A 69,331-nucleotide genomic window follows, 5' to 3' on the forward strand; every position below is an offset into this window, starting at 1 on the left:
TGTCTTTTCCAAACAAAAAGAAAGCTCAATTAACAAACCAAATGGGCATGTAAAATCAGATTAGCCCTAATTAAACCCCCCACTTCTGGCTGTTTGCCATTTGTACAGACTGGCAGAGTGACAGGGAGTTCAAGCAGCCGTGTAGATGAAGGGGAAGTGGGAAGGACAGCTCCATATGCGTTACGTCAGGCCGGGGGGACAGCTGGGTCCGACTGTCTTTTCCTGCCACACTCATTTGGCCCCAGCAATCATCCTGTCTTGTGCTAAAGGTCTCTCGTCGCTACAAGGCTCCTTGGCACTATCTGGGAGCTACAGACGAAGACTATGCTGATTAAACTGCCTTCATTAAAGCGATTACACGCACAAGGCGGTTCAATTTCCCACGGGCAGCCAGATAACGATGAGGGGGAAGAAGTATTAAAAGGCTTTTGGTGCAGGGATGGGATTTGGGTTCATGGGGGAGAGGAGGGGCGAGAGAGGGATTGACGACGGCTGCTTGTTAGCGTTAATCTAAGTGACCCACGCACTCGTTGAGGACGAACAGTCTTCAGACTTAATATGCTGCTGTGTGTCCTCTGTTGGCGGGGACAGCCAGCTCTTTTTACCTGACTCACCACACCTACAGGCCGCTTCCAGGTCACCGGGCTTCCAGAGTGGAAGACCTTGCCAAAGACGCAGCAGCGACGTTACTGCTGGTTCATTAAATAAAGCCGGCCAGCGCTTTAGTGCCCGAACAAGCTGCGGAGGTTGATGTGGGAGGCGGGAAGGAGGGAATTAAAGTCGTGATGAAGGCCAAACGAGCATCAGCAGCTTTCAGGCGTTCCTCAGTTGTGTCCTTTTCTGACTAAAGTTTTCTTTATGAAGTGAGTGAAGGACAAACAAGTTGTTTTTGATGAATGAGTATTCATGAAAGCCAAATCAATGATTTGAGCAAGACAACCCTCATGTTATGTGTCCAAATCACTCTTTTGATTGAACTGAATGGTTTTGCTGTTCACCTCACTCTGTGGTTGAACCAGCTCGGTCAGCAGTCCTGGCTGGTTCCACATCATTGAATTCTCAGTCGAAAAATACATTTGGGAAGCATGATTCATAACTGAAAGAGAGATGTGTTGTTGACATTTAGACTTTCTGATAAATGACACACTTGTAAAGTACAATGTGACATATGCAATTATTTCCTATCATGTATGCTAATGTGGACTTCTACCTACACGGCCAGCAGTCATCACGTGATGTGCTAACAGCCAATGAGAACAGAAAGGTGTCTTTATGTGGCTCCGCCACAGGCGCCGTCTGTCCCACCGGAGGTATTTGCACCTCTACGCTTCTCTGTCGCGTTCATGTTTCTCGTATTTCTGCTGCTACGTTTGTTCTTTAGTGCCCTGCTGTCGACCTGAATCACACCGGCGCTCAAAGGAAGTGACAGAATTGCATGTATGAGGTGTTTGAACTGTACGCCTGTCAACGCTGAGCCGCATGAAATGATGTGCATGCCAGCAAGAAATTGTTCAAGAGCCTCAGAGCCAATTATGGGTCGCAAGTAGGAAAGTCCCACGTAAATAACAATATATATATATATATATATATATATACGTATATATATATATATATATATATATATATATATATATATATATATATATATATATATATATATATATATATATATATATATATATATATATATGTACATATATACATATATATATGTATATACATATATATATGTATATATATATATATGTATATATACATATAAATATATGTATATATATGTATATGTGTGTATATATACACAGTAGAGTTTATTTTCTGCACATTTAGCAACGATAAGGAAAAATGTACTTGTCTATCTTCCTCACTCAATCTGATTTAAGGTTCAAAATTTGACAAAAATAGAAGAGCTGGCTGACGATATATTTAATGTCATGAAATATTTCTAAGAATCTTCCTCTTATTTATGATCTAATCTCACAAACCACATGCGATAAGCGGTCTTTGTGATTACAGCCTTTAGTGAAGTGGATGAGGTCACTCTGAAACTGGAACTGACCACAGGGTGATACTTTACTGTTTCCCTGAAACTACTTCTGTTTCTCTGTTTCCCCTGATGTTTCTCCTCACGCACACCGCTGATTCAGTGGGAGGAGCTCGGCTCCAACTGACCGCCGTGTAACAGCTGGACAAACTGCAACGCCCGATTCCAACAGACGGAGGGAGTGCACAGGATGCGGTTGATGTTGCCTCAGATATTCTCATGAATTGTCCTGATCCCGTCGACGTCACAGATAAACGCAGCAGGTCTGGTGAGGGCTGACTCCTACACCTGATTTCTCACTTCAGGTGAGGTGAGGATTGGTGCAAGATGTGATAGAAAAGGTTCAAAGGTCAACCTGGTCTTATTACATTAAGGAAACCCAATTAAAAAAGAAGAGTTGAACCTGTTTAACCTTATATTCAATATGGAAAAAGACTGTTGCAGGCCAGGTCTCCATCACATACACATTAAAGTATATACTGCTCAGCCTGTGAACACTTGTGTCATCTCTGAATCAGAGCAGATGGCAGAATAACCCAGGTGATGTCATCAGGGTTGTTTTTCATCATCTACGTACACTTTGAGTTTGTTAGAAGTTCATTTGGAAGGCACGGGGGTCTAAAGAGATGCTGTTGTATTAAATATGGGGAAAGTAGGATCCTGTGTGTCTTGAACTTGACTACTAAAAGTCTGAATATCTCTGAATCCACCGTTTGTGCGTCCCCTAAACTTATACTGCAACATCAACATGCTGAGGTTCCCCTTCACAGCCCAGACTACAGACAACAACTCAAAAAAACAACGTCAAATGTTCGTTAAATTCCACCACAACAATCACACCGTGAGTCCAAAAATCAAGTGATCACCTCATTTCCCCCACATGTCCTCGCTGCATCTCTGGTGTCGAGTGTGCACTTTACAGCAGACTGTGAAAATAAAATAGAAAATATAGATGTGACTGTTTTACCCGCAGTGCAATTCTGTGATTCTCCAAACTGTTCAATGTTACATGTGAAGTGAGAAAATAATGACTTTGCTATTCCATTCATTTAATTTAGAAACAACTAAGAATTGCCTCATCTTGTCTGAAGTTAATATGTTCGAAAAAATAAGCTTGAAAAGGTGCTCGATAAGAAAGGTAAGGTGCTGCCATGATGACAACACAGAAACACACACACGTGACCTGAGGATAGGTGGCAAGTGGAACTGGACGATAGAACGTGCGTGGGCGCATTGCACTCTGATTCAGAGCACATTACCAAACAGAGAAGACAAAGAACAGGTGCTCAGTCCGGGGGACATGTCTTTCCTCTACACTGACACCTTCAAGTCATTTCTCTACGCTCCCTTGAGTCCTGTTCAGTTCAGTGCACTGCATATAAACAGTGAGGAGGAGAAGAAGAAATGCGCACTGGCTCGAGTCCGATCCACTCACATGCTTCTAAATGTTTAATGACAGAAACAACTGTACTGCTACAATATGAATTGGAAGTACTGTTTAAGGTGAGCAACACTGAACTCGTTGTATTATTAGCCTATGAACTATTTCCATGGCTGAGCAGTACACTAGAAGGCCTTTTTAAACTCTTTAAATATTGTTGTTTTCATGACTTCTGTCTGATAGCCTGAGCATGTGCCTTCATTATCCTTCATGCATTTTTGAAGACAACACGCCCAACAGTTTCCGACACCCAGCCGTCCTCTCCCTGCCTGCGGGGTGGAGGCAGGCAGCACTGCGCCTCCTCCGCCTCCCACATCCCGGAGCGCTGGAGCCGCGCCAACATGGGATTGGCTTCCCGCTCCTGTCACGGAGGAACTGGTGCGCCGGGATACCCAAATATGGACTGTCCGATATCAGCTCGGGCCGCATATGACTCAGCACCGGACTATATATCCGTACCGCTGGGGTCTGTGGTTGAGAGTGAACGGCAAAGCGGTTGTTGGGAGTGCGTTAGGTGCCCCAACAGGTCTCCGGTTGGATAAGGCTCCCTGTGTATTTGGTGGCTTTGAGCTGTGAGACACCTTCAGACCGACGTGTTGATAAACTGTAAGGAGTGTGGATGTGCCCTTGCATCTATTTGATGTGCGTCCACCTGGGTTGAGCCCCCCCACGCCGGACAGCCCTCGTCTGTTTACGGTCCTTGATCCTGGCAACGACGTCAGCAAGTGTGTCTGACTTCCCGGAGGCGGGGACCACAGAGGAAACAACCAATCAGCAGGCTGGTTGGAGCGCACGAGGAGCCGGATGATATAAGAACAGCGGAGCGCGACGGCCGCTTGTCATTACAGAGGAAACAGACGAAAAGCGCAGTTTGAGAGCAGAAAAGACTCCGACACGCGCGTGGAATCAAAACATCTGAATTAGTCACTGGACTCCGCTTTGAATTCAACTAAAGGCACAAAGCGACGACTTGGTACAGTACAGTTCCACTATTTTGGAAGTTTTGCTTTGTTTTTGATAGCTGTGGTCTTCAGTATAATAATACAGCGGGACTTTGTGCTGGAGATTGAATCAGTTGGGACACGACAGCCTCGGTGTCCACGCAGCATCTTTGCAGCGCACTCTTGTATTTGACTTGTATTCTGAAATATGTCCACAATAATGGAACAGCCTTTTTATGACGACTCGTTTCTCTCTGCTTATGGCCATCCAGGCGCAGCCCTGCCAGACTACAAGCTGCTTAAGCAGAATATGAACTTGAACTTCCCTGATTCATATCGGCACTCAAACTTCAAGCCACAGCACCTGCGCGCCGATAGCGATTTCTATTCGGCCGGGCCGGCGGACGTGGGCTCACTGAAGCTCGCCTCTCCGGAACTGGAGCGACTGATCATCCAGAACAGCAACGGGATCATCACTACAACGCCTACGCCTGCCCAGTTCCTCTACAACCGCGGGATCACAGAGGAGCAGGAAGGCTTCGCTGACGGGTTCGTTAAAGCGCTGGACGACCTGCACAAGATGAACCAGATGGCGCCTCCGAACGTGTCCATCGGCGGCATTACCTGTGGCGTCGCCGGAGGGGTCGTCTGCTCGGGTCCAGCCACCGTGTTCGGCTCATCCATGCAGCAAGACGCGCTCGAGTACACCACCCTGAGCAGCTGCAACACGAACCCCGGTCTGTCATCCGCGGCCAGCTATCCCTCCACCACCATCAGCTACCTGCCGCACCACCAGTACCACCAGCATCCCCAGGCCATCGCGCACGGGTCTCACCACTTCCAGCACCCCCTGGCCGGCGCGGGCATCCACTCGCAGCGGTACGGCGGGTTGAAAGAGGAGCCTCAGACGGTTCCAGACATGCTAAGCAGCGACGGGTCTCCGCCGATGTCCCCCATCGATATGGAGAACCAGGACCGCATGAAAACGGAGCGCAAGCGGCTGAGGAACCGGCTCGCAGCCTCAAAGTGTCGGAGGCGCAAACTGGAGCGCATCTCGCGTCTGGAGGACAAGGTGAAAGTGCTGAAAACGGACAACGCCGGACTGTCGGACACGGCGTCCGTGCTGCGGGAGCAGGTGGCCCAACTCAAACAGAAAGTCATGACGCACGTGAGCAGTGGCTGCCAGCTCATGTTGGCGCCCAAAGTGAAGTCTTATTGAGGAAACAATGCACTTTAACAAAAACACTGGACACGATCTGCACTGACAACACGGTGAACGTTGACTTTATACATTGTCTGTACGAGAGAACCGGACCAACGTGGTTCTGCTGAAAGAGGCGCAGCAGGAACCTCACGAGACTAAAACACTGAGGGCATTTTTGAATAAGTTTTTAAAAGTGTCGTCTTGGCTTTGCCTGTTTACATTTTACTTTAATTGCGATCTGTGATGCATTCTGTAAGTTATTCGTGTTCGTGAGGCTGAGCCTGATGAGCCTGTGTTTTTTACTTGTACAGTATATATTTAAGTAAATGAAATTATGAAACTGAGACATACGTGTTGTTTCTTCTTGGTTATCTAAAACCGTCACCTCTTAGGGTGATTACGGTAATTCTCGTTAGCGTGACCACAATGTTGTCAACGATCTCTTGTCAGCAGTTAAGTTTTGCTTGACGTTGGAGACGTCCCAGCGTAGGATGGTTTCACAATTGACGTACATGCGTCAGTCAATATGGTCACTCTTGCTGTCAAACGTCACACAATGAAAAGGTTTCCGGGAACTCCCTCCTACGTTACCCGTCAGAAGCACTGCGCTCTCCCCTTCGCACCACAGTGCGTGCGTGCGTGCGTGCGTAAATGAGGCTTGTCAATGAGTGGTTTATTTGTGTTCAGGGAGTTTCCCCAGTCTGCTTTCAAGTTCCCAAAACAAGTCTGAGAACACCAGCTCAGGAACGAATAGTTGATAAAAAGTTCCAGACAAACTGAAGACTGATTAAGAGTTTGAAATAAGAATCTGCATCAACAAGCAGATAATACATGTTGGGAGAGGTCACCAATTACATGAGCATTCACAGGAATTACCCAGTAAACTAAACTAAAACCCCAACCCAGGTTTATTTCATGTGAAGCAATCTGTTAACACGCGAGGTGGACTGGGTGTCTTCCAATGTTACTTCCTCAGAACGACAGAAAACAAATCATCATTATTCTAACAGTGAGAACTATCTGGAGCTGTGACAGTCACGCAGGTCTGTGTTTACACACAGCAAACAATCCAATCTTTCCCAATGCGCTGCAGCGCCATTTGGCAATGTCAGGTTGTTGAGCAGAGTCAAACTCAGCAACTCCAACATTAACAAACACTTCACCGCCTTGTGACGTACTTTATCTTCAGCCAGGCGCGGGGCGGCACACCAACCTAATCCCACACATGTCTGTCAGCATAATTCTTCCAAGTTGTTAAATCACCGAACGAGTCGAGCAGATCCAGGAAGAACTACGGCGCCATCTAGAGGCCACAGGTGAACCGCCGTGCACATTGACAAAACACTTCAGTCACAATTGATCCACTGTTTTTAATAAAGATGGTAGCAAATCATTCACTTACAGCAAGGAAAAATATCTACTTTTTTCTGAAAATGGAACAAAACAATAGTTTCAGTGCTCGAGACTACGAGGTCACCCCACCAATCGTACAAAGATAAAGATTCTAACAAGTTTAGACATTTTGTCGGGTTTAATACATTAGATTGGACGCCATTAGATACTGCTTCACAGGAACACCTCGTCTGAAGGCAAGCGCTGCGGTCAGGAAATCAGCGAGAACACATTCACTGCTTGGAGAAGAAGGCTTTGCTCTTTTGGACGTCGGGGACGATGGTGTCGCTGCCAGGTTTCCAGCCAGCAGGGCACACTGTGGGGAGGGAGTAGGAACAAAGTTCAGCACAATGTGTAGGGCAGGGATTTTCAACCGGTGTGCCGCGGCACACTAGTGTGCCGCGAGAGATCGTCAGGTGTGCCGTGGGAAATTTTCTAATATCACCTAATTAACCATTGTCGGGTGTCTGTGCTGTAATAAAGTGTCGCAGATAATGTAATACTCTTCTATGGCAGTGGGTGGCAGCAGAGGGATTTAAATACCTGTAAAGACAATAGAGTTAGTGCTGCGCGACACGTGACAGTGACAGTTTGGGATCAAAGCAAGACGAGCAAGTGACAGTGATGAAAAAAACAAAAACAAAGTGGTGACAGTGATGGAGAAGTTTTTGAGAAGGGAAAATGCAAATGCCGAACAGGGCCCTGGACAAACTTCTGACCCAGATGAAGGCCCAAGTATGAGTGGTCGACAAAAGAAAAAAGACAAGACGGTGAGCTCGAGGCAATACAGCGAAAGCTCTTTCATTTGGATTTACGTTCACCGGGGATGCAACGGCACCGAGTCCGCTGTGCGGTGAGAAGCTATCCAATAGCGCCATGGTGCCAAGCAGCTTAAACGCCATCTCCAAACGAAACACCTTCCGTTCAAAACAAGTCGATGGACTATTTTGTACGCTTACGTACAAACAATGAGAAACAGGCAACTGTTTTGCGAAAAACCACAAAGGTAAACGAGAGAGCCCTCAAAGCTAGCTACCTTGTTGCTGAACTCGTAGCTAAAACAAAAGTCCCACACGGTGGCAGAAACATTAATACTGGCAGCTTGTGAAGCCATTGTGAATGAGATGCTCGGCCCTGACGCTAAAGTGCCTCTCTCAGATAACACAACTGCCAGACGTATTGATGACATGTCTGCGGACATAGAAACTGTTGTTTTGGAAAAGATGCGCATCGGTAAGAAATTTGCCTTGCAACTTGATGAGTCGACGGATATTAGTGGACATCGTCAGCTCTTGGCCAACGTGCGTTTTGTGGATGGAGAAGCCATTAGAGAAAACTTCCTATTTTGCAAGGCACTGCCAGAAAAATCAACAGGAGATGAAATATTTCGGGTCACGTCGGAATATCTTGACAAAAGCGGGCTTACGTGGGAAAACTGCACAGGTGTCTGCACTGATGGAGCCGCAGCGATGGTCGGGCGCATCAAAGGCTTCGTAAGTAGAAACCCAGCTGTTACTGTTACGCACTGTTTTTTGCACCGTGAGGCCCTCGTTGCAAAGACCTTACCAGCAGATCTCGGTCCTGTGTTGGATGATGTTGTGCGCTTAGTGAACTTTGTGAAGACGCGACCTTTGAAATCTCGCTTATTTGCGTCTGTGTGAGGAAATGGGAGCGGAACATAAAGTGTTATTGCTCCACGCGGAGGTCCGGTGGCTGTCGCGCGGCAAAGTGCTGGCCCGTGTGTATGAGCTCCGAGAGGAACTTAAAGTGTTTCTGACAGACGAGAGGCCCGATTTCTCAAAGTGGTGGATCAGTGGTGTGCAAAGCTGGCATACCTGGCTGATATATTTCATCATCTGAATGAACTGAACACACGGATGCAAGGCCGAAATGAAAACCTGCTTACAAGCACTGACAAAATGAACGGATTCCGTTTAAAGGTGCAGCTCTGGCAACATGTGCAGCGTGGCAACCTTGAGATGTTCCCACTCACCGAGAAACTGCGGGATGGCAACACTGCTGCAATGTGCGAGGTCATTGGCAAACATTTGAAAACTCTGGAGGAGAAGTTGTCATTTTATTTCTCTTCAGCCTTCACAGAATGCCTTGACTGGGTGAGGGACCCATACAGCTCAGCATCCGTTGCTGGAAAGGACGTGACTTTAAAGGAGCAAGAGGAACTCATTGAACTGAAACAAGATCGTGGTTTAAAGCTAAACTTTGCTGATCTTCCTTTGGACAGTTTTTGGTTAGCTGTTGCCAAGGAGTTCCCCATTCCAACAAAGCTATTTTGACATTGCTCCCGTTTTCAACCACATGTCTGTGTGAGCTGAGCTTCTCAAGCTTGACAGCGATAAAAACTAAAACCAGAGAGAGACTGAGAGCTGTTGAAGAGCATCGTGTGTGTCTTTCTACCATTCCTGCCAGGATATCTATGTTGTGTTCATCGAAACAGGCCCAGGTTTCACACCGAGTACAAATACATTTAGAAACTATATTATTAACTATATGTATTATATGAACTGCGTTAGTGTCTTTTTGTGTCATTTTGGTTGGTGGTGTGCCCCAGGATTTTGTAAATGTAAAAAGTGTGCCGCGGCTCAAAAAAGGTTGAAAATCACTGGTGTAGGGGACGGGGAACTCTACATACCAGAGGACAAAGTACAACCTCATTTAAACATGTTTTTCTAACTATTTTACATGCTAGCTGTGACATGTGCCGTACAAAGCATCTAAAACTACACAAAAAATAATCTACGTGGCCGATTAAAGTGTGAATAACGGAGGGAACGAAACACAGCATTGTGTATTTGCATGTAGTAAGAGGGTTTTATTAACCGAAGCCAAAACAAACTGCCTCCTCGACGGGGATTCCACTCACCCTCTCCATGTTTGTCAGTGTGCTTGAAGGCCTGGACCAGGCGCAGAGTCTCGTCCACAGAGCGACCCACGGGCAAGTCGTTGATCGTGATCTGCCTCAAGACGCCCTTGTCGTCAATCACAAACAGACCCCTGAGAGGCACAAATGAAGGTTTAAGTATTTGCAAAACAGACGGCCCTTTCTTACAGGGAACTGGAGCCATTATATTATCTCTGCGCTCTTCAAAGCCATGTTACATTGCAGAACACAGGGTTTTTATCATTATTGCCCCAGTTCATTAGTAACTGGGGCGTGCCGACCGACATCAAGCTGCCACTGCACCACTACCGGCCTGTTACTTAAAACCAAAGGCAGTTTTTCCTGACCTGTACGCGACGCCGTCGTCCTCCTTCAGCACGCCATAGTCTCTGGAGATGGTCTTGGTGAGGTCTGCCACAAGGGGGATCTTCATGTTACCCAGACCTCCCTGCTTCCTTGGTGTGTTGATCCTGTAGAGAGTAAAAACAGAAATGGCAAAATCAGAAACCCCTTCACAGGCCATCAACCCGACAAGACAGTATTACTCACTTCTGATGTACTGTACTTAAAGCACGTCAAAATCTAACTCATCAACAACCGTTGCAGAGACCGTTACCGCCGGACTTATCAAGGCGGTGCAGAGCAGCACAGCGACAGGAGATAAACTGCTGCGTCAGCGCTGACAGAAACAGTTTCTCTGAGCAGAGTCAGAAGAAATACAATGCTGTCATTTAATAATCTATAAATATTCATGCAGTCTTGATCCCATATTTATATTTCCCTACATAGCTCCTAGTGCACACTAGCCATAAAGTAGGCCACGGTCAGGAACAGTTAACACACCACAGCTTTGCCTCAAAGGAATGCTTGTTTCTTTGTGTTAATGTTTAGTATGATATTTGAGGAAAGAATTAAATACTTTTTCACACTTCACCTGTGAAAATAACTGAAACAAGGCAACGAAATCTTTGGTGAAATCCGCTCTGCTTACTCTACTCGTTGACACATGTGGCTGCATGGATGGCGTCGTTTACACTGCATACAGTGAGGATTACGGTAAAACTCTTTTCTCACCAGGCCAAGTGGCTGAAGTGAGAGTCTACGGAGCAGCCGATCACCTCACAGTCGATACTGCGGAACTCCTCCACCCTGTCGCTGAAAGCCACGATCTCGGTGGGACACACGAACGTGAAGTCCAGCGGGTAGAAGAAGAAGACCACATACTTCCCTGAAGAGCACAGGAGGGGAACAGGAGATACAACCCATATTAGATGTGAAACTAAACGTAACAATGAAAGTGTAAATAACACCACGTTACCTTTGTAGTCCGACAGCTGGACATCCTTAAACTGTCCGTCCACTACAGCTGTGGCTTTGAAGCTCGGGGCAGGATGGCCAATCTTAGCATTTCCAGAGGACATGGTGACAAATGACTGGAGGGAGACACAAGCACACAGTCACCAGACAATTACTACATCTAATAGACATGCTCAGCTGACATCACAAGTTAAGAGAACTCACATGAGAACTCACATGCAAGTCATGTTCCGAGGGGAACAATAGCCGATTAAGAAGCTTACGCAACCTTAAAAAGAAAAATTAAAAAAAAATCAATTGAGGACAAACGTTTATATCTTGTAGACATGATTTATAAAAGAGGTGTAGGTGTGATTGTTGTGGCAAAACCAAGCTTTGATATTTGAAATTATATTAAAGAAATGATGAAATTAGTTTACACACGAAACACAGTATTGATCCAACCAGGCCTTCAACGCAGCCACGAGGTAGTTATTATTTTAAATAGCTACCGTTACAGTTTGACGTTACAATGAACAACGCGTGCATATAAAGACAACCGTCGTTATGAGCCCAAACCTCACAAAAGCCAACAATCCTTTGTCATCTCACAGACACGACAGCAGTGAACGGTGGTGAAAGTGCAGCGCTGCAGGTCACAGCGTTACAATCTAAAGTCGTGTTTTCAACGCAAGAAATACACGTTGAACAAAGCGAGGCGGAGCATCGAGCGGTCCCTCTCCTGCTGCACCGGGACAAAGACAGACAGAGACAAAGACAGAGAGAGACAGAGACAGGCCCACGTACTGAAAGGCGAACGACTGACCCGCACCGCCTGGCTAACGTTAGCTCAACATTAGCTCGATGTAGGGAACCGGGTTTCTTTGTCGCCTCTCTGTTCCGGGCCGAGCAGACGCGACGTGAACACCTGACAGTTCAGAGACGAACAAACTCACCTGTCTTCACGCGACGCCGAGGAGAAGTTAGCAGCGCGGAGGTCTGCTGCTGTCAGGGAGCTCTCAGGGAAGGGACGGTTTAGCGCGAGGACGGGGCGGGGCCACTTTTGAGTTCTCTTCTTCTTCTTCTTCTAGTTTTACGGCGGCTGGCAGCCATCTTATTGGTGCATTACCGCCACCTTCTGCTCCGGAGTGTGGGTCAGACAATGAACTTGCACTCTTTACCCCAAAACAAAACAACAACAGTTTTGAGTTCCCGGAAGTGAATGTATTTTATTTCAAAGTCAAGGTTGAGAGCAGAGCGTGTATTCCGTGTTACTCTGAGGGCAAACGTCCAATGGGGGAAACTGTATTAGTATTAGTAGGCATGCTTCACTTCAATACTTCCATGTTGTTCTACTTACTACTTTAGCTCCTCAACATTTTAACTTGACAGACACATAATGTTTTGTTGCATTAAAAAAATACATGTTGTTTTACTTTGTCTCATCGCCACACATCATGAACACATTTATGAGGTCAGTCAATAGTTTTATTGACAAATGACAATGACAAGTGAAACATACTGCAGTTAATGATAAACGATGACTCATCATGCAGACCAGAATGAACACGAGAAAACTTCTCTGATCCCCTGAAAGAACACGTCGCAACAGCCCACCGTCTCACTGCTGGTCTCCACTACAACCTCAGCATTGCAAAGTTTAACTGTGGACGATGTTCTCCTGTGAGGAAGGCCGCTGAGGGACGTTTGACAGACAGACAGACAGACCTTCAGTCTCCAGGTCTTCTGGTTATCGCTGCTCTGAATGCAAAAGAAGTGAGAGGTTGTTTGTCCACAGTGCATCAGATAATCGGGTGGCTGACCCAACATGTCCACAATGAATTTCATCTGATCATATTCGTGGTCCCCGGGAAAAAGCGGGAAGCCCACAGCAAGTTCTGCAGCCACCAGACTGAGAGACCACATGTCTATTGACTCCGAGAAGAGCTGGCCCAGAATGACCTCCGGAGCCCCGAGCGAAGAGATAACGAAACATTCTAAACTTCACGAATAAGAAGTAAAACCTCACCTCTGTGTTACATATAAACCACAGATTCTCCGGTTGGCCTCTGGACTGGAGTCACAAAGTCACAGCATCTGTGCCATGTGTGTTCTGTACTAACCTGTACCACAGAGTCTGCACACATATCCCTGGAGCAGCATCGGACATGAAGCGAGCCAGGCCAAAGTCAATGAGCTTGACTTGCAGCGGCTGCTGCCTGCGGTCTACGACCATTATGTTGTCAAGACCTACACCTCGTAGCAGGAAGCCAGCAGGTTTCCCTCGTGTATCGGGAAGTAGTCTGTGGAGGAGGAGAGCAAAGATGAGGAGATGAAACAACATTACATGTTGTCTGTTTATACTTCTGCATAAGACCAAGACACACATGGAGGGTTTCCAGGCTGCCACACTGCCAGCGCTGCACTGACTTCTAATGCAAGATAACGTTTTGGATTTGTTTTCATTTTTTTTTTGTTGCCTGAATGCATTCCTGCATATAGTAAGTTAATAAGTTACATCAAACCATTCCAGATACTGACACTGCATACAGTGTGAGTTTGTCTGACACTGTCAGTAGCCAGTAATCAGTTCAGTCTTTATGGTCAGAATAATATCAGAATCGGTTTCTTGCCAAGTACAATTACACATACAAGTAATTTGGCTTGGTCTCACATTGTCTTGAAGCAGCGTGGCAAAAACAGACACATCACACAGACACATCCATTAGTACAACTGAATAAAACATGAATATCACTTGGAAATAGAAACACACAATAGCAGTTAATTAACAAATGCAAAAAGTAACAAGCGATAATAAATAATAAATAAATCAGGTATATGCAATGAATATGTTCACCAGTATTTTCACTTAGTCAGAGGTCAAAACATACTAGTCCTTGCAAAATAAAGTAGTAATATCACATGTTTAGAGTAATAATTGAACCCTTTGGCTTTCTCTGTAGATTGTCACAAAGTGTCACATTTGGTCCGCTCTGTTGGTATAACCTCAGTGCTTTTATTTTGAAAACATCCATCACCGGCAATGTGTGGACGCCTACTTCCGCTAAGCTTGTGGTCAGTGTCTGAAACAGATGTAACGTTACTGAGGCAATGTGTTCCACCTTTTAGGTAAATTAACCTTTATCTACATTTGATAAGTGTCGTTTGATTGCCAGTCCATGGCGTACGTTGCTTAGCTATTCGCTGTTTCGCTTAAATTACGTTTAATTTGAGCTAGCATGCGGCTAACGTTAGCATTATTCCAGATCAAAACAAAGGGTGCGATAACGTTCAGTTAGCGTTCAGTCTAAAGATGCTCAGCCACTTCAACGGGAGCCTAGTGAGCGTTGCTCTACTGTAAGTTGTAATGCGAACGATGCAATTAGAAATAGAGACGATTCTCAATAACATTTCAAGTTGCAATCCACAGCTAACGTAAAATATGTATTTATAGGCAACAAGAAGTTGTCGCGATATTACGATCGTGTAACATTGTAGTGAGCAACAGTTGGATCCCAATCTTAAAAGGGTTATAGGTCCAACACGGTATTCAAATGATAAGTAAGTGTGTCTCCTTCTTACGATTTGTTAGCGACATTTATTTTGACAGGTTACAGAGCTCCATAATCTGAAGTGTATCTCCATCCTGTCGCAGCCTGTGAAGTCCTGACGTTACATTACGTTTCACATAAACTAAAAGTTGAATCACGGCTCAATGGAGAGTAATCAACCCCGAGCTGTGACGCGATGCAGAGGGGGCCACTTCTGCATCGCCCCTGGATGCAGCAATGCGTTTTATAGAACCAAAAACGAAGGGAAGACTGTCCACTTTCACTCTTTGCCTTTTGCGCGGCACGTGGTGCTTCGTCGTTGGCTAGCTGCACTCAAACGAGGGACGACTCCCGTCAGGCAGGGCTCTCGGGTCTGTAGCGAGCACTTTGTGGACGAGGACTATGTCGGGAAGAGGGTGTTGGAGTCAGGGGTCCTGGTGGTTCGCCGTACCAATAAACTGAAGACCGAGGCCGCTCCCTCTGTGTTTGACTTTTCCTCTCAAAAGGTTGGGTTTGCAGGTCAGGACGGAACGTCAGCGGTGCGCCATAAGAAAAGGGCCCGACGACACGCCCACCTGGCCGCGCAGAGGAAGGTACGTCACGGCCAGCAGGCTCAACAAGTCGTCTCTCTCACCGGGGAAGGACTCATAACAACCGACAGCGTCTCCGTGCACTTCAAACTGAGCGTCTTCACCGTCCAACCTTCGGGCAGTTTAATTTGGGCGTCACCTATTTGCGTGAATCGCCTCACCTTCTGTAACAGTCTGTCGGCAGCAACACAAGCTGTCAAATTAAGTTCTGACACGGTGCTGTACATTAATGCTGCATCTTAAAAGTGCAAAAACAAATGATGTGGTATTGTTGTCAAAAAAAACGAAAGCACCAATGTATTGCATTTTTGGATGCCCCATGTTACAAACAGACATTTAGTATTATTAGCATGAACAGCACTTAATATGGGAAAATAAAACAAACACCAGAAATGAATGTTTGTATCTTTTCTGTATGTTTTGACATACAGAAAAGAGAGACAGAGAGAGAGGGAAAAGAGGCGGGACTAGAAGAGGGGACCGGACAGACAAATCCACCACCTGTACATTTTTGTCATGTCATCACAAGTAAAAGTACTTCATTTCTTTTCCCACCAGATTTATTAATTCAAATTCTTAATTGATATTATCCTCCTGCATTTGTGTACACAGGATCTGCAGAGATTCACCTCTCTCATCCTTCAAAAGAAACCCACGGAAACGTCAGCAGCCATGGATTCAGCAGGTAGAGCCGCTGTTATGAACGAGCTGCGAAACAATACAGCATCAGAGCCTGAAGGTGCTTGCTTATAACACCGTGATTAAACCTCGATCGTAGCATTATTTTGATTCTTGAAGTTCTTTGGATTACTTTTAAGAAAATGTTACCCAGGACAAGTTCACATTTACAGTTATATTACATTTCACCATATGCATGTAATTGTGCATATCTCTTTTTAAGACACTGAAAGTTGATCTCGTTGAGTTCCACGCTGTGTGATACAGATGTGCTGCAGATTTACAATTCGGGAAACGGAGAGAATTGGTATCGGATTGGTAACCGAAATTAGGCGTCTGAATTTGTATAGAAAGAGAAAAAGTGATATTGGTGCATCCCTACTGACATGTGTTCATTGCTGCTGTTGTGATAACAAACTCCCATCTGAACTTCCCAGCAGCAACAGCAGCCCCAGTCATCTGTGAGGTCTGTGGAACGATCTTTGAGACGCGCCGAGGGCTCTCCAGCCACGCCCGCCTCCACCTCCGGCAGCTCGGTGTGACGTTGTCGGAGAGCAGCGGAGCTCCCATTGAACTGCTCTACCAGCTCATCCAGGACAGAGGCGACTCCCTCCCCGATTTCAAAGCAGACTCCTCTGTGCCTGGGCCGACCCCTCTCAAAAAAGCATCCCAGCAGGAGTCCGGGACACCGTCAGCACCAGAGGACAGCAGTGACTCCGGCAAAGCAGGGAGTAGAGTCGTGACAGCGCCACAGAAGATGGATCATCAGGGATCTCCAGCCAGACTAAAAGAGACGCCAACCTCTCCCGCCCCCTCGTCCTCCTCTGGTCTGAGGCCGGTTGAGTCTCGAACAAGTGAAGGCAGCAGCTCATCCTCAGACCCCAAAACCAAAACCAAGCCGTTGTGGGCGCCGCTGGAAACTGACGCCCCCGTCACCTTCGGTACGACTGAATTCTAGATGTTTAAAGAAATATCGAAAGTAGTGAGGGGAGTAGCTGTATGTGCAAGACAGAGCTCAATGTCAGTTAAGATGACTGGGCTCCTTTTACTCATCATTGTTCTTCATTCTTGCAGCTTCAGACATAAAAAATAAGGCCCAGGTGTGCCAGCTCTGTGGCTGCTGGTACGGGACACGCAAAGGCCTGTCGGGTCACGCTCGGGCACATCTGCGCCAGATCGGAATCCCCGGCAGCGACATCAAGGGCAGCCCTATTCAGTTGCTTTACCGGATCATGGAGGAGGAGGACCTCAAGCCCATCAGCAGCGAGCAGCAGGAGGGAGCGAGCACCTCCAACAGTCCCTCCAGATCCTCCTCGAAGCGACCCTCCAATCGGTCCTCTCCTCCCGCGTCCCCACCCAGCAAGCGGCCTAAGTCGTCGGAGGACTTCGCCTGTATTCTGTGCAGGGAGAAGTTTGAGAATCGTAAAGGGCTGGCCATCCACGCACGCGCTCACCTGCGTCAGATCGGAGTGGTCGACCTGCTGGGGAAAAGCTCTGCAATTGACGCCGTCCAAGAACTGGTCAGCAATGGCATGCTGGAAGCCGTACACCCTCCCAACATGAACAGTGCAACCAGCTCGTCGGCGGCCCCGTTTCCCTCCACGTCCCTCTCCTCCCCTGCGCAGTACGCCCGGTCTCCTGCTAACAGGGCGCCAAAGGCTAAGAAAGGCTTTCGGCTGGCTGTGGACCCCCTTCATAGGAAGCCGAAGCCTGAACCTATGGAGATCGAGGTGTCCGTTCAACCGAAGGGATCCGGCACTGTCGGCAACTCCCCCACGCAGAAGTCCCCTGCTGCTTCAAAGCCTCTGAATGCAGGTGAAGCAGAGAGCCATTCATCTCAATGAGCAGTTGTCAGTAGTTTGTTAGCTGCCATATCTCAGGAGACAATTAACCTCTTTTTAAAATGTATGACGTTGTTTGTGTGCGTACACCAAAGTGTGGCTTCATCCTCTTTATTTCCCTTCCGCCATTCCACAGATGCACAATCCCCGCCAACAGTCCTTTGCGATTTCTGTGGGCAGCTGTTCGAGACCCGCAAAGCCCTGTCCTGCCACGCCCGCGCCCATCTGCGCCAGCTCGGCCTCACCTGGTCAACCAGGACGTCGCCGATCGATCTCCTCAGAGAGGTGATGATGCGCGGTGAAGAAGGCAAGAAAGTGTCCGTGCTCGCTGGGTCATCGGGCAAAGCCACGTGGGCCCCTCAAGGCTCCAGACGGTCCCACGACAGCCTCCAGCCAGGGGAACCGGCCGCCAGCCCCTCCACAGCACCTCTAGATTACTCCATGAAGGAGAAACCCTCGTCTGGCAGGAGTGGGGCCTCACACACCGGTAATACCGTAACACCGCTGCAAAGCAATAACTGATTGTGTCGTCATTTTACAACCATGTTGTTAAAAGATCGTGAGCCACACTGTTGTACTCTGTGTCGTGTTTTTAAGATGCGCTAGGACGCTAGTGCATCTCCCTGAGCTGGTGATGCACGTCTACTCTGTCACCGGTGACGTAGACACTCACCCTCGTCTTCTTTGTGTCAGACGCGTCCTGTGAGCTTTGTGGCTTTGACTTTGAAAACCGCAAGGCCCTGGCCAGCCACGCGCGGGCTCACCTCCGCCAGCTGGGGATCATCGAGTGGAGGGCGGACGGAGCGAGCTCGCCCATCGAGCTGCTCAGCGAGTTGATCCGCAGGGACCCAGTGAAGGTAGCGGCAATAACCCAACGCTATCGCATGGGAGACCTTTACATCAAGAAGGTGGGCTGTGGTCTAAAGTGTGTGTTTGAATAAGGTATTAAAGCAGCGTTGAGTCTGATCTCGTGTGCTTTCAGTCCCAGAGAGGTGCCGCTTCGCCCCCTCTGTCCACAGACTCTGACTCTGTCGTCGGCAGCAGCCTGAAGTTTTCGGTGAGCAGGGAGAACGTGGGTGTGACTGCCGGCTCATCCAGACACTCAAACAGCCACGGACGGACGTTTGCAGCCCACGGCGACCCCGGCGTGCGCTCCTCGAGGGGTGAGAGATGGAAATAGCCGGATATACTGTAATAGATTTAAAAAAAAAGAAGTTTCTATTACCTTTCTCTGTGGTTTCAGGGGTCCACCCACCAAAACATGTCTCACGAGCAGGGGAAGAAAATCAGGACACCAATTCCCAGCAGCCATCGCGGTCAGGCAGCATCCCCGCGATGCTGCCAAAGCCCCCACTTACACCTCTGGTCAAGCTGGTGGGCAAAGTCTACTCCCTCAAGTGCAGGTTGGTCTCTGAAGTACAAAACAAAGAATCACATTCCCCTCGTGAGTGAGTGAGCGAGACAGACGCGGTTAATCAACGCACACGCGGTTAATAGTTCAACAACACAGATGCATACGCTACACAGTTACATATGATGAGCACTAAATATCTCTGCTGCCCGGCCATGCTCTCGCCGTTTACTTGCATGTTCAAGACATTGCTCCTCGTTGAAGGCAGTTGATGTCGCGCTGCCCTCCCTGTGCTTCTCTTCAGGTTCTGTGAGGAAGTGTTTCACGGACCTCTGTCGGTTCAGGAGCGGTGGATCACACACCTGCAGAAGCACATCCTGTCGCTGGGCTACAAAGGCAAAGCGTCTCCTCCGGCTGCAGCGGTGGCGTCGCCGGCACTCGTCCATCCAGTCGCTGTCTAGTCCACAACGTCTCTGCGGTTCACGTTAAACACGCTCGTCTTCTTCACGCGTCAACACGAAGGCCTTACGTCTAACAAATGGTCAAAGCGGTGTTCCCTTCTTTGTCCTAGAGAGGGCGAGCATGAGCCATATGAGGAGAGCAGCAGCACGTAACCCACTCAGGTAAAACCCACCGACTCCACCGATCACAAGACTGATCACTGGATGTTTTGGGGTTAATATCCAAAACCGGTTCATCCCTCATTGTGATGTGAGTGCGTTTCTCCTCCTGCTCTGACGTCCTACCATTTGTGTGGATGTTGTAAACGTGTCTGAATGTGACGTATTCAATATTTGTCCTTATTTAATGTCGGACACTGAAAGAACAATCCAGGTCAGTGGTGTGCGTCCTCCTGTGTAGACTGCTGAGTCTGTCCGTGTGCTTAATCTCCTTTCTATGTTTTTGAGTCTTGTTTCACACGTTTATGTTTTAAGGGTTTTTACCATAAATCTGGATCGATTCTTTTTCTCATGAATGGAAACGCTGTTGAATAACAAAACACTGAGACAAGAAATAACAAAAACAATGAACTTGTGACAACTTGGTTGGAAGAAAACTGTTCAGTGATGTAACTGAACATCAAAGCCTCAACCGCCTGTCTCCATTATTGACTCTTTCTTCAGGCACAACTCCAAACACTGTTGTTTTTCTGCTCTTCTTACGTATCTTTTTTAACACTTATATGAATTAAATTGTGTCTTGTGTATAAGAACATGTTTTGTTGTTTTTTATAACACACATCCTGCACAGACCGCGCTCACTGAGACTCCGATGACACAGATGTGCACGTCAGCGGCGTCGACTGTCATCCAACATGTCGCTCAATCTTCAGCTGAATTCTGCACACGTCCTCTCGTCTCCATTCACCCAATTGTATTTTCATATCCTCGCGTCTACATTGCATCTTCCTTTTGCTGCGTCCGCTTTATGGGATCTCACAAAACATAGCTGTATTATTTTGGGTTATTTTACACGTTTACTGGAGGCTGTACAGCGGAGAGATGTTGCTGTTCATGCTCGCCGCCTTAAACCCGAGACCACATGGTTGTGTCTCAGACTCCCACCAGGATGTAATCCCCTCCCATGGAGGAATGTGTGAAGAACTAAATGAGTTTGTTTTGGGCGTATTGTTCCACAGGCTTCCACGCCGATGGGTTTATTCCACACGGCGGCTGTATAGTGGTTAAAAGTGTATTCCTTTGTTTTCACATTCTTTGAAACATGGAGGCTTAATGTTCGTTCTCCGCCATGTTGCATCATAACCGCATCATTTGTTTAACTTAAACGAGCTCGTGCTCACAGACGTCGAGGAGACTTCAGTTTCACGCAGCGCTGTAGGCGTAAAGATGTGGAAGTCATGAAGAGGAAAGCTGCACATTGTGCATGAGTTATGATCTTTCCATGTTGTTCCTGTGAACTATGTTTCGGTCCTGTACTCCTGTTCCAATGCTTCCACTTCAGGACAAGATGTTGATGAATGTGTCTTGATGCCATCAGTGGCTGTAAAAGTCCGTTTGGTGAAGATTTGCCTTCTGGAAGCGTCTCTGCGCTGCTGTCCCTTGTGTCCATCGTGATCTGATTTCCTCCTCCGGTCTCTTTAGTGTTGACAAAGGCTCATTGATCTCACGACCTGTATGGCTTCTGCAGCCGGTCCTCCGTCCTTTATGGATCTTCGATGGAGCTCGAAAGGTTTAAATTGGTAAACTGCACACAGCCACAAAGAACGATCTGTCTCCTGTCTGTCAAAACGTCGTATAGCTTTTACATCCTCAATAATTGCAAAATGCATTATCTTTCTAATTTCCATATTACAATGTGTGTCCACGAGTGCTGCAGGTGAGATCAGATTGCAAAGACATCTGAAGTGTCGCACTCCAATCTCACCTCATTGTTCAGAGAAGAAGAAAAGGTACATTTCATTCAGAAGGCGGACATGTTGGTGCACTCGTGGTGCTGAGTATGTTGGACGGCTGCTGAATGGGCCTCTGTTCTGCAGTGAAGTAGGAAACAGTCCACAGCAGAGGCTGTGAGGATGATCTACAATCGCTTTCCATGCAGCATAACACCGCTTCTGTCTCCACCACAGACAGCATACGGTCTCCTCTGGCTCTGCTATGTATTCACGTCACGGTGAGGATCTCTGGAGTCTCATTCTTTGTAATTTACGACCACTGGGACGTGGGCAGGGTTCAGTCTGCCTTCAGCCGCTGATGGATAAATCTGATGTCCGCCCTTCTGCCGGTTCGCCAACCTCAGGGCATCCCGTGAGCGAGTGATCCCACCTGACAGTAGGCTGCTGCTCACATCTGTTGTATCTATCTTGGATCCTAATAATTGACCTCTTGTTAAATGCTGAACATGTATTTTTGCATCATAATCCCTCTTTGTCTTCTCTTCCTGTAAAGTGTAAAAATAGATGTGATGACTCATCTTGAACCCGGAGAGAGTTTACACATATTTGTCCAATCAAATGTCAAAAGCCCGTCATCATATAAAACTGTCCTGACCCAGAGTACAGCGAGCAGAGCAATATATCATCGTACCTACAACCATCATTACTAACACCGAGTTATCACACAGTGGTCACTGCAGAAGAGGTTAGCAGCTGCTTTGATCACGGCTCTCGCTGCTTTGATCTAATGAATGAAATGTTGTGTTGACCAGATGACCTGAGTCACAGCAATACTGACAGCAGCAGCATGTGGAAACACCTGGTACCTACTTTAAGCAAAGATATGAACCATAGATGTCCTGATGTCAAAGTTCATAACTTGTTGCTATTTGAATGGAGGCAAAGGAAAGATTTTCTCTCCATCTTGGAGTTTGACTCCGAGTCTGGAAGTGAATTCTTTCAGCATCTCCAGAGTGATTTATGTTTTCGGGTCTTGGCAGAAGATGGAGTTCTTTCACACAATTTTTGACTTTGCAATCTTCCCTCAGAGAGAACCGATTCCCCGAGACTTTGCAACTGGAGCAGAGCATCTGTAGCGTTCCTTCCTGTTGGTCTGGTTGTTTTTAGTTTCGTGGTTTGACGTTTCTTTCTCTAGTTAGCTGCTGTTGGTGCTGCGCTGTAGTCCAAGGACAGAAAGTAAAGCAGCTCAGGTGTTTTCAGCACACAGCTGCATGCATTGTGATTGTGTATGATGGCACATTTGCTTTATTCACCAAATAATCAACCACCTTCTTGATCACGGTGTGATTTACGTTTTAGAGGTTATGATTATGTCATCAAAGTGCACTTGGCTGCTGTGGTCAGCAGTTTTGCAACATTCAGACTCCAGAGACGAGCACAGAGCCTTTCCCAGGAGGCCGTTCTGCTGCCTGGTGTCATCGTGCTCAGGTGACCTCACATAACTCCTGCGCTGAGGTCACCACAGATCCTGGATCAGTTGAACCGTTGAGTCTGAAACCTCTTTGAAAACAAGCAGCGAATAATTCAAGTGATTTACGGATGATTTATCTTACTGCCGAGATGCTTTCTGGAATAATCCAGTCCAGACCCGTGTTTGTGTGTCAGGTCTCAGCGATACAAGACGTTAACGAGTGAAAGTCGTGCAAAGCTGGATTCCAAAGCGTACGCCACCAGCTCACCAGCTGCTCACAGCATCATTTATTTCATCCCTGCTTTTAATTTCCTCGAGATTTGCGCGTGATGATTGTTTTATTACTTTGAATAATCATTGCTCCCGCAGACAGACCGGACCGTGAAACCCAGTGCAGCGTCATGATGAACAAGCAGCAGCTCGGAGGCCTCTGTGGATCCAGAGCGACGCTCACATCTGGCCTGTGTAGCAGCTCGTGTTTGTGTGGCTGTATAAGTGCTCACTGTGTGTCCGTGACTCAACAGTAGGACGTTAAGGAAATCGTGCTAGGACAACATGTAGGACCCCAGAGAGGAGAGGCCGCCTGTCTTTGGTTACTCTTCAGGGTTCGATCAGTCTATTTAGTAATGATGCGCTTCACCTGCTCATTTTATTCAGATATTCATCACACACTAATTTGTCAGTGATGAAGAGGGGAGCGCTAATGAACGTTCAACGTGCAGCTGCTGAAACCAGCTCTCTACGTACATCCATGGCTGATACGCCGAAATTGCCGGCAAACAGTTTCCACATTAAGCAGACATGGAGCAACATGAGCATTACGAGTTATGCGTGTAATGTCAAGCTCATATTATGTTGAATATTCATATTCTTTTAGCTCTGGCTTTGGTCTCCACCAATTCCTTCGTGAAATATCTGGTTCTAGCTGCTAAACGCTTCACCTGCAAGTGGAGAAGGTTCTTTTGGGAACTTTTCCTCTTAAAACAGCCAAAAACAAGGAGAGCAGCGAGCGAAGCAGAGCAAGTCAAGAGAACCAAAACAAACATGTGAAAGATGCGAAACAGCAGAGATGTTTGTCACTGCAAGCGACCTCTTTATTTGATCAATTGAAATGCAAATATATGAATTACAGTCACTTTCAGAATTACAATCTCTCCTGTAATAGGACTAATATGGGATCAGTAAACACATCATTCACCTCTACGTTCATGTTTCATTTATTAAGGGACCATGCTCATTCATCCACATGAGCCATCATGTGAATGAATGCAGATTCAGCCATACGGGCTCGTTTTCATCTGCAGGTTGATGGCATCAAAGAAACACGCAGCAGGACAGAAGCTCAACCTCAGCGTCGTCAAAGCAACAGTATATACAAAAAGAAGCTCATCAGGAAGTACGCTCGACGTGTTGTGTTCCTTTTCTTTCCTGTAAACAATGAATCTCATGCATAGATGTTAAATGAGAGCAAATCCAGATGAAACAATCCTGCGACTGCGTTGATCTGAGGAGACCTCTGATCTGCAGCAGGGTGAAAGTCATTCTGAAGGGAAATCCTGCGTTCTGTGTCCAGCATGCTGCACAATAATATGCAGAGTGTATATTCAGTGTGTCACAGATCACAGTGACTCACCACCACGACCTTCACCCGTCATTAGGAAAACAAGTAGATAAACGTGGCTGAATGAAGGCCGACTGTTACTTCAGTAGGTGAGATTGATTGTCTTCTGGAGCAACATATGTCCAAATAGCGCTGTCACTTTCATTGTCTTGTCACATGATACTCCTAACAACACCACATGCCATTTATCAAACTGTTTGGCATTACCGTAGTCTGCAGTTTTCATCACTGGGCTATTTGAATCACTGCACATTTCTTTCACTGGTTATTGGTTCCACAGATGAATTGGCTCAAAGTGCAGATCAAGCTTTTTCTTTTTTCTCCTCCACTTTGATTTGTATTGACTGCAGAGAACAAACGAAACAAACTCAATCAGTCCTACCGCCCACTTCCACTGAAGAGGAAGCCATGTCGGTCGTTGCAGGTCGTTTCTCAGCAGCACATGAGAACGGTGAGTGCTTCGCTCGCCTTATTTCACTCACTGGTGAGCTTCATATGAGCAGCAGCAGGATACCAAAACAAGCTGCCATGCCCACACAGCCTGTGGTGCTTTCTGCTTTGAGTTTAGAACTTAAACTTTTGTACCAGCACTGAGGCAGATGGACAGACATGACTCACGTGCACATACTCACACATGGAACACAGAGGAAGGTGATGTGGCAGAGCACCACATTGCTTCTTTCAGGAGATAGGTGAAAGAAATCACTCCACGCTAAATACCATCGAGGAAATCAGCAACAAGCCAGTATCACCTGAAACCACTTCTATGCAAAAAGAGTCGCTGCTTTCCTCCTTTATGAAACATGAATGCATTTAAGGGATAGAGACCCCCGTGCACCTGGTTTGTGGTTGGACCCCAGTTGTCACTGCTGTTAATCACTGTTCTGAATCTCCAAGTTGACCATAGAAGCAGAAGTTCTGCCGGAAGCTCACAAACAAATATCTTCTGTTTAATCGCTGAATGTTTCATCCATTTTCCAGGCTCTCTGTCCAACCCTCACTCCTGCTTGATTCATGGTTTTCCTCCCCGAGCAGCACTCCTCTACATTAACCAAATACAGTGTATAGTGTGAGCGCGCCCACGCAGAACACTCCATTTCAGATGAATGAGCTGAGAGATTTCATGTTCAAAGCAAAAGATCAAAGTCCCTCGGTTTACACCCACTACTCGTGAAATGAAAAGCCTTTCCTCCCCTCCTAACACTGTATAGCCTCACTTACATGAACCATTTTAACTCGGTAGGATGCTGTGACAGGATACTGTGACAGGACACAGTCAGCTGCAGCTCTGCTCACAGAGCAGCGCCGCCAAACGAAGCATGGGATGGAAACAGTGAGCACTGTGGTCTTGAAACCCCAACCATAGAACTTTTGTAGCAGACTTCTAAAACAGTCCAAAATCACGTTTACAAGCAATTAGGAATGAAGAAAAGTCATGAAGAATTAGATGAAACTATGTTTGGCTCTTTGAGCTTGTTTAAAGCTCGAGGGCCTCAACAGAATGTAAGATGTGTTGAGAAAGTGAGAGGTTGACAGAGGTCTGCAGCTTCAGAGCAGACGCTTTGACTCGTCGCAGTCGGAGAAGAGAAGCGCGTGTTACTGATAACATGAACACATGGTGGTGAGCTGAAACTAATACTAACAAGTGTCAATCAAACATATTTAGTCCACGCCCACACGGTGGTGATACGAGGGCCAATGAGAGAGAAGTGATACGCCGACCTTTCTCTCAGATTAGATATTACGTGTATTGATCCCACAGGGTCACAGCAGCAGAAGTACAAGAACAGATTATATATTTATTATATTATTATATTATATATTGACCATCTACTATATACTGCAACTAAAGCATGAAATACACCATCAATAACTAAACTGCGGTAAAGAGTAACTGTATAGAGCATTATGACACAAATAGTCTCAAATAAAGTAAAAAGACATCGACGCTGCAGTAAAATATGACATTAGAAAATGAGAGAATGTCATTGGCGGGTTAGTAAAGTAAAGCAGAACAAGTCAAAGATGTAAAACTTGAGGTGTGAAGATCAGGACAGCGATTCATTACAATGCTGCAGATTTGTTCTTCCATCCTGCTGAGTCGGCTCAGGAGTCTAAATCTGGGTTGACATACAACATGATGTCTTGCTATTTATACTTTGAGGATTAAAAGCATCAGGGCTGTGCTGATGCAAACTGTACACACTGACTCAACCACGTAAGTCACACATACAGTACAAGTGAGTGTTTCAACGATGATAGTTCTGCCTCTTGCACTCAGCGACAGCAATCCCACATTCCAGACACCTTTTACACCAAGAGGCCGTTGATGGCGGATCAGAGAGAAGACATAAAACTAGCGTTGACCGTACTGGATAGTAACAGACATGTTTGTAAGTTCAGTTGCTCCACAGAACAGTGAAAGTACACATTTGGAGTTGGTAAATAACTCTCACTGCTCAATGTGTCACATAAACACATGACTCCTCCCGGCTGCCGTGATGCTCAGCAGGACAGCACCAGCTCCAAATATGGAACCAAGAATATTTGGGAGCGACCAAAATCTGTAAAAGCTGTCTGTGTGATTGTGTCTCTGCGTGTTTACGCCGATGCTCAGCAGCGAGCAGCTCATGCGGCCTCGTCTCGACCCCGCTGAGGGAGCGAGCGGTGCGGCTGCTGAGCAGCATCTGACTCACGATGTTCGGTAACGGATTGTTCACTCTCCTCTTCGACTGGTCTCACCGTCTTCAACGTCTGCTCTCCGTGGTCGTGGACCGCAAGGAGAGCCTGAAACAATCAAAGCGGAACATATTTCCAAACACATATTTTCATGTAAGATTCAAGCACAAGAATAAGATTTCAGTTTGATTATTTTTTCCATTTACAGCTTTATTTCCCACACCGACCGTTACATGAGCAAACAAACCACAAACATGTGGACCATTGATGATCCACATGTCAGTAACCGCCTCACAGGGTGTCATGGGTAACCCGCTGCCACCAACCGACGGACGGGTTTGAATCCCTGTGAGGCGGCAGGCAGACACTATTGACCTTTTCATGATGAATCTTCTTTACTCCCTGACATCAGCTCTGTGTCGGCAGACCTGTGGGTTCAGTGACGGTAAGACTTCGACTTCAGCCTCACAGGTTGTCAACACAGTCACATAAATTGGGAAATTTATCATCTAAAAACTGTTTGGTTTGCTTCGATGTTTTAAAGGTTTTATGGATGACGTCGCGTTGTGTATAATCTACAATATACATTTGTTGATTGGTTCGTCACGCAATAACCTATATCATGAGGCACAATATAGAAGTACAATCTTAAACTTCAACACTACTATTGCAAACGACCAGTACTTACGATTGAATCAAAACCGGCCATATTATAATCCGTTCCCAACAAAGGTGGAGGACACACATGGATGTAACTTTAACATGAATGTGTGAGTGGAACGACAGACGGGGTTTTAATAAAGAGAGCCTCAAATATGAATGGAAGAAGAGAATGAGTGATGGGACTGCTGTAGTGAAATCCAAAAAGACCATTCATACAATAATCCACAGCTAAAGATACTCCTGAGCCATCTGATGACGCATGAAGGAAAGGAGGCCAACGTCTGCAGGACGTGTGATGCATCCTTTGTCTTCAGGTCGGTGAAGTTCATCTGTTGAATTTTTAAATTGAAGACCTTTCTGACTGCGTTTGGACTGTGATCCATTTCAATATGTATTCATCACAGAAACATCTCAACTTTTGCCCAGCTCTTGTAAACGTAACATTTGTTCCAGATGTTTTGAAGTGTGGGTCCCCACAATGCCCCCAAGTACCCTTTCACTGATGTGGTATCACTGAGTTGAGTTCACGTTCCAATGGATTATGTGGAAATAACAAAATGAAGTGCACAAAGACAAACCCCTCTTCAGCTGCTCCTCTATGAGGACCAACTTCAACGCTGTTCTATCTGCAGTTAAGTTCTTCTCCTGCACCTGTTCTCCAAACCACTACACGCTTTCATGTAAGACTCAGGTACACACACACACACACACACACACACACACACACACACACACACACACACACACACACACACACACACACACACACACACAGCCTTGCACACACTGGCACTTGATAGCACAGGCTCCATATTAACCCTTCACGTTCCAGCCCTTAAACATTTACAGTCTGTATTGTAGTAATTTGGCAGCACTGCTTCAGGCCACCGACACAGAATTGGCTTCATTATTTGCCAACGTGAACATTACACAATGCAGCAAATTGACTTCATTGTCTCATCAGACAAAGGCATGAACAAACGTCCTTTGAGCCACGGCAACGATCAATTACAGCGAGTGTGGATGTGATGTGTTTGTGAGAACAGAGGCCTTTAAAAGAGGATTATGTGAAGACAATGAGATGGACGTATATTGGTATTTAGAGATCTATTCATAGGTTAAATATTAGTAGTATGTCTCATCCTTCCTAATTCCCTCCATGACATAATGCTGCTGCTGTAAAACCTTTTATAGAAACGTCGAACCACATTGTTTATCATCAGCGAAATAAAGTGTCTCCCGTTGGCTCATGAAACCCCATTTTCATACAAACCTTCATGAGTCTCACTGCGAGCATGTGTGCCGATGAAACTAGAACCTAAATGTCAGAAATCGAAACCATTAAAAAGCACAAAGAACAACATCCCAGAAACTGCCACTCTTTTTCTTTGATGTCTTTTCCAAGCTGTGCTCAAAATAGCTCTTCATATCGTCTTCATGGCTACATTACAACAGACATAACACAACTTTATATACAAATACAAGCAACACATGATGCGAGTTTAATCGCATTGTATGTGTAATGGATATCTCAGTTAAGGGGTATCATCAGAGGAAAACGAGACCAAAGAACTGACTTTTCAACTTAAAATGTAATGAATCATCAATCATAAAATACACCGTCTCTGCATCTTATGATCGATGGTTCGAGCGCTAACTCCAGTAAGTGAGGGTGATGTTCAAAGTCTTACGTTTCTGGAAATATGTGTGTCAGAGTTGAGCTGTGTTCCTCTCTTCACACCATGTTTATCTTTGGTGCATTGACTTGACAGTGAACCTGAGTAACCACGGCATCGGTCCGAGCCCCGACTGTGGAGATGATGTCCCGTCCGGCTGTTTGTGAGTCAGAGACAACGGGATCCTCAGGGCGCTGCAGTGTTTGGGAAACAGTGTCGCGTGAATCCAATCGAAGGAAATTCACATAACGTTCTGTACAAATTCCCAGTCTGAGTTTGGTGTTGATTTAGTTTGTGATGTCATGCTCTGCATCCACACTCCAGATGTTTAAGATGAACTGCGCTACCGCCTCCAGGTGAGTCAGAAGGTTAGGTTCTATTAGGAGGTTCTATTTGGCCGGTTCATTGAAAGAAGCCATCTCGTTCGTATATCTGCTGCCAACTGTGTTGCAGTGCGTTATGAACAATTTATTCATTGATTTTAAACTGCTTATAAATGCTAAAAACAGGTGTTGAAGAAGTAATTCATGCTGTTAAGGACAAAGGTTTAATTCATTTAATAATGAGCTACATTCACAAATTAAAGAAGCCACACTTTAGAGGGTCAACTTAGACATTTGTTCGAGTCATTGGAGCCCCTCTGAGCAGAGTGAAGAAGGCCAGCCTGGAGGTATAACCTCAGATTAATATCAGCTATTAATATGGCCTGTCACTCCACTGTGTCACCACAGAACAGCGTGTACCTCGTGGAGAACTATGTGCTGAGTTCGGTGTGGGGAACGCAGACAACGGTTTAAGGTCGAGAGTGAGAGTTATCTCTCCGTCCGCCTACACGTCTCCGTACAGTCACGGCTGCGCTGACTCATTCACACGCTGCTGTGCACGCTTCTCTCTGCAGCATCCTCCAGACTGCAGACAGACGCAGCGAGAGTATCGGGAGGCGAGCTTCTCGCATTCATCCCAATCAGGCACTGAATCCTGAGCCATTTATCCTCGAATGTGAAGAACATTTTTAAGATTTTACCCTTCTGAGTTCAGTACTTTATGTGACAAAGGACATGTTGATCTGTGATGGAGCCACGACCACAGCACTTGAGTCCCGATGAACGCCATCGATTTCAGCCCCCGAGCCGCAGAGGACATTTCATCAAGAGAGACGATGATGTAATGAAAATGAGACGGAGGGAGGGAGATGGACCGAGGAGATCCCAACCAACCCACAGCTACAACCGCCCCTGTTGTTGCTGGTGCTGTAAATGCCTTTGTGTGCGGCGCATCTGATTTTAAAACAGTGACGTGTTGTACGTTTAATTGTGGTCTTTGTTCCCTCGGTCTCCGAGGTTAATTGCTGCCCGATCAATAACCATTTGCTTGTCTCTGAGCTGGTCATTAAAATCAATCTAACCAGTTCTAAAGAGGTTTATTGATGCCGGGCGGTAAATGCTTAAAGTGAGCACCATCAAACTATATTCATGTAACAAACAACAGCTAACAAAGAATGATAGCTCAATTCATATTTACAAAGAAGAAGAAAAACGTCTGGTGTCTTCTTGCTCCAAATGAAATGAGGATGTTGGGAATGTATTTCTGTATCAGATTAAAGATGCGATTGCCTTTTGGCCTGACTAAGAACATCTGTTTGTACACTGCCATTCAGCATTTTGTTACAAGGTTGATGGGAATTAAATGTTTCTCACTTCAAGTGAGAAATCAGGAAGAAGCAGAAGATAAGAGCCTGATGGGCCTTGTTTTATTTCCTTTCATGGCTCTCTACGCACGGCCGTGGATCAGCTGTCAGGCTTCAGTTTGTCTTCGTTGGATCGTTGTTTATATCCTCCAAGCTTCTCGTGCTGGTTATTCTGCTACGTTTGAGCCCTCAATTGATAAATAACATGAGAATCTGTCTGTGGTCAATAACAGCAAATTGCTTATGAAAAACAATCTGGCATTCAAAGGACCAGTTCAACACTTTTGGAAGTATGCTTTATTCACTTTCTCTCGAGGCTGTTTGTTGAATATTAAGCTGCAGCCGGTCAGCTTAGCTTAGCATAAAGACTGAAAACACAAGGGAACAGCTAGCCAGGCTCTGTCTAAAGCAGGGGCGTAAAACAAAGAACGGCAGTTTGTTTTTGCACAAACTAAACAGACTCAACACATCCTCACACAATAGCTCGTATGATATTTTAAGATTTATGTACTCTTCAGTTTTCCGTCAAAAGTCCAGCAACATGTGTTGATTTCCGCTTGTTACATGCATTCGCTTGTGGTTTGGGTTACAATAAGTACAGAAGTGACTTTTCTTAAGTATGGCAGTGATGTGACAAGACGTGGAAGCTCTTTTGTTTGACCCTTGACCTCACCTCCCGCCCGGTGTGCGTTGTTGCGGGCGTTCATGGTTAAGTGGATTAATTACACACCAATTGATTTAGTGGGATATCTACAAATGACCGCTGATTCATTTTTGTAGGTAAAGCGATGAACGCGGTGAGAACAGGCTGACAGGATGTTACGTGTGAATTAATGAGCTTTAGTGACGGAAGGCACATTTTGCTGCCATTGAGCCAAGCTAGCTGATTCCGTCTGTTTCCAGTCCTTATGCTAAGCTAACGGTTTGCTAGCTGTAGCCTCAATTGCATTAATTACTGCAGTAAACGAATGTGTGTTCTGTGTTTTTAGCTTTTTTATGATGATTTTAATGTTTGTAAAGTGTCTTTGAGAATTTTGAATTGCGCTCCATGAATAAAATGTATTATATTATTATTATTAATATCAGAATATCTAAGTCTCAGCAAGAATGGGAATAAGCATATTTCCAAAAATGTCCAACTATGTCTTTGACATTTTAAGAAAGAAAAATGACACAAATCTGAGAATTCATCACAGAAAAGAGCAGTGATCCAATAAAACTCACAGCTTTCTCTTTGCAAATACCATAAACACAACACTCAGGAAAACATTCTCTCACAAATAGCATGAAATGGAATTTAAATCAACAATGTGATAAGAAGTAAAGACCACCACATTGTTTCTGGGCATTAAAGCACTTGTTGGCGGTTGCAGGTAGCAGGTGAATGTCTGTCCCTGACTGAGCAGCTGATGGAGTAATTGTGTGTGTGTGTGTGTGCGTGTGCGTGTGCGTGTGCGTGTGCGTGTGCGTGCGTGTGTGTGTGTGTGTGTGTGTGTGTGTGTGTGTGTGTGTGTGTGTGGGTGAGTTGATACTGGAGGTGGTTGGGTGCTTGAGTCACCATCTACTATGAATAGCTCTGCTGAATTGATTAACAGGTTGAATTAGAATGCCGTTGTGTGAAGTCTTCTTTATCGAGTCGCACAAAAAAGTCCTTCAACTGAGGATTCATGATTTTATTCCTCATGCATTCTATAACCACCCAATTCAAAACATACACCAGCACATCAGCCAAGCAAGAGCCCCTCATATATGTATTCAGATTCTGATGAAACATGTGTTTAGTGATCCGATGTCGATCATTAAACACTGATTTGGAAAACTGTCGCTGGTTTTCACTGTGAATAAAATTGATTTATGAGAACAAAAAGCCACAGAAATGTTACGGTTTCACTGTTTGCAAAGACGTTTGGAGAGTTTGACTTCCCAGAATAGTCAGGAGATGCAGAGCATGTACTTTCAAACTGTTGAATGATATCATATTGAAGGTTCACTGTAAAAGGAAACATATTAACGTCTTTTCTGTCTTTTTCAGGAAGGTCACGGGGTTCTGCTTGTTATCCTGGAGAATTTACTGCAGGAACATTTTACCAAAATAAAATCCCGAGAGCTCAGGCTGGTCTGTGCATAAAGTACGAGTATCCCTGATCATGACTGTTCTTAAAGGCTGTGTTTGATTCCAAGTTGTGAACTGAAGCGTTTTATCTGCAAAGATTTTGCACGAAGCTTTTTTTCCACATTTATTGCAAATGGAGCTGTTGTGGGAACTAGTGGCTGGTGTGTGAGGACATTTCAGAAGATGGCTCATGGCAGGAAAAGTGAATGGAACAAATGTACATGAGAAGATGAATGCCTGAAGCAAGCCGAGCATTCAGACAGTGCACGCTAACACGTGCATGTGTGTGAATAGGTAGAGAGGCTGGCTTCCCAATCACTGGAGTGCTTTTTCTCCTTTTTACTTCGTACATTTCATGACACCACTTTGTTCTAAGTGTTCCTCTCCCTCCAACTCCCCAAACCCGACAATTAAAGCCTGACGCAGATCATGAATTGTTACAAAACAACCTAATGTTGGCTTTGCTGGTCTCCGGTTACTCTGCTCTGGAGGCTGCTGATGCATTGTGTGACGTCTTGTCTTTGCTGCGCTGTTTTACTTTGATGTGGTGAAAGAAACAACGATAAAAAGGGGAATTCATAATCTTGCATTTCAGCGTTTTTAGAAAGACAAACACCACCACACACCCACAGCCTTCATGATTTAGTGCACAATGGAGTTTTTACACAGACAGTTCATCATTCATTCATTTGACCTCATTTGACCTCCTGATAACAGAAGACGAATACATTTGTCCAGCATTTGTGAATATGGAGTCAGGAGAAGTTTATTATTACCCATTGTATGTGTGAAACCATATTTTGACCTGAAGAGTCTTTGGAAGTCTTATGGGAACATTATGTGTGCACCACATGTTATGGCAAAGCATATTAAGACATTTCAGGCAAAACACAATATGTCAACCTCATGGTGACGCTGGAAGAACAATCAATGGATCCACAAAGTTACGGCTTGGTTGCAGTGTGTATCTTGTGTTTATTGTGGCATTTTATTTGGAGCATCATTGTTTTATCTGTTGGAGGAGATTAAAGGCGTCACCATAGAGGCGCTAATGCCTCTTATTATTATCTCTGCCTCAGCATTTCCCCAACATGTTGGAATCATTGCATCACTGAATGAACTGTGTTACTTACGACGGTATCAAAGAACACTGATTGACGATCGTACTTCTGAGTTGTATTCGAACAGGAAGATCAGCTGTGGTTGTATTTTGCATCGCCCAGAATGGATGACCACGATGAGTATTTGTGGATTTCAACATCGTACAGTTTTGTTATTTTTCTCTCTCTCCCGTCTTTGCAGAGTTTGACACACACAGAAACCAAATATTAGAAATGACCTCTGAGTTCCAGCCAGACAGTCAGACGGCAGTTTTTTAAACAACTTGCACGACGAGGAGTGTGTGTTTCATCAGAGGGAAGTAGCTGAACTCCTTTCTGTCTTTGACAGCATGTTTGTCTCCTCTTCTCTCCGCTGAATATCCTCAACAGTCAACAACTGTTTCACTTCTGGCCAGTCGTTTGTGAAGCGCCCAGACAGATAGCATGTGCTTTCCACTCACAGCAGCCAGCATCTCCTTAAAACGTCAGCGAGGAATGCACAAGTATGACCACCAGAGGTTTGCATGATGTCGTTGCTTGATTGAAAATAGCACCTTGCACTTGCACTTACTGTCACAGGCTTAAATATCCTTCTTCTAGAAAACAGAAATCAGATATTGGAGAGAAAACAAAACTGCTGTCACATTCAGACAACTCAAATGACAGGAAATACTCGACCTCTCTGAAATACAGACATCTGCTCTGCGGAAAGTTTTGGCAAGTTTGGGTCGATTAGAGGAACAGTTGTGGTGGGGGAGTGTTGAGTGTTGAAGCCAAGATGAAATACGTGTGTGCACATGCAACAAGAGAAGCCTTTTCTTCAGTCTTACATTTCAAACTTCAGGAAAGATAGAGATCTTACTCTCCTCCTCCATCTCAGCGTGCTTCAGAGATCATCAGGTATGCAGTCTGGGCTTCTTTTTTTAACTTTGTGGTCAGTGGAAGAGAAGGAGGGTGTAGATGGAGCCTCAACCCCGTAAACCCCAGACTTAGTGTTGGAAGGGCCAGTGGGCTGCAGAGGCCAAATGGCACCATAAGAGCAATTGATGAGGAAAATGGGGGCAACAGGGTCTCATTTCAGAGCCGGAGGAAAAACACACATCGCGGCCAAACATTTGATTGTTGCACTTAGAGTCTAAACGGGCAACGAGAAAGGAAGACAATCGGACAAATAATTGTGTCTTCAGTCCAAGAGCAGCACACACTGACACGTGCCTATCCTGATGTGCCGATAAGATACATGAAGCCAATATCATAGAAATATCTATTCTGTCTGAATTCCTTCTGTGGCTTTTGAAATCAACATCAGTCTGGTCAGAGAAGAATGTGATAAATTCACAGTCAGCTGCTTCAGTGTTTGACTCCTTCTGTTTGTTTTTTACTGTCTGTCTGAATAAAAGAGGCCATTTGTAAAAATATCCAACTGTTGGTTGGATTGCCTTGAAATGCACGAGCTTAAATTCATGTGGATCCATAATGACTTTGATGACTTTCCTCGAGCGCCACCAGGTTCCTTTCAGTGTCTTTTGGCATTTTATGCTTTTATTAGAGAATCAACACAATGAGGGAGACATGAGGAACAACATGCCAACAAAGTTCTTCAGCAACTGTTGGACCGATAGCCATAAAATGTTATTCGTGGTTCCCAGAGGATGAATCCAATCGACTTGGTGATCCTCCGACGTCTCCTCTCGCGCCACCATGAGGTTGACGTTTGTGAGTGACTTGTTTCAACAACTATGAGACGGATTGCCATGAATTTTGGTGGAAACCTTTGTGTTGTGCCGTGTTCAGATCTGCAACTTTCCCATCACTCTCAGCAGTACTTTGTGTTTGGTGCTAATTGACAAACGTTAGACGAATATTGCAAATATGCTAAACGTCATACCTGCTAAATGTCAACAAATTAGCGTTGCCATTGTGAGCATGTCAGCACGTTTTATGTTCAAACGAATTGTTTTTTACTTATTGCACTGTTGCGCAACAGTACCATTCCTGCAGGTGCCACTTTTTCAAACAAAAATGTAATGAAATGATATGTCTGCGCCCACCCCCACCCTCTTCCCCGTGAACCAGCAGACATGTTGCTCTTACCCTGTTTCCAAACCTCCACTTGTGAAAGAATGCGTCCAGCTGCTGCCAGCTCCCTGAGAAATGAAGACAAACATGAGCACCTGTCCCCAGTCTGCAGGAGAGCACCACGACTAGAAATGCGCGCGCCTCAGTCATGGTTTCAATCTGTCAATCAGACATATTTACATGTTTCCCTTAATGCAGCTGCAAAAACCGCACAGTCCTTGACGAACATCTGGAGCTTTCATGAGGAATAATATGACTTTTTCACAGTTGTCTTATGAGTTTCCATAACATCTGATAATTCGACCAAAAATCTAAATCATAATGCCACCAAGGTCATTTATTTAGAACAGTGAAATAGAAGCCCCTCTAACAGCAGCCCGGTCCTCTGCACTGGATCTCTTTCGATAGTTGATACCGCGCAGACGTTATTTTGACCACAGAATTGCGCATTAAACAGCAAAAAAAAGAAGAAGTATGAAACAGGATCTATTAAGGTCGATCCATGCTGCAGAAACAAAAGGCTGAACACTGTCTTCACATCATGTCACAAGGAAACATATCCAATCCAAACCCTTCTGTTTCATAACAAAGTCAAGGTGCTTTTACTTTGTAGCTTTAAATATTTGATGTACACAAACTCCGAAAGACAAAACGGGCCAATTTGAGATCTGACCAGATCACTTCTTAGACATGTAGGTGACACACATAAAGTGCGTAACGGCGCAGAGAGCTGCGCGCAAAGCGCCGGAGAGGACGAGACTTGGCTCAGGGGGGCAGAGCAGCAGCAGAGACGCCCCCACAGACTGGACACGCACACGGAGAATATAAAACGTGACTCGGTACTTGAGTGTCAGTGGGATTCTTCGTTACGTTAAAGCCACCATGAAACAACCGGAGAGATTCATGCACAACACTCCGCAGAGGACATCGATGCATTGGACTTCATCAAAAGACAAAATGATCTGTTTGTGGACTTTGCAGAAATAGTTTCATAGACCGTGTTTGTGGAGTATCTCCGGATATCTGACGAGGAAAGCTGAACGATAGGTGAGACATTTCTTCATTTCAAATGAGTGACAAAAGAATAAAGTCGTTTTTGGCTCAATTCAAGATTGCATCTTTGTCAAAAAATATGACAATTATTTTATAAATAACTTTTAGACTTTATTATTACTGTTATCATACATTTCCTGTTCATACTTTCTTCAGTGCAAAAATATTCTGCAAGGTGCAACGAAGCGCAAATCCGCCTTCTAATGGCTCATCTTCCACAACTAAAACTCACGAGACATAAAGGACAAAACATAAAGTTTATTCTCTCATCACTCAGCAACCGTTCTGATGTCACGATCTGTGTCAGCTTTAAAACAACTTTATTTACATTCTTAGTGAAATCATATCATCCACTTTGCATAACGACACAACAAAGAAAAGTAATAAAAGAAATAAATAATAAATGGATATTAAAATAAGTTAAGAAAATAAATAATCAAAACAACAAAAGCAAATAAGATACATCTCTTAGGTTTTCTATGATTTACGTCAGACTAAACTCCATGTAAGAAAATAAATAACTATTCATCCAGAATAAATGTGATGAAATAATCAGATGTTTACTATATATTATAATCATATCTGCAGTCCCGGTAGTTGCCTTGTAAGGTCACAGTATGCAACACTGCTCAGTCGTAGTGTGTTTTGATCGATTTCTCTTTTTAATGACCAGTTTGAGCTCCAGCCAAACTAAACCTGCGTGATCAGAGTCCCTCCATCATGTAACAGCTCCGTGATGAGGCCGGACACGCAGCGTTCAAACGGACCTGCAGGCTCAACAGAGGTATCAGAAGGAGATTTGTGGGGAGACAAAATAAATGTCAGAGGTCAGATCTTCAGTCATCGAAGAAGAATGTGTGGAGGTTATGTTAATCTCTTTCAGTTATTCAAAGTTCCCACATCTTAATATTAAAAGGTACGAGGTAATACACATAAGGGTTATGAATTGAATGCAAAGACAATTTTAAGTTTCTTAGTTTGAGGCCACAGCAGCTTCAGTGCTTCCTGTGTGTCTGGGGGGTTGAACAGCGTTCTTTCACAATAAGTTTCCTCATTCGGTGTTTTGCTGTTGGTGGTGGAGAGCGCTGTCTGACATAACGCTCCAAAATCTCTCATATATGTTCATGTAGGTTGAGATTTGGTGACTGCGGCCATATCATACGATTCATATCATTATATTTGCATCAAACCATTCAGTGAATACTTGTTCCCTGCATGAAAACATCTGCATTCATTATTTATTCACTCATTTCTTCATGTACTTCCATATCATCAAGTCACCAGTATTTTATTTCTGTTGATCCACAACTCATGTGCTCGGTACACATTTGATCCTCTTTCTCTTGCAGCCTCCTCCCTTAGCTATGGACCTCTTGACCCTCAGAGTTCAGTGATGTTAGCTTTGAGCCAATACAACTCCTCAGTCTCCCCGCTACTCCCTCGTTTCTCCAATGACAGCGGAGGGAAGGTGGAGGCCAGGGTGGTCGTTGAAGGGCTGTCGCAGCAGGGAAACCACACCTTTGTGCAGCCCACCACCAGCGGCATCATTGTAGTCATATTGTCCATGACACTGGGCATCATCTCCAACATCGTGGCTCTCTTCATCCTGGCCAATGCCTACTCTCTCCAGCGCCGGCGCACCAAAGCCACATTCCTTCTGTTTGCCAGTTCACTGGTGGTCACGGACTTCATCGGCCATGTGATCCCTGGTGCCCTGGTTCTCCGACTCTACCTCTCTGGAGGTGTGCACCCCGAGGACTTCAACGACTCTGATGGGATGTGTCAGTTCCTGGGTGGCAGCATGGTCTTCTTTGGCCTGTGCCCACTCTTTATGGGCAGCGCCATGGCGGCTGAGCGCTGCCTGGGTGTCACTAAGCCGCTGCTGCACTCATCCCTGGTCACCAAAACCCGCACAAAGATCTGCCTGTCTGTCATCTGGCTGGCAGCTCTGTGCGTGGCCATGCTGCCGTGCTTTCAGCTGGGCTCTTACACCTACCAGGACCCAGGGACCTGGTGCTTCATTAAAGTGCTCAGTGACACTCGGGAGGTGGATTTGGCGTTTGTGGTGCTGTTCTCTGGACTGGGTCTGACCTCGCTGGCCGTGGCGCTGGTGTGTAACACCATCAGTGGAGTGACGCTGGTGCTCGCTCGGCTCAGGAGGCAGCCCGGCTCCCATCGTTCAGCCAAGTCCCATGACATAGAGATGGTGGTGCAGCTGGTCGGCATCATGGTCACCTCCTGTATCTGCTGGAGCCCTCTGCTGGTGAGTACACGTCCTTGTACAAGTACAACGAGAGCGAAGTCAACATGACATCGCCTGTGAGTTCCAGTACCAATACTACCACCATTAAGTATGCCTGGAAAAGATTTAGTTTGTCCCAATACATAGTATGTCTAATGCAGCATGCCAAAAAGTACCAGGATGTTCTTCTGCATCTGGTCGCATTGTGCAGGCAGCATGCAGGCCAGCGTGCTTTGCTATTCTGACCCACAATCCTCTGCACAGCGGGTACATGAGCACGATGGCCAAAGTTCAAGGTGCTATGCTTTGATGAAGTAGCATGTCCAGTTGAGTGCACACTGCATGCAACAGGATGCACTTTATAAGGGCAGCTGCACTACTATAAGAACAAGTATGCGATTTGGAAAGCAGTGCACATCGCCTTTCTTCTAGAAACACGCCGGCAGTCTGAGAGCACTCATTTGGTTTGCATAAGTCAACGTATTATAAAACATGTTGGCTTAGCAGCTCGACGATACATTTGTGATTGGTACTGATCGCTATCAGCTTTAGAAATGGTGTCAGGTCAATACAACAGCAATAGTTCACTTACAAAGTGTTTTTTCACTGATGTAAATGATCGAAGCTCACCTCAGGACTGTGAGCGTCTCAGTCAGGACTGTTAGGACGGGACACTTGAACACCTTATTCATGATTGGTGCTGAAAGTTTAGTGACCGCTCTGTAAAGCGCTCTGATCAGCAGGTAAGTGGAATCTTGAAGTCATTCAGTGCCTACATTCTTGGACAGGATTATGTCACTTCATGAGAGTGCAAAATTAGCACCAGATTAAAAATATTGTTGTCGTTTCAAACAACAACAACACACGACGGTGGTTTGTAGCTGCATGTCGTATGTAACGTAGCCTCTGCGTTAGCACACTGATAAGGACCAGACAGATGTTCAGCTTCTTTATTTTCTCTCTCCACTTTACTTGCTGGATGAACAATCGTAAAAGACAGCGACTTGAAGAGACCTGAAAAATAAATGAAAAATCAGTTTTAATCAATGGTTATTCAGCAGGAAAGCAGTAATCATGACAACAAATACAAATAATGGATCCAGTGTACAATTAACAGGAAGAGAGTGTCTCATAGAAATAAGATATCAAAAATGAAAATCTATTTCTATAGAGTGTGTAACAAACTCTGATGCAGATTCTGCTGCAGGCTCCTTCAGTATGAACACAACCATGAAGTCTTCTTCTGGGTGTCGGCTTAATGGGGTCAAAAGGGTCAGTTCCAATGTACTTGATCCTTCAGGGCCGTGAACACTCCTCTTGATTCATGCACGCTGCCTCGCCTGCAGCTGTGTGTGTGTGTGTGTGTGTGTGTAGCGATCACTTCATTAGTTCAATGGATTCACACTAAAAACAATTTAAACTGTCTTGCATGTGATTGAAGTGATCAGATGACGCATCTTTCTCCCGAACATGATATTGGCTGTTAATAATGTAAGTATTGATATAAATATTGGTGATCCTGCCATGTTATGACATTGTTATTAGACTCTAGTAATAGCAGCATTAAGGGCCAGTTTTAGTCCTTTTGTAACCAAAAGGAAGAGCTGAGCCTCACCTGTTATCACTCAGGTGTGTGGCCTGTTGGCTGATCCGTGTCCTCGCTGATATGGATGCAATAATAATATTTAATGCGATAATATAAAACTATGTTGGTGTATTCATGTCACAAAGAACACCAGACTGCGGGTGCTCATCTACTGCCGTGTTTCACAAAACAAACCAGATCGCTTTCAGAACTCGTTTCTTCTTATTACTAAAGAAAACAGGTCTTTTTGAGTGATTATATCTTTTCTGTCTGTGTGTTTGCTCGTTCTTCGTTTAATAATTGCGAGCACATGTTTCTTGCAGATCTTTGGCCTGATGTCGGTGATCCGGTCCTACGCAGGATCTACAGGAGAGGACTTGTCCAGCTACAAAACCCTGATGGTGATGGGCGTGAGGCTGGCCACGTGGAACCAGATCCTCGACCCCTGGGTCTACATCCTGCTGCGCCGCACTGTCCTCCGCAAAATCTACCTCATCGCTAAGTGCCAGGCAGGCCTGAGGGGCAATATGAGCGGCCGCTGGGAGCCCACCTCCTTTCACAGCTCAGAGAAGAAAGTCAACCAGGTGTGAGCCGAGAGAACGAGCGATGAAGTGTTTAAAGAATGCGCTTTGTAAGCAGGTCATTGGACGTTTGAAGGACTCACCTGACAAAGAGGTTGAGAAGGAGAGGCCGACAGAGAAGCATGAGGAGGAAATACTGCGACGGAGGAGTCGATCAGAGCAGCAGATTAACGTTCCTCAGCTGATCCACTGTGGAAACACTGTGGATCAAATCTCCGTCGCCGTTCTTTCATCAAAGTTTACCAGTGATTCATCCTCTGACCTTTCAAATGGAAGCTAGCTGCTGCTATGATTTTGCACATGAACTGTCTGTTGTTTACTAAGTGAACATTCCTTATTGTTATTCTCATGTTAAACTCATGAAGGCGGAGGTGTGGGCCACAGGACCACGCGCTCGGTCCTGAGACTCTGACGTTTGTCACGCGCTGGAAGTGAAAGATAAACAGTTCGTGGCTCGAACATCAGATGAAGAACGGAGCTCGGTCGATGTAACCACCAGAGGCAGTATTCAGATTGTAATCATAATGTTCATTATTCTGCTGAATGTATTTCATAAAGGAATGTTAATATTCAAATATGGTGGAGTGTTTGTTTGTTTAAGTGTAAATAGGCTTTCGATGTGTTTATACAGTGCTTTGTGTGAAATAACGTGAGATTGTATGAGTTAATACTTGAATTGGATACCCTCAATTTACAGAGGATATGTAAATAACTGTAAATTGAATGTAAATAAAACAATGCAATGTGACCGTACTCTGAAGTTGTGCATTTCTGTTTGACTGGTTGTCTTTTCCTCAAATGTCCTGACAAATATGCTGAGAGAAGAGTGAAGAACTGTGTTGCACTACAGACAATGTTAAAGTTATAAAACTGTCATATATTCTACAATTATTCTGGGAGCTAAGAAGTGTTTTAAGTGTGGATTGAACTCCCATAAACACCAGTTGTATGCATTTGATCCGCTTCAGTCAAATGGCAACAGATAAACAGTACTTCAGTGTCATCTGCTTTCTTGAGTGTCAATGATACAGATCTGATACAGATGATACAGTCAATGATACAGATCTGTACTTGGGTTGTTCGTGATTTCACTCCTGAGGGCGGTGAGATCTGCAGCAGGGACTTCCAGCTGATTCATTCTGGACTTCACTCCAGATGAAAATGATGACGAATCGAGGACGATCCACAAAGGTCATGTGGACAATAACATCATGAATCAAGAAGGTTGATGAGCAGATCTTTGTGATTCAGGCTGAATTCAGTTGCTGTTTCCTTACAGGAGATAAACTACGACTTTAGACGCGGTGCAGGGCTTCAATGAAGTACTATTATTACCAGCTTCCTATTTTATCTCTTTCCTGCCCTGCATCATCTCTTTCCAACCACATTTGTGGCAGAAACATTGTTTGCTTCCTAATCCACATGGCTGGCTGACCTGAAAACAGGTGGTGATATCTGACCCACTGCTCATTTAACACTGTGCTGGTGTGTCACGCACAGAAACACCCTGCATTCTGTTCAACAGTCCGTCTATAAGCAGGCTATCAAGGTACTTGACATCAAGCCCAGACACTACCACATTTGCAACATCTTGCCCAAATACCATCTTCTGTGTTGGGATAGTCTTGTCAAATTCCATAATAGCTGCTTAACCTTTAAAATTCTTAATGGCCTTGCACCTCCCCCGTTGAGCACTTTCATAACACAAAAGACCAATAGCAGACTAACCAGAGCAACAGCTCGCGGGGACCTAGTGGTCCCAGGCAGGAGAAGCAAGTTCAGCCAGCTATCATACTCTGTCACAGCTTCCGTCACCTGGAACACTCTCCCATCACACATAAGACAGAGCACCACATACAGGTTCTTCACACACAACCTCAAAGCCTGGCTCATTAACAACCAGGTGTGTCAGCACTAACAGTCTCATGCCTGCCGTGTCCGTATGCAGCCTGCCTGTCTGCCTGTCTGCCTGTCTGCCTGTCTGTCTGTCTGTCTATCTGTCTGTCTGCCTGCCTGCTTGTCTGTCATGTTTGATCCTGTGTCTGCAGGATTGTATTGCACAGCTCTGTTTGCTTGTTTTTGTGTTGTTGTCTTTTTAAACAGTTTTTAAATGTTTAAATGTTTTTAGCGGCTTCTAACACCGTGCCCAGGGACAACGGTTGAAAATTAGCTTTTTTAGCTAACACTGTCACATTTACAGTCATGTTTTTATTAATGTGTGCTGTCGATTAATGTGAACTGTCCCTGTACAAATAAAATCTTAATAATAACACCTGGACCACGCGTTATACAAATACATGTGTACGCCTACACTTTTAATAAACAAAAATGCATGGTACCTGTGTTATTTACAAAAGGTTACAGAGTAGTAGTATCACATGCAGTTTTAGTTTATGCAGTACAGGAATATGTTAAGCTTTAAGGAATTGCTAGTTCGAGTCTTCTTTATATCAGCGTGACTCTATCACAGTAGGTGGCGGCGTGCAAGAGTTGTTCTTCCAAAGTTGGATTAGAAGTTTTTCAATTGTCAATGTTCAACTGTCTATTGAACACACTGATGTTTATTTATTTAAGTTTATAGGACAAATACTAAATGCGTTCGTAAAATTCCAAACTTTAATTAAAGTGACGTAGTAATGCACATTCTCTCTCTCTCTGTTCAGTCTATTTATAATCTGTCATTTTTCTATGCTGGTCTATTCTGTAAACTGCTCCTACCATTAATATTGCAGTGTCACCGTGTAAGAAAGCAAAAACATATTACGCCACTGGGTGGCAGAATACAATATATATATATATATATATATATATCACAAATTTGCCACAAAAGGTAAAATGTACATAAACATAATATTAATAGTATGCAGCGATTATACAGTATTGTATATATTTAGTTGTTCTATAGACTTAAATAAACAACTTAGTGTCAGTATCAGACTCTAATACAGGGACCAGCTGAGGCCATTGTACCTGTGTTATTTACAAAAGGTTACCAGGTAGTATTATGCACATGCAGTATTAGTATATGCAGTACAGGTGCGAATATGTTGCGGTTTATTGAGGAATAGTTAAAGTCTTCTTTATATCAGCGTGTGACCCTCTCTATCGCAGTAGGTGGCGGCGTGCACCTCAAAGTCTGTTTGTAGCTCACGGCCAGTAAAAACCAAAGAAGAAGAAAGACAGACGTCATCCTCAGGCCTAGTGACCCTTTGATGGTCGGTAGCTAACGTTACCGCGAAAAGGTCTTTCGTACTCGCTCGTTGTCAACGGTAAGCGTCAACTACTCAAGTAACGTTAGCTAGATCTTACACAGACGTCAGGGGTGTCGACACCTCATGACACGTTTACAATGGCTGCGCTGACACGCTAGCTAACGTTTGCTAACGATAGCTCGCGCGCATCAAGTGGGCAGTCAGTGCTACAAACATTGACGCTAAGCTAACTGACGTTAGCTTTCTGTCACAGTACTGTGGTTCAACACAGCATATCAGGATGGGCAGGTAAATCACGGGACCGTTAGGCAGCCGTGTGAGGTCGCCTGTGTTCATTCGAGGTGGACTCAACTACAAACACTGATGCACGCGCTGCTCAGCGCCGTTTGTATCCCGGAACTGATTGCGTAACGTTAGCTTGTTAGCTGTCAGCAGACCCGCATATGTTAAAGTAATTTATTGCATGTCATTTGATTACACACTGCCAATGATCTACCATTCATGCGCAGATTAACAGGTTGTTGTCTCCCGAATAGGGTGCTAGCTTTCGATCCGAAAGTCGTGACGGCATGGCGGCCGCTGCAGAGCAGTGGGACGAGCACCAGGCGTACGACGAGCTGCTGTACTGGGACAGCCTCATCCAGCAGGGCCACCGCCTCCTACCGCACGACTTTGACAGGTAACGCACAGCGCGGGAAGGCTTTCTGCTCAGTAGCCCTTCAATCACAGATAAAACACAGATAAAGAAGCAAGGCACTTTAATTGTATAGCCCAAATAATGATGCTAACTCTATGTACTTTATATTAATGTACATATAACAAGTAAAATGTGCAAGAGAATACAACCACGTTTTTAATAAGTTAATAGTAACACAGTGAAAAAGCTAAAGCAGTCGAACACCACAAGCACACACATTCATCGTTTTAAATCTGAGAAATATAAGTTTTCTGTTTGCTTCGGGTCGATGAAGCCTTGAAGGGTCTTGCTAAATGTTCAAAGTGATGATTGTCGTGTTACTGCATTGTTGACGCCCTGCTGGAGCTCGTCTCCAGAGCCGTCCTCATTTTAGTGACTTCCTCTCTCCAGATACGAGGACCTGCGTTACTGGTACGACTGCCTGTGCTACGAGGAGGAGCTGAGGCAGTACCACGACTACATCGCTGTTATCGAGGAGATTGAGGACCATCGGCACCATGAGGTTCTTGTTTCACCTGTTTAAGACCCCCCCCCCCCCCCCCCCCACACACACACACACACGCACACAAAGACTTGATAATTTATAGGCTTTTTAATTTGAGTCACTTATTCTGCTTCTTTAAGCCTCCTCACGAAGACTGAGCATCTAATTTTTTCCAGTTTCTTTTGCACGAAAGCACTATTTTGTGCATGTTTCTTTTTTCCAAGTGCTTTTAAAACAAACAAACATGCACTTCCCAACTGTTACCATTAATATTTAAGCTTCCTAATTCAATTTTTACTTATTGTATGAGATTGGAATACATCCAAGTAGCGAAAAACTGATCGAGGAACGCCAGAACTGCTTTTGTTGAATAGTCCTATATTCTAAGTTATTTCTGTAATAAATAGATTATGATTCCAGTATAAACAAAAGATAGATTTTCTCTCTACACTCTTGTTCTTTTCTCTAACGCTAACCTTTTCTTATTCTCATTTCCCAATTAAGGAAGCTGCGGCCCCACAGGTGCGCACGGGGCCACATGATCGTCACGTGATGGCGAAACACTCTGAAGTGTATCCTTCACCAGAGGAGCTGGAGGCGGTGCAGTCCATCGTCTCCCGCGTGGAGTGCGCCCTCAAGACTGTGTCCGACCAGATGGACACCCCGAAAGACAGCAAACAGAATCAAGAGCCAGGGAGGTGAGCAACATGTCCAAATGGGCTTCGGCAGTTTAACAAGTTTATCAAGTGTTCAAAATGAGTCTTTTTACTCCACAGTCCTCTCTCTTTATGTAAATAATTCAGTTATTCTTTTCTCCTCTTCACTATGAAAGTGGTGACTCACAAGATCGTGTCCTGCGTGGAGTTATGAGGGTCGGCCTGGTGGCCAAGGGACTCCTGCTGACGGGAGACAAGGACTTGGAGCTCGTGCTGCTTTGCGCCAACAAGCCGACCATCGCTCTGCTCAAACAAGTGGCTGAAAAGTTAACTGCACAGTTAGAGGTAGAACTGATAAACATTTCACAGATTTTAAATGAGATTGTAGTTGTTTTCTAGATATTCAGACTCCCTCTCTTCGTTCCCTCATGATTTGTTGTTCTTTTTTTTAATAGGCAAATTCAGCCGGGACATATACAGTCAGCCAGTGTCCAGAGGATGCAGCACTGGTTGTGACGAGCACGAAGGAGTCGGCCCTGACGCTCACTATCCACCTGACATCACCTCTTCTCAGGACAAAGCAAGAGAGTAAAACTGCAGGAGAAGAAGAGGAAAAGGAAGAAGAAGGTACGTATGTTGGTTGAGTCTTCATCATCAGCTGCCACAGCCTGATCTGTGTGTCCTCAGTGTGCTGACGCTGTACTGCTCCACTGATCTGTAACTCCAACACAACAAATGTCGTCCGTCTTCATCTCATTGGCCCTCAGTGGAGCTTGTACAGTGACTGTCTCAGACCGATGCCAGTGACCAACCAATGAACGTTGGCTCTTCACTGACTCCAGAGTCCTGTCGTCGTTTTGGGACAAACTGGCGTTTGCCGGCACTACACTTCCTCTCTAGTCGCTGATGCATTCTGCACGTGTTGTTGATAACGATGCCACAGTCTTCACCAAAAAAACAAACACGCTGTTTATTCTTGTTGAATGGATTTCATGTTTAAAGTGAAGGCTTTTCAAGAATAACAAGTTAAAGCGCGCATTGCATGTCCTTGATGCTGAACATATCAATTTGGCACCAGCTGCAGCAAAACTGATAAATATATATGTGTGTGTTTATGAAACTGACAATAAGAACATCGAATAGAAACAATCAAATCCCGTTTGTTTATAGATCAATGTGTTGGTTAGTGGGGGGTTTATGCATGAGATGTATTTATTTGGTAGTCTAAAGCTTCAATAAGATAATCTAAAGGTCGCGGGGCGCGCTGAAGCCCCACCAACAGATCCATACCGGTCTCTGTGCAGTTTCAGTCCTTTTACTACGCTGCAATTAAAATGGTGTAATACCTGTAAACATGAGTTTTGCTGCCACGATCGTTCAGACCTGATCACGTGCAGTGCTGACACTATCCAATGCATTGATTCACTCAGCGGCATTACGCTAATTACCGTCAGCAAAGAACCGCGTTCAAGCCATTCAGCTCGTAGCTCCTCCGATCAGCTGCTGCTCCACTCTGTGACACGCTGGAGGCTTTTATCCAGCTGATCCCATCGAGTCCACGTCCGTCTAATTCTCCCAGTTTATCTTACATTCATATCATATCAACAAGTTAAGCTTACCCACGTGGTATTTATGAAACTATATATAAATAAAGTGTGCCAGATTAAGTAGGCTACATCTGTTATTGTATTGGATCAGACTCAACATTGTTATTAGTAACATATATAATGTAATTATAGTTACTGGTAAACACAGACTCTTACTAACAGATGTTACCATAATATCCCTATATTTAAACTTTCCTGAATAAGGAATGCGTAGTGCAGATAAATATCATTTCAGTTCAATATTACTGTGATTTTGGCTGCTGTGCAGCGCTGCTGTAAGCATACTTCACAGATGGCAATCTGTTTTAAAGTTTTTAATCTGATCTGTAATTCGTGCAGAGTGGAAACCAGCAGAAGTCTAAACCCTGCTGGGGATAGACCAGCAGAACTATACTTGAACAAAGCTGGAATGGCCACTTGTATTTCCAATCTTTCATAACTTAAGGCCATCGCTGTGAGACGAGGGACTCCATCAGTTTTGCTGCAGTGTGGGGCAGACGTGAAGATTATCTAAATGCTTGTGATTTACCTTTTAGTTTGAAGTTTTTAGGAACGCTGGACCTTTGACCAACTGGACACGCTGTCTCAGGAGGGGGGAAAGCAGCAAACCCAAGCTGAGAGGCGGAGGGAAGGGGGTGTCTACTGTAGTTTCCTGAGTGCACACATTAACAACATGCAATACAATGTTGTACATGTGTGCTGTGTCTTTATGACATGTTTTACTTCCACTTTTCACTCACTGGAAAAGTGAGCTGGCCTCTGGCCGGTGACTATCGGTCTCGTGGGGACCAAAGATGTCCACATTGAGTACTTAGGACCCCCTTTCCCCGCCGATGCCGGTTTGGGGAAAGCTGCTACTCCCCGAGCTGCGAGACAGAGCCGCCCCCCTTGGTCAAACTGTACCTTTTCTTCTTACCCCACCTCGTCAATAGCAACGCGAACAGTCAACGATGCGCCGGACGTTCTGGACAGGCAGAAATGCCTAACTGCCTTGGCGTCTCTCCGCCACGCCAAGTGGTTCCAGGTTTGCATTCACGTCCTTATTTGTACATAAGGTTGAGCTATTTCTGTGAATTGTCTCTATTTATTTGTGATTTGGAGACAGTAGCACTTCTGAAATGTGCCCTCAGTTGATCCGTAATCCTGTGAAAGAGGAAAGTGAGTCGGAGGTTTCAGAGTTTTCCTCATGAAGAGTGATCTGCTGATCCATACCAATGACACATTTGGATAAATCATTGGTATAGACGCCAGCATATGAGTTGATTTATCAAAATGCCCTCTTGTCATACTGAGCTCTCTCAGCTGTTTGTCCACAACAAACGGCACATGTGGACAAAGCCGTGTGCTCATGTCTGTCTGAACAGTTGTTGACTTGGAGACGGTCGAGCTGTTCTGACCTGTCTGTGCTTTGTTTTCGGGGCTGGTTTCGTGAAGCCTCGGAGCACAGGGTGGAGCGCCTCCGACTCAACTGGCTTTTGTTTGTGTCTCCAGGCCAAAGTCAACAACCTAAGTTCTGCCGTCCTCGTGATCCGGATCATGAGAGACTTGTGTAACCGTGTTCCTACCTGGACGCCGCTCTCGGGATGGGTGAGCCTTCACATGGCATTTAAGATGTAGTTGTGTATAAATCGGTGCCAGCTCCTCTCTAGCGCTTTAACTCAAACCTCGGATCTTGATGAGTCGTGTCTCTACTGTGCGTCTCATCTCCACACAGCCTCTTGAACTGCTGGTAGAGAAGGCTATCGGTACGTCTGAGAGACCAATGGGAGCAGGCGAGTCGCTGCGCAGGGTCTTGGAGTGCGTTGCATCCGGAATGCTCTTGGAAGGTGAAACTTTTTATTGAGCTGTAAAACCTGAATGGACGTTTGTACGATGCCGTCAACATTAATGCGTTGTGCTAACTGTATCTGTGCAAAGACGGCCCGGGAATAAAAGATCCATGTGAGAAGGAAACGGTCGACGCCAATTCGTATCTGACTCTGCAGCAGCGGGAAGACATCACGCAGAGCGCTCAGGTAACGAGAGGATACCGAGACGTGCACCAAATCACACTCCCGGTTCTGTGCGTCGTCTCTTACTTTTACATTTTGCTTAGTTTGCCTTGAGGCTGTGTGCATTTGGACAAATGCACAAGGTGTTGGGGATGGACTACAAACCCATGAAGCCGCGTAAATCAGCGGGATCCAGCAGCAGAGAAGGCTCAGGTACCCGGCAACCTGTGACCGTTACCGTCTTCTGTGCGGTTCACTAAAAGCTTCCACGAAACCTTCTGTTCTTACGCTTGTTTCTGCTGTTCCATGCAGCCCAAATACCACCGGCTGGACACTTCAGCCTGCCGTCCAAGAGACCGTACACAGAGATGGAGAAGGAGGTGGAGGGGCCACAGCTCAACAGCAAACAGAGGAAGTTCCTCAAGTTCCAGAAGCGCTTTCAGAGGAAATCATGTTAGTAATGAATATCCGAGGCCCTGGTGCAGGCGGTGAGCCCTTCTAACTGTGAGATGAGCTGTGGATATAATAACTCCATGTTAATATCCACACACCGTCAGCCTGACATGTTCCAGGTGTTATGATATACAGCTGTATGTTGTCCGTTCAACTATTACACCGAGTGTAATTTAGCTCTTTTTATTTTCCATCCAATTCGTACAAATACATCCACATGCATTGAGGTGCCAGTTTATTATAACACTGCTAAATCTAATGCAGTGTAGGGGTGTCCCCGACTCATTTACATAGTTGAATCTGATTGGTCAAGACTTGCCTATCGTCCATTCAAGCTGCAAACAGCTGTTTCTAAGCGCCTCCAGCTGCTGATTTGAACAGAAAAACATTCATAAATTCTAAATATATCCAGCGCTCTTACACTAGGTTTTTATGTGAGTGCTCTGATTTAATGAATGTATTCTTTGATTTTTGAAAGTCGCCTTATGTTGTCATTTTGCCTTTCTGAGGCTGTCGACAGGAGGCGGCTGCGACGGTCCCACAAATTTGGATAGTACAACTTATGGTGATTTATTCCTGCACACTAAGGACGTTGATTGACAGCGCGTGAGTTATTTTCTAATTTGTATTAAGTGTTATTAATCGTCTGATATTTATGCCAAGATGGGCAACGTCTTGATTTATTGGGAGAAACCAAACAATAAAATCAGACACTCGGCACCCCCGCACAGTCAGAATGGAATGATCTGATGTTTAATAACCAGATTGAGATTGGCACGGTCACCCCTAATGAAGCCTAATGTCTCTGTCCTTAATAAATTGGCAACACAATGTACATAATTATTGATTATTACAGAGCAGCAGGCTTTTATAGTTCTGTGTATTTCTTAAGTTTTTCAGTTCACTGAACCAGGAATGTTCTGACCCTGCTAATAGAAACTTGATTATCTTTTGATGGGCTTTAGAAATATGCAATTTCTATTTTCTTATTCACTTTTCTCTTTGCCGGGTTAATCTCTATTTAATTTCAGCGCTCGTGATTCTGCCGTTTCTCTCCCCGTTCCTTGTTCTCTGTAGTCACAGATGACTTCAGCATGAACGCCGTGATGCGTCTGAACCAGTACAAACCCGGCCTGGAGTACCGACTCATATCTCAGACCGGTCCGGTCCACGAGCCGGTCTTCACGATGGCGGTGGACTTAAACGGGAAGCCCTACGAGGCGACGGGGCCCTCCAAACGAGCTGCCAAACTTAACGTAGCCACCAAGGCAAGCCTTTCGTGTTTCTCCCTCTGCATCCATCCAGGGTTCTGGTGCAGCGTCGTGTTCATCGCTTGCTCTTACTGGCTACAATGACCAACCCAAATTTGACTTCTTTGTTGGTCTGAATTGCTGTTGTAGTTTCAGTGATTGGGTCCCATCGACGTTGAACACGAAAACCAGACGGCAGATTGAAGGCATTGACGAGGAAGAGATGTTGATGTTTTGACTCCTGTAATTCGCAGGTCTTGCAGGATCTCGGTCTTCCAACAGGCTCAGAATCTAAAGCGGAGTCTGCTGGTGATGTTGAAGGAACCCAGGAATTAGTAAAAGCTGCCAGCGCGGCCTCTTCTACATCAGAAGACGTATGGGTCTCTCTTTTTAAAAACTCCCTTACAATGAAGCCGGCTTTGCTTAAGTAAAGTGAGCGTGGAGGGTTTGTAGTCGCGTGTGTCACAGCCACTGTTTGTCCGTTTGCTTTGAACAGAGCGGTCAGGGTCCTATCTTGACCAAAAAGGGCAAGAACCCTGTGATGGAGCTGAACGAGAAGCGCCGAAGCCTCAAGTACGAACTCTCTGCCGAGACGGGGGGCTCCCACGAGAAGTGCTTTGTCATGGAGGTGAGTCGGCGGTATCGTGTGCCAGAAACAAGACCACCAAGATCATCGAATGATTTCTGTTTTGTGGTGAGCAGTGAACACAGAAGTGACGACGCTTGTTGTGTGTAGGTGGAGGTTGATGGGCAGAAGTTCAAAGGGAGAGGCTCTAATAAGAAGGAGGCGAAGGCCCACGCTGCCCTCACTGCTCTGGAGAAGCTGTTCCCAGACGACGACGCCAACAGAAGCTCTGCGAAGAAGAAGGTCACGTACACTGACATGGTAATTCATCCAGGCGTTGGAGTCTGTACGTGGATGTGCACCATTTAGAGTGAAGATGGCTCTTGATATGTTGTGTGCTGGGGCTTTACGGTGTTGTAAATGTACACATGCTCACTGAGGGAATCGTTCCTTTGTATCTGAATGGAGGAATGCATCTCTCAGCGCTCTCTTGCCTAAAAGCATTCGCTCTTTACAACAACTCTTCTCTGGTTTCCCGTCCGACAGCACATCCCAGGGTTCGGCACTATCCGCGGCATTCCTTCAGACTCCGGGACTCGAGGCTGGGGTCCCAACAGAGGCCGGGGCCGAGGGAAAGCGTTCCTACCGGGACCCAGATACAACAAGAGTAAATGCTTTGGCTTCCTCTCGGTGTCGGCCTAGTTCAACAATAAGATCCGTTTAAAGTACACGTCATACACCTGTAAAGAAATAACTAAATAGTCATTTCTCTCCTTTCATTTTAAAAGCCAACTACAGCTATGAGGGCAACACTGGCACCGGTTATCGTAAGTGTTCACCTGAATACACCGACATATTCTCCTCTGCAGTCGCCTTAATATCACATCGGTCTCGAGTTGTACTCCTGTCATGCCCCCCCCCCCCCCCCCCCCCCCGGGTTCTTTTTACTGACGTGTTGATTGCGGTTTGTATTTCTCCTCTGCTTTAGATAATCTCTATGGTAATAATGCAGCGAGCGCCGCAGCCAAAGGCACTGCATCAGGCAGCAACGCTGGCTACGGCACCTTTTACCCCGAGGGCAGCAACACCTTCGCCTCCCCGCCCGTCGCCAGCGCCGACCCCAGCGCCCCGCAGGCGGAAAGCTACCAGTCGATGCCTCCTCCTGCTGACCAGGAGAGCCCCTACAGCTACGGGTATGGAGATGAGAAGAAGAAGATGCTGACCCAGGGTCAGAATGAGGGCCAGGGAGGAGACTACTCCATGTACAGCACAGCTTACCCCAGCTCGGTGACGGGTGGACAAGTGTACAATAACTACGGTGAGTAGAGACGCAGCACGTTGAAATCCACTTCTGCAATCAAATCCACTGCTTTGTCTCTTCCTGCTAGTGCTTCTTATGCTGCATAAATGATCCGTCACTGCATTCATGTCACGTTTCAACATCGTGTCTTAAGAGGAAATGCATCGGATACATAAAGTAACGCCTTCTGGTGTGATGTCGCTCTACAGGCTGGGGAAACCAGTCCTCTGGGAATGAGCAGGGATACGGCACGTACCAGGGCTTCGGAGGAGAGAACTCTGGATACAGCGACATGAACTACTAATCAGCACATCAGTTCAGCCTTCATCGCCGCACTTTGTTGTGTTTTCATCTCACTACTTTGACATCTGCTGAAGAAGGTTGCAGGTCCCAGATGCAGGCTTCTGATTCAAAGATTCCCGTTCTCTTCCTCGACGTCCCTCGTCGTGTCTGTGTCGACATGAGTGTAAAAAATAAGCCATGGCTTGTTTCTAGGGTTGTTGTTTTTTAATCTAGTGTACTGGTTCTGTATCAGGTTCTGGTTTTTAATTCTGCTTGTAGCTGTGTGCCATAAAATGCTCAAATCTTTCTTGTAAAATAAATGACTTTTTTTGGAGCAATGTTTCTCAGCATGCGTACGCTAATTCATGCACGAATACAAATAGACTTAGATGTTCGATAATACCTTTTTAATTACTGTGATTGATGGAGCTCTGATATCAAATGTCAGATGTTGTCTTCAGCTTTCCCGAAAAATACCAAAGATATTCCTCACGTCGGTGTTATTGGCAATGTTTTGCAACACCCACTGTGAGCGGCTTCTGCAGCGCATGCGGCCGCTCCACAGTATCGAGCCAGTCTAGCGTGCACGTAGTATCACCACGTAGTATGCGTGGTGCTCGTACAGCAGTGTGGCTGGCAACAATTAGATGAAGCCTCATTGAGCCCGGTGAGGAAATGAAGTCATGTAGTTGCAAACATAGATCGTGTTCCTTGTGGGAGAATATTGAAGCGCACAAGTGGATACGGACATATGTCTAACAGGCCATACGCATTGGAGGTGTAGTTATAAGAATGGATGTAAATATCTACCGCCATTTCTTTCTGAATATATGCTGTATACAAATTAATACATATTCAGAATACTTGTCAGAATTTCATATTACTCTTCCATAGAGATTGTGAGACAATAATAGTCATTGATTTAAGGAGGCTGAGATATCCTTTTAGTCCGTAGTATGAGTCAAGCTCCAAAACCACTGGGTCCTACATTTCCCATGATGCCACTGCCCTGCATCTTCTGTGAGACCTTCCTGCCTGAGGGTGCATTTAACCTGCAGCGGTGGGGATGCAGGGGATGCTCACAACCGGACCTCACGCTGCAGCGACCAAGAGCTGTACAACAGCCATGAGGGAACAAACAAGTCAACTTGGCCATGAACTTCGTGTGTAAAGAAAGAAAGGGAGCGCCCCTTTAATCAGGCCTGCACGTGTGAGCAGCACAGGTTTAGAACGCTGCTGTCGTCGGCATCTTGCATGCTCGCTGCTCTTCATCTGGCCAAGATGCTGGATTCAGGACTGCAAAAAGCAAATTCACAGTTTAAAATTGCACTGCCAATGGCTTCTACTGTTCAACAGATAAGTATGCGCTCAAAGGTGAGCAGAGGGCAGTGAGTTCTGTTTTCAGTTCAAATGAGAAGATAAGGGATGTTGGAACCCAAGTTTAATAAGACGAATAAAATAAATGGAAAGACTGCCGTCTGTGAGACCATTTGGTCGCCCGGTCAACATTTATCATACTTTAATTTAAGCATTGCTAAAATAAAACCAGAAAGCCACCTCTCTGGTTCCCAAATGATCTAAAAAGATGAAGGAAACAGTGATGAACAGAGAAGTGGAAGAAGTGGAGTCTGGACACCAGTTATAATAACCATTGCGGATCACATGCGGCCCAGATGACCCTGCCGTGCTAAGACTGAGTCAGGCTGTGAGCAATGAGCATGTCCCTGCTGCGTGTCCCGGGGCTGGCCCTCCTGAAGCCTCCCCTCCAGGAATCCTGATAAAAGGCAGACCGGGGGAGCGCTGCGAGGACGGACAGTGTCCCGGCAGGTCATCCTGAGCTCACCTCACCAGTTATCAGCTGTGAGTGATTTTTTGCTGTTTTTAACTTTGTCTCTCTGACATTATTGTCTCTGCACACCGACAACTACTCTACTCCAGTAGCTGTGCTTGTCAGCCGGCTTTGTTTTCTCTGCGATGGCAGAAGATAAGAGGCATTTGCAACCTTTGCATTGTCTCTGCTGAGGCTGATGGTCATTTGATCTGTGAACACAGTTTACTTTTTAAAAGAGGCAGAGATGCAATGATATGCTTTGACAGACGTGACATTGTGACCCCTGACCCTGACAGACATGGCTGCTTTGATTAGCTTCTATTAGCTCCAGCTGCGACATGTCAGCTTCAGCCTGCAGCCAATCACAAGGCGTCTTCAGGCATAAGAGCAAGAGAGAGCATGTTGTTGAGAAACAGGGAGGAAGCGTGTTACATGGTACGCTGCAGCTGCGGTTTGTTTCTCTTCTGCTTCTTTGTTTGTGCGTGTCTTGACTCATTTTTAGTTTTGACTAAACGTCGTTGTGACTTTCTTCTTGTTTGCTGTGTTACTTCTGCTGCTAACTGTAGATCTGATTTATTTTTAATTCATTTTAAAGATGGCACTTACACTGGTATCTATCTTAATTGCTGCCATTCCTGTGGCCTACTGCTATCCTGCTGCCTTTCAGGACCTGGTGGATACGAGCTGTAAGTATCACTTCCCAGGGCTTTCATGATCTCTTGTGAATGGAATAACTGTTAAAGAATCAATGTGAGGTCTTGCCCTTCAGACCGTCTGCTCCTTGAGCTTTTGTTTTGTGCTCCCTTACAGCAAACCGAACCTCCATCAAGTTCCTGGCTGTAGGGGACTGGGGCGGGCTGCCTTATCCCCCCTACATCACTGCTGTGCAGAAGTATACTGCTCGAGAAATGAGCAAAGTAGCCGAGCAGCTGGGAGCTGACTTTGTTCTGGCCCTTGGCGATAACTTCTACTACAAAGGTGTGGACAGCGTAGATTCTCCTCGGTTCCAGGTCAGTTGCGTTCGCTGGAGGTCTTAAAATGAAGCGTTAAAAGCAACATTGTGGTTGTAAAAACCCTGCTGTCTCCTCTGAACCTTCTATCAGGAAACCTTTGAGTCGGTGTACACGGCGAAGTCTCTCAGAGTCCCCTGGTATGTGCTTGCTGGCAACCACGACCACGTAGGGAGCGTCAAAGCCCAGATCGACTACAGCCACAAGTCTGACCGCTGGTAAGGACCCGCTTTAAAATGTTCAAGCCTCAAACGGAAACGCTCAACTCTGCTCTCTCCGTCACCTTTTTCATAGGAAGTTCCCCTCTTACTATTATGAGCTGAACTTCCGCATCCCCAACACTGGGAAGACTTTGACCATCATCATGCTCGACACGATAATGCTGTGCGGCAACTCTGACGACTTCGTGGACGAGAAGCCTCGAGGCCCTCTGCGTGCGGTGGATGCCAACCGGCAGCTGACGTGGCTGCAGGAGAGACTGGCTCGGTCCAAGGCGGACTTCCTGTTGGTGGCCGGCCACTACCCTGTGTGGTCGGTGTCTGAGCACGGGCCCACTGAGTGTCTCCTGCAGAGGCTTCAGCCGCTCCTCATCAAACACAAGGCCACTGCCTATCTCTGCGGCCACGACCACAATCTGCAGGTTTGTTCATGCACGATGTGAGCGCTGTGGCATAAAGCTGCTGCCGTCCCTCCCAACCATGTCTTTGTCCCCCTGCAGTACATTGAAGAGTCTGGTGTGGGCTACGTGGTGAGCGGCGCTGGAAACTTCCTGGATCCTGACGTCCGTCACTGGAACCATGTTCCCAAAGGCGCCGTGAAGTTCTTCACCGGCCAAGCGTCGACGCTGGGGGGCTTCGTCCATGCAGAAGTCACAAAGAACAAGATGTACCTGACCTTCCTGCAGGCTCGAGGCACGTCTCTCTATCGCACGGTGCTCTCCCAAAGGTTCTCCGAGTAGACCAGCTCAGCAAAGCGCCGGTGAAATTGTCAATTGCATAAAGTATTAGTCTGCAGTGAGTAGATGCCATTCATACTGTTTTTAAACTTCGGCATCAATATTTAAAAGCAATTTGTATTTTAAAGAGAATCTGTTTGTATAACGTGTAAAATAATAAATGTGGTTTGTAAAGAAGTGTCTTGTCGGCTTAGTCGTGTCTCATGGTGCTGAGGTTTCTACCACAGACTGAGATCCTTTATTATTGGTAACTGGGTACAAAGTCCTGAACCCGTTGGCATGTAGAAGTGCTCAGTCGGCCGAGCCTTTGATTCATGGTTGCAGATGTGAGAAAGCAGTTTGTACGGAAACGAGAATTTACGAGGCTTTACTTCAGGTCCTAAATGAGAACTTTTGATCAATGACGTCACTTTACTGTCAATCACACGCTACTGACATCATTTAAACCAGGACACGAGCTGCTTGTCTTTAATGTTCTGACTTGGTTTGTACTTCAGCTGAACTTAATCTAACTGCTGCCTGTCTTTGTCTCTGGGCCGAGCGTGCTCTGATGGCGGCGTCTGAGTAGGAACTCTTGTTTGCGGTCTCTTCAGTTGGGCTGACTGGACAAACAGTGGCTGCTTTGTTCTTGGTCGATCAGGTGACTAATATGCCATGAACTTGCAGTTCTGCACTTTCTTTATACTGTTACTCTGTAGTTATACAATGTGGGCAAAAGGAATTGTGACGCAAGTCCACCATTGGTTGGCACAGACTGAATAGCATGATTTAAACCTTTCCCAATGAGGATTAGCTGTAGTCTGGTAGTCTGGTAACTATGGTTTGCTTTTAGGTACCAGGGTGAGCAAAATGACACTTGATGTCTTAGTTGAACTGGCTTTGCCTAATTTCCACATGACTTATGGGACACTGGTATGCAGTAAGAGCCGTGTTTCAGAATTCACTTGTGCACATTTTCATTGCATGCATTTGCAAATGTGTAATCTTAAAACCTGGCCTTGACTACATGCGTCATGCGTCGGTTTCATGCTCGTCATAACGCGCAGAGTTGAAATGCTGACATCTGTTGGCGGCTGCTGCTGGACGGGAGAAGTCCAGGCCTCCAGTCGCTCCTCAGTCTGTCAGAGGATTAGGCTGAACGACAGACGGTGACCCCAACCAGGACAAACTACCAACGAAATCCTTAAACTGGGAGCAAAGCAGAACCGATGAGTTTATATATTCTTTTATTCTGACTACTGCATGTTGGGTAATAGGTTCACAAATCCCTAAACTGGTCAGAACACGTGTCTTACTGTATAGTTCAATCACATATTTTCTGTCCTTATCGTCTCTTAATTAACCAGTCTGGCTTTTATAGGGTCAGACTTCACGTTGCTGATCCACTCAGGATGAGTTACAACCCGCCGGTGTCATGCGGAGCTGGAACCGAGTCAATGTCGGTCAGAACTCAGCCGAGTGTAAGCCGTCGCCTCAGGCTCACAGACCGGTGAGGATCTCTTAACCCCGGCTGATGTAAACTCACTGCAGAGCAAAAGAGTGTTTCAGCGTCACGTCAGGCAGACTGATGTCACCTGCAGGGGTCCTCAGTGGCCCTCAGGGGTCAACAAAGAAACCGTTTAAATTAATAAATGGCAAAATAATTATATTTCTGTAATAACCATGTATCAAAAGATAATGAAAAACAATGTGAAAGGGCTCTCAGACGATCATCCTCTTGTTCTGCACAGCTTTAAAGTGAGTTTAATGAAGAAGAGCTCCATCTCCCAGAGTTTAGAGCAGTAACATCTCCTGCCTGAGGAAATAGGATTAAAAAACCTTCTGTCTTCCATCAAGTCAGAACTGAAGAAGCAATATTTAAATTGTAACACGTTGATTTATGTCTAAAATCAACGTCTGTCAGAGATAATAAATTGGATTTGTTGGCTGTCTCTGCATCACCAGACTGACTCCAATGAATGTCGTCATACAGCAGAATAACGTGGATTTCAGAAGTTCGTCCGCTCAGATTAGGCTGCTGCCGATTATCTAATTCCGCAGCTCAAAAGTCATAAAAGGATGCTTAAAGGCTAAGCTGCTCATCTAATCGTCTCTAATCTCCGTCCCTCACTGGATCACTCTGCGTTTCACAGATGGAGAGAACAATGTCAACTCAAATTATGTGCACACAGTGAAAATGTGAAATGGATGAAAGTGCTGATTCCGTGCAAGTGTGCGTGCGTGTGTGTGTGTGTGTGTGTGTGGGGTGCCACAGCCTTTGTGCTCTTTTAATATCCCAGGATTCCTGCATCTCAGGCAATATCCTGCTTAAAATCTGTCTTTTTGAGTTGTGTAACTGTGTGTGTGTCTGTGTTTTGATGCCATCTAGCAAGAGAGAGCCGCACGCTTTCTGCAGCTGCACAAACACACACTGTCATATCTGAACAGTTTGACAGATGTGGCCTGTCCCAATAATACAACTATATTCGGGCCTTAATGTAGAACCTGTGTCACACTCACTTTTTACCATTTTAACACCATTCACTACAAATAGCAAGATTCTTTGAAAAACAGGATTTTACTGCTGGATTTATTATGGTTTCTATTACTTTATCGAAATAGATGTGTGTGGATGATCACTATTTCTGAGGCTTCTATTTACAATAATTCACTTTAAGCTGAGTCAGTAGACGGGCAGCACAGTGTCACGGCAACGCGCTCACCTCCACTCATTGAATTAACTTTACCCTGTTCGTTAGTCGGCCGATCCATAAGGGCCAGAAATATATTCAGCATCAGAGTAAGATTGGCGCTAACATTAGCAGACACAAGGATTCACCTTTATTTGACACAAGAACGCACGCTGCTCGCTTCAGGTATTCCTTCATCATATTCTGAAAATAAACGTGTCATGCATTGAGAACCACTGAATGAACCAGAGAGGCGTTTAGACGTGGTTTTGTTATTTGACGTTGCACATGGTCACAAGATCCACAACTCCACCGCGTCTGAAGTCTGTGCAATGAAGTAAATCATGACTGACGACCAATCGTGATTCTAACTCGGCACAAATCCGTTTCTTTTTGTCTTTTGTCACAAGTGGACACATCGGTTACTCCGACTGACGTAAATACACTCGTCAAAAGTCTTAATGCGTACTTGCAAGTCCCTGCAGGTCATTCCATGTTGCTGGATTTGTGACACTCACTGATTTTCATGAGCTCTTCCCCAGGAATTGTTCAAATGTTTCCGAGGCCTTTAAAAAAATCGATAAAAAATGTGTTTCAAAGATGAAAACAAGGAGCTGAAGACGCTCAACTGAAGAAGTAAATCAAAGTTTGGAAAATGTCTCGGGTCCTTTGTGTCCTCAGGCATCGCTCTCCTTCGGGATTGGCCGATTGTGGGACGGGCTGTTGACGCTGAGGGAGTTGGGAAAAAAAGCAGGTCTGTACGGTACGACGGCCATCAGAGGGCTGGACAGAGGGCTCTCGTCTCGGAGAGGTACGGGGATGATGACGTCGTCCTGGCCCCACACGTGGAAGGCATTCGGGTGGGAGTGGCTGAGGCCAGGTGGGATGAGCAGCGGGCTGACTCCCTCCACCTCTCTCTCTCGTTTCAGGTCGTCCACGTATGGGCCCAGCAAACAGTCTGAGGACGGACAGAGGAGGAGGACTGTATCATCGCATGGAGAATAATGTATTTGCACATCTTTGAAAAAACAGGCTCACTGTCTTGTTTCGGTGCCAGCATAATGACAACATAGTTTCATTTAATAATAAGGAAACTTTATTTAGCTTTTCACTGTATAACGTTCTGAAAATGTTTTTCATTTTGAGCACAATAAAAGTCAAAATAACCAAAAACACCAGATATTAAATTGTAACCCCAAGATTTTAACACAACATGCAATTAATTTGAAAGAGAATCAATCTCTGATTCAACATGTCTCATGAATTGAGATGAATCAGACGTGATATTTATCTCATCGAGCAAAAATTTAATTGACATTTGCCGATCCTGTCCCAATGCTGTAAACATAGCCCTCATCTTTGATATATGGTTATAATGTATAGAAAATCAAACTAACACCTACATCAACGTTAAAGTAGCAATTAAAAACAATGACTTGTGCCATCATAGTTCCGAACTGCATCAACGTATTTGCACACTGCACAGCAAAAAGAAATAAAAAGGGAGTTCTGGTATCCAGCTGATGTTAAATCAACATGATGCTCTACTTCTAACGGACTGGAGTACCTGTTACATCCAGCATCAGGTCTCTGATGAGGTGACCCACGATGGCGTAAGCCACAGCAACTACGACCAGAGCGGCCATAAGGAGGTAGAGGACAGATTTAGGGAGCTGGATGACGTCCCTAGAGGGAGGCTTGTACTCCTTGTACAGAGGCTCCAAATGTTGAACCAAGTACTGGAATGAAAGTCCGCCTTCGCTTGAGTTGTTAAAGTTGTCCATATTCCCAGAGTAGAAGCCTCCACTTCCTCCAATGAGTCAAAGTTATTTTATTGCATTCAGAGCAAAAATGTTCCCAATTTGATTCATCCACTTGCTCAGACAGAGTCGAAGTCTCCTCCCTAAAAATACAACAACAAAGTTAATATTCTGTCCTTTGACTAACTTTAAGATTAGGCAGATGGAAGAGTGAAGCCACTTGACCAACATGAAAACCAGTGAATCAATTCACCCACCTGTCAAGACCAAGTTATTGCAGCTTCCAGATTAAGCACATTTGGATCTTTGCAGTGAAGCTTCATGTTTAGCATCATGTTGTAATCATCAGTTCATCCTCCACCAGACAGGACGGTGTGCAGCGTCCGCTCTGCTGAAATAATCCAGACTGTGGGAGGTGACACAGAGAAGAGAGAGAGAGAGAGAGAGAGAGAGAGAGAGAGAGAGAGAGAGAGAGAGAGAGAGAGAGAGAGACGGAGGAAGGGAGGGATTACACTTCCAATCACAGCAACCTTCAATCAGTCCCCCTCATCCCATATAGATTACTTAATCCACAGTGAGTTTTGCTCACAACAATATTAAAGTAGCATATTCGGCCTACGGGGCTGCATAATGAGCATAATTAAAGAAATTAAAGAAATTCTTCCCTCTGAAGTGCATTCATCTTTGAAAAACTAGAAAACATGCTAAATGTAGCTTTCTCAGTAACAATCCACTGTGTCATTGTGACGTCATCTTCTGGTAAATCTGACGCACATCGTCATTTGTTTTTTTTTATTGCAAGACTGTTAATCTCAATTAGAATTTTTACTCACTTTCTTCCAATGAGTATTTCTACAGTGAGGTGTTGCTGCGTTACTTCTTCCACCGCTGCTAACCAGGTGAGAACATGTCATCATTTTAACCATATGCTGCTGCTTTGTACATATAATGTATACAGTCTGTGATTTTAACAGTAGAAAAATAAAAACAACGTAAGCACGTTAGTCCCGAAAACACGGGACTAACGTTAGCACTTAGCTAGCTAACGAGCTAACCAGCTAGCAAGCTAACGCTAGTGAGTGCTGATAGCTTAGATACAAGTGAACGACACACTCAGGAAACAGTTACCGGCTCTCTAATAATTAACGAAATGTGACATTCAAAGTATTTGTTTGCAACATACCATAACTAAACAATTGTAATCGTTACGTGGTTTGTAACTGTGGAGCCATGAGAGTTAACGTGAGCTAAAACCAGTTAACTTCTAAAGCTAAAGGAGTTTCTTAGCTAACGTTAGCTGTAGCTTAGCTAAGTGAGAATAGAGGCATCTCCTTTCAGCTTTTACCAACGTTATATTTTATATTTAAAGACAGGTAACGTTGTCCCTCTTCTCTTCTTTTCACTGCCGGTATTTGTGCTTTTTTAACAGGTGTGTGTTTGTTTCAATCCACGTGTAGCATTGTGAAGTCAAACCAAAATGGATCTTTTCTCTGACGATGACCTCTCGTGTCTGCCCTCTTCACATGGTGATTCACAGAAGAGGACCAGTCATCGTATCACGCTAGAGACCGAGGAGTCCCAAAATATGGTATTTTTTTTAGAAGTACAGCAACTAATGAACTTGTGAAAACACAAAATACTACGACTGTGTGAAGAAGTTATTACCTTCTGCTAAATTGGGGCGACATAATGTGTGTTTTGTTTCAACCATAAATGCATGCCATGATGAATAATAAACCCAAGTTCCCATCTCATTCTTACAAGATTTTAAATATATTTTACAGGGATCCTACAGTTAATGTTTACTGTCAGCCACCCGGTGATGATGTTAGAGCGTTTCTTCTTTCATTGTCGTTGATACAGACAGAAGACACAGACTCATCGAGAGGGAAGTCCTCCAACAAGAGCATGCCTGAGAGTCAAGAGTATACCAGGTACAGCTTTACCTCTGCAGTCCAATCCATCCACCGAGGTGATAACTCACATAGGAGCTTCTTCTTCCTGAGCAGGATGAAGAGTACTCGACTGGTCCTCCGTGTAAAACACAGTTGGGGTTAAAGCCACGATTCAAACTGCATGTATGTCAATATCTGTTGTAGCTCAATAGATGACATCAGCAGAAGACTTCAGGAGCTGGTGGAAAGTATAAATGACAAACGCGCCACTGACCAGGAAGTGTTGGACGGCTACCAGAATAAGTTAGTGGACAAGGTACAAAAACGTGTGTCCACTGCTGTATACATACTTATTAAATACTCTGTTCACCACTTCCATGTTTGGCCTAAATGCACCGATAATTAAAATTGTGGCGTGACACCTATACTGTGTGTCAATGGACTGATTTAGTTTTCTTCCCGAGGTAACGGAGCTGTGTCAGCAGATGAATGCGCACTTGTACACGATCTATGAAGAGAAGAGTAACGAGCTGAATGTGAAGCTGCAGGAGGTGACTCAGGTGCTGGGGAACTGCACGAAGCTGAACAGCGAGCTCGTAGAGGCCAGAGAGGCGCTGACGAGTCTCAGAGTTTAACGCATCAGAACCCTGGTCAACCAGTTATTGTTGTGATGTTTTTGAACTAGTTCTGAACTAGTCAACAGGTTCTTTAGTTTATTGTGTTGAGTGTTCAGAATAGTTGACTTGATCACTTTTGATTTCCTCTTTTCCCAAGAGCACACGCTAGACTGTGTCTTTGTTGTTGGGGCAGTAGTTCAGTTCACAGCTCTTGATTGCAGTCAAAGAATACAAAAAACAAAAAGAGCTGAAAACAGGTTTATATTTGTACAATCTTCAGTTCAATTAATAAAACTAACAAGAACTAAATAAACCCCATTTTTCGTCTCTGGTTAACATTTTACACCGAAACTTAAATGCGTCGGCACAGATGACACGGCTCTTCGGACCTACAGTAACTTATGTAATATGATGAAAAGAAGGTCATTTCATTTAAACTGCAGGTTTCTAATAAGCTCTCAGCTACACTCATACATTTCCACTCATTCAAAGTCATTTATTTACATATTATCCAATTATCACACGACTCCAAAATGCCACAACTTTTACATGCACCATGCACAGTCAGCGCCTGAAGTGTATTTCAGACATCTGAACTGTACAGATCACAGCTGGACCCAATGCTTAGTTAGGTTGACCTCACATATTCACCAAAGATGCCAAACAGAGGCTCCTATCACGGGTTTGAAAACATATAAATGTAATGATGTATGTGTGTCAACGCTCATAATGTGAGGTAGATTAAGTGCACTTCATGTTTCTACACATGTGAGCAACAGATCGCGCAGCACAAATCAAGTCCAAGTCAGCCGTTACTTTAACAGTGAAGGACTGCAGTCTGGTGATGGCTCTGCCCAGGATCAAGGCATGAATGTCATGAGTTCCTATCAACAATGAAAAAAACATCAATCTTTCAGTTGTCAGTAGAAATCACAGTATTTCTGTGGTGTTTTCCAAACCTCACTTCGCCCTCTAGAGGTAAGCGAAGACACATTTTTCTATACAGTAATTTGGCTAAATTAAAACAGGATAGTAATATATATATATATATATATATATATATATATATATATATATATATATATATATATATATATATATATATATATATATATATATATATATATATATATATATATATATACCGTTAATATTACATTGTTATGCAACACAGTTGTAAATTGAGCTCCCAGATCAGTGAAAATCAGGTAAGTTTGTCAAAATATAAAATGTATTGCGCTACAATTTGCGTAATTAGCTACAGTTCTTTTTATTTGGCTCACAAACACTTTTAGCGTTTGAGCATTATTATTATTGTAATCACTGCATGCAGGACTTAAGTTAGTGGTTTGATTGTATTACTGTTTAAACTGTCTCATGTTAAGACACTCATCAGAACACGATGTCCCTTTGAGAGCATCGTTCAAATACACTCAATCCTCAGTCGACTCCTCCAGCAACACGACAGCGTTCGGTGCGGTTCTGGTCGAAGGACACTTGGTCAGTACCTTGTTTCCTTCTTTATCTGATGATCTGAAGACTTGACGCGGTGAGGAGAGGCTCCAGAAAGCTCCGTCACAGGGATACGTAACGTCAGACACGGGAGCTCTCTCGCTCCATGACGGTGCGGCAGAAACACTGGAGGCAATGCGCGTGACCTATAGTTGTGCAACTTATAGAAGTTGTGCAACCCGCGCTGCTGGACTGTCTGTCAGAGTGGAAACATGATAATATGAAGCTCACTGGGAATGTCTGACACTCTTCCTGTATCGTGCACAGCGAACCTTGAGCTGTAGGTGAGTGGATTTAATTCCAGACCTATTTCCACACTCAAAATGGCGCATATGGATGTCCGTGGGAGGGTGTCGGGCCACGCCCTGCCAGCTCATTGGCTGGTAAAACAAGGAGGCGTGTCCTCGCTGCCTGCACGTCACACTGTGTGTGTCTCCAACGTTTATAAGTGACTCTGCTGCTGATAGCGGAGTCAGCTGACAGAAGGCCAACACATCATCTGTCAATAGTGCTGACATGTGTGGTAGTATTGTGAGGAACATGTTGGAAAGAAAGGGAGAATATAAGAAAAGCTACTGAGACCAAATGTTATGAAATTGTTATGACCACCATCCTGCATTTTAATGAGAGAAGAGCGTTCACACTGTACTGTTGTTGGTGTTACAGGAAGCTTGGTAACATGCACGCTGTTCAAGTGTCTGTTTGACTTACTGACTGATGTTTCAAATTACCTCACGATTTTCTGAAGAAACTTGATAACATTTCATACCTTTAAATTATTACTGGCACACCTGACACCTTAGTGGCCAGAGGTGTGGCAGAGCCGTCACTGTCTGCCACAGTTCACCATCCAGCCAGTTATTGAAAATGCAAAGGGACAGTCTCTCCTACATCGACCACAGTTCAGTTCCTAGTGGAACCGATGAATCAGTCTCTGAGTGGTGGAGCCTATAAGCTGCTGTGGTGGAAGACATCACATCGTAAGTAAATATATTAATACAACAACATACAAACTCCACTGAGCAAAAGGCTTATCTTTAATGTTAATTAGGTAAATGTACTGCAAGTATCAAATTAAAAGTGTTTGTGAAGCAAAATGTCGTATTCTTTAATTCACGTGTGATTCGAATTTTAGGGTGTTTTAAAAAAATACTTTATATACTTCTGGGTGATTGAATCTATAACAATCAATCTCATGTTATACACCGATCACACATAAACACGTTGGCAGAGTGAGAGTATCTATCTCTCAATATATACAGTGGAGTAGAAATCAAAGTACAAAGTGGAATGAAAATACTAAACAGACAAAAAGCTCTTCATTGTACTTAAATACAGCAGTTGAGGAATGTATTTAACTTCTACTGTGCTCCTTTATTTGGGACTACTTTCTCTCACACAAGCACATATAGGGTTAAAAAAAGAACGCAATAAATAAGACGCTCTGATTTGTATTTAATCTTAATCGTAGAAAGGAAGTCGGTCATTTTAAACGTCTTTACGGTCTTCACAGGAACACACCAGTCCGTAGGTGCTCATTGCACATTCCGTCGGAGTAGCGGAAAGACAAATTGTTTTGTTCCGCTCAGACGCACTCTGATTGGCTGTGGCAGCTGTCAGTCACCCGCCTCTGCTCTCCGATTGGCTGCCTCTCCTCTCCGTTAGGCTGGAATGCGCGTGCTTCAGTGTGGTTTGGGATGGTCTCTCTCTCTCTCTCTCTCTCTCTCTCTCTCTCTCTCTCTCTCTCTCTCTCTCTCGCTCTCTCTCTCTCTCTCTCTCTCTCTCTCTCTCTCTCTCTCTCTCTCTCTCTCTCTCTCTCTCTCTCTCTCTCTCTCGCGCTCTCTCGCGCTCTCTCTCTCTGTTATTGATGTTTTTTTGCTTTTTCCTCGACTCTTCCATGGTGACTGTCCCGTCTAACGTCTGATCAGCAGCGAGGAGCCGAGCAGCGAGTGAGAATGGAGCTGGAGGAGAAAAACGCGGACCCTAAACACGGTAACTGCAGGTTTATGTCACCGTTCTTTCTCCTCGATCTTTGATTTAACGGGCGAAGAAATGGAAACAATGACTGCGAGGGGATGGATGGGTGTGGACCTCATGCAGATCTGGAGTCCTCCTCATCCTCCACAGCCGCGTTGTTTTTCAGAGGAGTTCTCATCTTTAATCTCAGAAAATTCGCATTGAACTTGTCTTTCATTTTTCATTTGAGAATTCACAGTGAATGAAAGCAACATGCTGCACATTGGGTGGTTGTATTTGACTAGTTTGCCCTGTTTTAACAGCCTGTGCTGCAAAGCTTCCAATGAAAGCACCTCCTAGTTGTTTATTGCTGGTATATGACGTCATGTTACTGAGCAGAAGGAACAGGCTGATAAGGGAAAGCCGGCTGCTGCAGTGTATGTTCTAACCAGGCTTGTCTTGATGGGCTCTGATTAAATTAGCTTCATATTCTGCACTGC

At 45.1% G+C, this 69,331-nt stretch overlaps 7 protein-coding genes across 12 annotated transcripts in view; 6 read left to right on the forward strand and 1 right to left on the reverse strand.

Annotated features, from left to right (window-relative positions):
- Window positions 1-4,028: 4,028 nt before the first annotated feature.
- Window positions 4,029-5,965, forward strand: LOC306784269 (transcription factor JunB-like). 2 transcript variants are annotated; one of them, XM_079278169.1, is made up of 2 exons: window positions 4,031-4,455; window positions 4,696-5,965. In XM_079278169.1, the coding sequence occupies exon 2, from the start codon at window positions 4,734-4,736 to the stop codon at window positions 5,640-5,642; it is 909 nt and encodes a 302-aa protein (XP_079134295.1). In that variant the 5' UTR covers window positions 4,031-4,455; window positions 4,696-4,733; the 3' UTR covers window positions 5,643-5,965. The 2 variants fall into 2 exon arrangements, with proteins under 2 accessions (XP_079134294.1, XP_079134295.1); XM_079278168.1 differs by having other exon boundaries at window positions 4,029-5,965.
- Window positions 5,966-6,977: 1,012 nt separating this feature from the next.
- prdx2 (peroxiredoxin 2) lies at window positions 6,978-12,282 on the reverse strand. Its single transcript, XM_079279137.1, has 6 exons — window positions 12,171-12,282; window positions 11,237-11,351; window positions 10,993-11,146; window positions 10,266-10,388; window positions 9,901-10,031; window positions 6,978-7,335 (listed from the first exon to the last, which is right to left on the reverse strand). The coding sequence occupies exons 2-6, from the start codon at window positions 11,337-11,339 to the stop codon at window positions 7,253-7,255; spliced, it is 594 nt and encodes a 197-aa protein (XP_079135263.1). The 5' UTR covers window positions 11,340-11,351; window positions 12,171-12,282; the 3' UTR covers window positions 6,978-7,252.
- Window positions 12,283-14,296: 2,014 nt separating this feature from the next.
- On the forward strand, window positions 14,297-20,430 carry wiza (WIZ zinc finger a). 4 transcript variants are annotated; one of them, XM_079278552.1, is made up of 10 exons: window positions 14,297-14,344; window positions 15,273-15,359; window positions 15,969-16,095; window positions 16,472-16,975; window positions 17,109-17,849; window positions 18,012-18,362; window positions 18,569-18,783; window positions 18,858-19,038; window positions 19,119-19,278; window positions 19,531-20,430. In XM_079278552.1, exons 3-10 carry the CDS (start codon window positions 16,029-16,031, stop codon window positions 19,685-19,687), a joined length of 2,376 nt encoding a protein of 791 aa, XP_079134678.1. In that variant the 5' UTR covers window positions 14,297-14,344; window positions 15,273-15,359; window positions 15,969-16,028; the 3' UTR covers window positions 19,688-20,430. The 4 variants fall into 4 exon arrangements, with proteins under 4 accessions (XP_079134678.1, XP_079134675.1, XP_079134676.1 ...); XM_079278549.1 differs by lacking the exon at window positions 14,297-14,344 and having other exon boundaries at window positions 14,409-15,359; XM_079278550.1 differs by lacking the exon at window positions 14,297-14,344 and having other exon boundaries at window positions 14,409-15,359; window positions 15,969-16,041.
- A 17,214-nt stretch (window positions 20,431-37,644) lies between these two features.
- On the forward strand, window positions 37,645-42,753 carry ptger1a (prostaglandin E receptor 1a (subtype EP1)). The gene is made up of 3 exons (XM_079279169.1): window positions 37,645-37,715; window positions 39,071-39,984; window positions 41,872-42,753. Exons 2-3 carry the CDS (start codon window positions 39,115-39,117, stop codon window positions 42,136-42,138), a joined length of 1,137 nt encoding a protein of 378 aa, XP_079135295.1. The 5' UTR covers window positions 37,645-37,715; window positions 39,071-39,114; the 3' UTR covers window positions 42,139-42,753.
- Window positions 42,754-45,303: 2,550 nt separating this feature from the next.
- Window positions 45,304-54,964, forward strand: LOC306785234 (interleukin enhancer-binding factor 3-like). The gene is made up of 20 exons (XM_079279525.1): window positions 45,304-45,398; window positions 45,878-46,020; window positions 46,429-46,540; window positions 47,027-47,220; window positions 47,355-47,523; window positions 47,634-47,805; window positions 49,718-49,809; window positions 50,277-50,372; window positions 50,500-50,611; window positions 50,703-50,800; window positions 50,881-50,989; window positions 51,089-51,229; window positions 52,307-52,497; window positions 52,734-52,853; window positions 52,976-53,107; window positions 53,216-53,365; window positions 53,591-53,711; window positions 53,833-53,871; window positions 54,033-54,362; window positions 54,554-54,964. The coding sequence occupies exons 2-20, from the start codon at window positions 45,911-45,913 to the stop codon at window positions 54,646-54,648; spliced, it is 2,583 nt and encodes an 860-aa protein (XP_079135651.1). The 5' UTR covers window positions 45,304-45,398; window positions 45,878-45,910; the 3' UTR covers window positions 54,649-54,964.
- A 1,479-nt stretch (window positions 54,965-56,443) lies between these two features.
- On the forward strand, window positions 56,444-58,584 carry acp5a (acid phosphatase 5a, tartrate resistant). The gene is made up of 6 exons (XM_079277953.1): window positions 56,444-56,486; window positions 57,053-57,143; window positions 57,268-57,467; window positions 57,561-57,685; window positions 57,762-58,107; window positions 58,186-58,584. The coding sequence occupies exons 2-6, from the start codon at window positions 57,053-57,055 to the stop codon at window positions 58,423-58,425; spliced, it is 1,002 nt and encodes a 333-aa protein (XP_079134079.1). The 5' UTR covers window positions 56,444-56,486; the 3' UTR covers window positions 58,426-58,584.
- A 10,153-nt stretch (window positions 58,585-68,737) lies between these two features.
- The window catches only part of LOC306784508 (choline transporter-like protein 2), a 15,404-nt gene continuing 14,810 nt past the window's right edge, over window positions 68,738-69,331 (forward strand). For both annotated transcript variants that reach the window (XM_079278534.1, XM_079278535.1), the window contains exon 1: window positions 68,738-68,867. In XM_079278534.1, the coding sequence (XP_079134660.1) occupies window positions 68,831-68,867 (37 nt within the window). In that variant the 5' untranslated portion in view covers window positions 68,738-68,830. The remainder of the gene's footprint in view (window positions 68,868-69,331) is intronic.

Source organism: Melanostigma gelatinosum (assembly GCF_949748355.1).
Source record: "Melanostigma gelatinosum genome assembly, chromosome: 11".
NCBI lineage: Eukaryota > Metazoa > Chordata > Actinopteri > Perciformes > Zoarcidae > Melanostigma > Melanostigma gelatinosum.

Excerpts from the sequence above, each read along its gene's own strand:
- LOC306784269 (XM_079278168.1), top strand. The coding sequence starts at position 4,632 with ATGTCCACAATAATGGAACAGCCTTTTTATGACGACTCGTTTCTCTCT.
- prdx2 (XM_079279137.1), bottom strand. The coding sequence starts at position 11,339 with ATGTCCTCTGGAAATGCTAAGATTGGCCATCCTGCCCCGAGCTTCAAA. Across the intron at positions 11,147-11,236 it reads CCAGCTGTCGGACTACAAAG|GGAAGTATGTGGTCTTCTTC; the intron begins GTAACGTGGTGT and ends TGTGCTCTTCAG. Across the intron at positions 7,336-9,900 it reads CACTGACAAACATGGAGAGG|TGTGCCCTGCTGGCTGGAAA; the intron begins GTGAGTGGAATC and ends CCCTCCCCACAG.
- wiza (XM_079278549.1), top strand. The coding sequence starts at position 14,931 with ATGGAGAGTAATCAACCCCGAGCTGTGACGCGATGCAGAGGGGGCCAC. Across the intron at positions 16,976-17,108 it reads TGACGCCCCCGTCACCTTCG|CTTCAGACATAAAAAATAAG; the intron begins GTACGACTGAAT and ends TCATTCTTGCAG. Across the intron at positions 19,279-19,530 it reads GTCTACTCCCTCAAGTGCAG|GTTCTGTGAGGAAGTGTTTC; the intron begins GTTGGTCTCTGA and ends GCTTCTCTTCAG.
- ptger1a (XM_079279169.1), top strand. The coding sequence starts at position 39,115 with ATGTTAGCTTTGAGCCAATACAACTCCTCAGTCTCCCCGCTACTCCCT. Across the intron at positions 39,985-41,871 it reads TCTGCTGGAGCCCTCTGCTG|ATCTTTGGCCTGATGTCGGT; the intron begins GTGAGTACACGT and ends TGTTTCTTGCAG.
- LOC306785234 (XM_079279525.1), top strand. The coding sequence starts at position 45,911 with ATGGCGGCCGCTGCAGAGCAGTGGGACGAGCACCAGGCGTACGACGAG. Across the intron at positions 47,221-47,354 it reads CAGAATCAAGAGCCAGGGAG|TGGTGACTCACAAGATCGTG; the intron begins GTGAGCAACATG and ends TCACTATGAAAG. Across the intron at positions 52,498-52,733 it reads AACTTAACGTAGCCACCAAG|GTCTTGCAGGATCTCGGTCT; the intron begins GCAAGCCTTTCG and ends TGTAATTCGCAG.
- acp5a (XM_079277953.1), top strand. The coding sequence starts at position 57,053 with ATGGCACTTACACTGGTATCTATCTTAATTGCTGCCATTCCTGTGGCC. Across the intron at positions 57,468-57,560 it reads TAGATTCTCCTCGGTTCCAG|GAAACCTTTGAGTCGGTGTA; the intron begins GTCAGTTGCGTT and ends ACCTTCTATCAG. Across the intron at positions 58,108-58,185 it reads GCCACGACCACAATCTGCAG|TACATTGAAGAGTCTGGTGT; the intron begins GTTTGTTCATGC and ends GTCCCCCTGCAG.